The sequence below is a fragment of the Sciurus vulgaris genome (genome assembly GCF_902686455.1).
Source record: "Sciurus vulgaris genome assembly, chromosome: 7".
NCBI lineage: Eukaryota > Metazoa > Chordata > Mammalia > Rodentia > Sciuridae > Sciurus > Sciurus vulgaris.
In genome coordinates, this window is record NC_136467.1 from 90,531,979 (window position 1) to 90,604,067 (window position 72,089).

The window sequence follows — 72,089 nt, forward strand, 5'->3', positions numbered from 1 at the left end:
CCTGGGAGGATTTGCTTACATTCCAGAACAAAGGTATCTCTGTCTCCTTCATCTCTATCTCCAGGCCTGTCTTTCTATCCCCAGAAAAAAAGGATGGGCAGACATGCCAGCTGCCTTATGTAAGTCCTGAGTTTTGCAATGTGGCCTTCCTGTCCATGCTACCTGTACAGGTACACCTGCCTCCCAAAGCGTGACCACACAGGCAATTTTGGCATGGGAAACTGACACAAGATACTGTGTGAAGAAATGGGAGGTCTCATTCCTGATCCAGAGGTCTTAGGTTTCTGTTGATGTGTGTGTTTGTGTATGTGTGTGTGCATAAATATGCATATGTTTATATATAGGCATAGGTATTTTGTGTAGATCAGTTTTTTACCTTTAAAGTAAAATTATATCTCAAACTCTGCCCAGTTTCACACTTAACAGATTGCACAAGATAGTCCTATTTATACCTATTATTCAGAATAATTAGAATACCTCCTTTCACTCTCAAAAGTATCCCCATTTAGAAGGTAAATTATGTGATCACCCAACATGTAACCCACATAATCTCAAGAAATATCTTCAGGAAAATGCAATATTACCTGATTTCTTTGCAGTTTTTTCATATTTGGTGATATTTCTAACTCAGTTTACTCTGGTTATAGTGCTATTGAAGCAGTAAAATTTTTCCTTGATCCTTCTTCCTCTCAATTACTTTAGAATGTGGTAGCAATGTTGAGGCACATATCAGATTTTGTTTAGTTGTGTAGCATATTTATGTACCCCTTTGTCTCTTATATTTGTCCACAATATTTTTCTTCACGTATGTCAATCTTCACTGACATTCCTGGCGAACAGTTAAACACACAAATGAAATATTTCTGGGATGAGAGAAATGATTAACTGCTGAAGGATTCAGATTTTCAAACTCGATAAGGAAGCAGTTTACCTATGCCAAAGTTGTACGGCGACAACTCTCATCTTGCAACTTAAACAGGTTTGACATTGGTTTTCTTCCACATATGGAAGATTGAAATACAACATTAAATAAATCATCCTAGGTTAGTGGCAAAAGGGAAAATAAAACCACAAAATACACTGCAAGAACCCCTGCTTAGCATGCTCTCCTCAACATGATTGCATGTTTCTATTTTATATGTTAACTTTGTGTATTTTTCTCTGTGGCCGTATTTTACTCATTATGAAACATGTCTCTGAAATGTTGTGTTGGCTTCAGTCGATAGCATTACATTAGGGATACTTCATTTGAAGAATCCTGCATTATTTGCAAATGATAGGTAGAAATAAGGCTGAAAGAAGACTAAAAAAAAAAAAAAGGAAGCATGAGAGCTGGAGTATTTTTGTAAAACACGAAACTAAAAAAGAAGCAAGAGTAAAGATACTTTTGTTGATATTGAATACACACACACACACACACACACACACACAGAGCCATCCCCTGATATTAGAATACATCTGGAATGCATTAACTATGTAATATATATTCATCCCCTGACACTTATGGGATATTGGTTCCGGGACCCTGTATGAATGCACATATCCCTTAGATAAAATGGCACAGTATTTACATATGACCATACACTTTAAATTGTCTGTAGATTATTTATAATACAGTGTAAATGCTGTGTAAATAGTTGTCATACAATTTTGTTTGTAAGACAAAAAATCTACATATGTTCAGTACTCACACAATTTTAAAAACTATTTTCCATTTGTGGTTGGTTGAAAAGATACATGCAATACCTAGTGAAATGGAAGGCTGAAAAAATTTTATACATAAAAAGTAAGCTCCAGAATTGTAAGTTCTGTTTAAACCTAGAATAGAAATGCATTTAATCAAATTACAAAACTCTCTTACCACTCTCTTACTCCAGCTTCAAATTAAAAAACTAATGTATATTAAAGTACATTTAATTACTTATATTACAAAATGTTTTGTAACTTAAGGGCCTTTGTCATTCATTCCCAAACACAATATGAGAGAGGATAATGGAGAATACTGGTAATAAATACTTAGACTGTTCAAAGGGTATCTGAAAAGTAGCATAGGTTCAGAAAGAAGAGAGAAAACCATGCTGAAGTTATGTGTTAAGAAGTCTAAAAGAGACCAAGCATTTCATCATCTAGCACTGTCCCTGTTTTACAGAAGCTGGAATCATGCAGCAGGTTGTTATGCAGAGCTAGAATTTGAAACTGAAGAGCTTAATGTTCACTGGAATACTAAGATGCAGGACATAGTGCTTTTATAGTGCTCCTTATAAAGAAAGGGGGAGGGAGATAGGGAGAGGAAGAGAGAGAATCATTTATATTCACAACAATTAATCCAACATCAAGATTGTTTTTCCTGGCACCAAAATATACAGGTAGATCAGTGGTACAGAATAGAGAATACGGACACAAACCCAAATAAATACAATTTTCTAATACTAGACAAAGGTACCAAAAATATGCAATGGAGAAAAGATAGCCTCTTCAACAAATGGTGCTGGGAAAACTGGAAATCCATATGCAACAGGATGAAACTAAACCCCTATATCTCACCCCGCACAAAACTCAACTCACAATGGATCAAGGACCTTGGAATCAGACCAGAGACCCTGCATCTTACTGAAGAAAAAGTAGGTCCAAATCTTCAACATGTCACCTTAGGATCAGACTTCCTTAACGGGACTCCCATAGCAAAAGAAATAAAAGCAAGAGTCAGTAACTGGGATAGATTCAAACTAAAAAGCTTTCTCTCAGCAAAGGAAACTATCAGTAATGAGAAGAGAGAACCTATAGAGTGGGAGAAAATCTTTGCTACTCATGCTTCAGATAGAGCACTGATTTCCAAAATATATAAAGAACTCAAAAACTCTACACCAAGAATACGAATAATCCAATCAATAAATGGGCTAAGAAAATGAACAGACACTTCACAGAAGAAGATCTACAATCAATCAACAGATATATGAAAAAAATGTTCAACATCTTTAGTAATAAGAGAAATGCAAATCAAAACTACCCTAAGATTCCATCTCACCCCAATTAGAATGGCAATTATCAAGAACACTAGCAACAATAGGTGTTGGCAAGGATGTGGGGGAAAAGGTACACTCACACATTGCTGGTGGGGTTGCAAATTAGAGCAGCCACTCTGGAAAGCAGTGTGGAGATTTCCTTAGAAAGCGTGGAATGGAATCACCATTTGACCCAGCTGTCCCACTCCTTGGCCTATACCCAAAGAACTTAAAATCAGCATACTACAAAGATACAGCCACAACAATGTTAATAGCTGCTCAATTCACAATAGCCAGATTGTGGAACCAACCTAGATGTCCTTCAATTGATGAATGGATAACTGTGGTGTATATATATATATATATATATATATATATATATATATAATGGAATATTACTCAGCCATAAAATATAATAAAATTATGGCATTTGCAGGCAAATGGATGAAATTGGAGAATATCATGCTAAGAGAGATAAGCCAATCTCAAAAAACCAAAGGATGAATGATCTCGCTGATAAGCGGATGATGACACATAATGGGGGGTGGGAGGGGGGCAAGAATGGAGGAAGGAGGGACTATATAGAGGGAAAAGAGGGGTGGGAGGGGAGGGGTGGGGGGAAGGAAAAAATTAACAGAATGAATCAAAAATTATTACCCTAGATAAATGTATGATTACAAAAACAGTATGCCTCTACTTCATGTACAGAGAAACAAGATGTATCCCATTTGTTTACAATACAAATAAATTTAAAAATTTTTTTTAAAAAAATAAAAAAGATTCACAACCCACACAGGCAACATAGTAGTATAGACACTTTAAGACCAAGCTGCGTAGGTGCCTGGTATAATAAGCATGCCACATCCCCATGTGTGCTTTTGGCAAAGCTATGCAAGAGAATTAGAAAAGAGCCATGAAACTTATCTGACAGCCCTGTCTAGGGCCATGTCACCACCCCTGAACCCTCTAGAATGTCAGAGGACTAAGAAGAACTATCTTCATAACAGTGCTGCTTCTTGCTGCCTTAAAATATTTTATTTTATTTTATACTTGTTGTTGGGAAGAAATGGATGCATAAAATGAAGAAAATGTGGATTGGTTCAAAAAAGTAAAAAAAATATTGTTTTTCCTGATACCTGAATTAAAACTCAAGGAGTCTGTAAAAAGAACCCAGACTTTTAAAGTTTTATGCAAATACAGTCCCCCAAATTTAATAATATTATTATGTAATCTATATATTGCTTTTCAGTCTGTAAAGTCCATGTAATTATGTAATATTAATTTGATACAATGTACAACCATTGGACTATTGGAGTTGGAAGTAGAGCCTTTTTATAATAGTATGGTAGATCACTGAAAATATTATTGGATGTCATACATTATACGTGTTACTTTTTGAATACTAGATGTTTTTATATTACTATCAATATATTCTTGGGTTTTGTTTTAGGATGCAGCCAAGTTCTTACAGACAGTTTGACTATTTCAGGTGCTTCTTTTGAGATTCGTCAGGATTAAAGCAGGGCTCAACCTAAAACTAATTATTTGTAACAACTGAAAAAAGACCCTGAGTGCTCTACTCAATACCCATTAATTATGAAATTTTCCAGTCTGGTTGGTAGAAACTGGCACTATTCCTGGCCCTATGTAATTTCCAGGCACTGTTACCTCTAATTCGTTTAGGAAGTTCTTTCTGGGACTTGAGTAGTTCGCTCTCTTGAATACACTGATCAGGATGCTCCTGCAAACCCAAGGGGAACTTTCCGTAGGTCTTCAGAGTTCTTTCTTTGTACAGGCTTCTTCTATTCAGTACTCTTCCCAGCAAACTCTGGTAACTTTATTTTCCTGGGCTCTTAGCTCTATGTCCTCAACAGAGAGGGTTCACTGGACTCTGCCTATTTTCCCCTCCCTGCATCACAACATAGAAACCCTCACTGGATCTAGTGCTAGAATAGGGCTCACACTGTTCATTTCCTCTCCCTGAAGGGCAGGCTGTCCTCCTGCATTGTCCCAGGTTCAATGTCATGAAAACCTTTTCTTCATATATTTTGTGTGTTCTTATTTTTTTTTTTCAGTCAACATGTCAATCCAGTTCCGGTTATTCCATCTTGGTCAATCCTTTTTAAAGACTGGAAATATGGGTACATTAGACATAGAGTAATAAGAAGAAAATTGCAAAAGCAAAAGACAAACCTCAATGAGGGGCCACTTTAGAGAATCCAAGGGCAATACAAAGATGCAGGGTGTCGGGATGAACAGGCAACTGCACATTATAAATCTTTCTGAATAAACAAAGCCCCAGCACTTTTCCTCTTTAAACATTCCATTCCATAGCACTGGCAGCCTGGCCTGGTCACAGTGCATGTTATATAAGGCTGACCTGCCTTAAAATGCATAAACCAACCTTTATTTAGAATTAATTTTTGATCCTTTGGCCTTTTATGAATTCCTAGCTTCAAAATGCCAAAAGATTTAAAAAGTTTCATCGAAATGATGTCATTCTTTCTCATCATCAAAGTCTGAACAGTACATTTTGGTAGTGAGTGTGAACATTACACCTGTTTTGATTCTCACTTTTTAAATTTCTTATGAAGTATAAATTGAGATTTATCAGTGATTAAATGTACTATGTCACATCTAAACAAATATTGCCTTGCCACATGAAACCATCAAATGATTTTAAAATTGAGCTCAGAAAAAATAATGTGATCTCCTAAGAAAATCTGTCCAATTATTTTACTCTTTATTTCCTGCCTACACTCTTTGCTTCTACTCAGTTTTGTTCTAAGCTTTGCCCTGTGAAGCTTGGGCAAACAAATGAACTCAGGGGAGGGGCTGCTGCTATTCATGACTAAGGGTTGTGCCAGGCAGGTGTCAGAGGCAATAAAATCTCACTAAACTGGGGCACTGAAGCCCATCAAAAATTAAGATGACTCAAATAATGTGTGCTCTGGATGTCTAATGTACTGACGTCAGTTGATGACATGTGACTAAGTTCCTGAACATCATGAATATGAATCATTGAACTTGAGTGGCAGAAAGTGAAGGGATTACCATCCAAAACAGAGTTTAGAAAACCCAGGGCGCTGAAAAATAAATATCAGAGGTCTTATTTTGACCTTTGTAGCTGAACAGTCACAGTCAAGTTTTAAATAAATTATACCTAAGATAAAAACAGTAGTTATTAAGGGCATTTCAAGAATTTACCTGGCACTAGAGTCACCACTCAACACAAGCAGATCCCTGAACTCTCATAGCAGAGTGGATCACTGTCCACATTTCACAGATGAGGAAACTGAGCTCTAATGATGTGGAAGAAACATTATTTGAATCCAGGCCTAATTCCCAGAGCTTTTTCCTTCTCTTTCTATTTAATCATTTAAAATGCATACTAGTTGCACACAGTATAGAAGTGAAAAGATTAAAAAACGAATATAAAAAAAAACCTAACTCTTATCTCTATCTACAAATGAATAACTTGTCTCCCAAGTGACAACTACTTTGTTACTGTGCGTAATTCTAGAGAAGTTTTACCAAGTAAAAGTAAAACACCACACTTGTCTATTCCTCCTCTCAGTTCTGTTGGGTTTTGCCTCCTGTATTTTGACAGTCTGTTGTTAAGTTTATAAAGATTCAGGACTGCTATATCTCCTTAGAGAATGGACTCCTGTGTCCTTATGTAATGCTCCTCTTAATCTTCATTGTTCTGAAATCTACTTTGTAAGATATTAATGAAGCTCTTCCCACTTTCTTTTGATTTCTGTTAGCATGATATACCTTCCTCCATCCTGTACTTTTAATATTAAAACAGGAATCTTGTGTGCAGAACATACTTGATCTTGTTTCTTTTATTTTTAGTTCATTCTAACAATATTTGTAGTTTAATTGGCATATTCAGAGTAATCACATGTAAAGTGATTAATGATAGGAGTAGTATCTGTTACACTTACCCTGTTTTCCATTTGTTGAATTGGTTCTTTTTTTTTTTTTTTTTTTTTCCTTTATTCCTATGGACTAACCCCCTGTCTGGCCCTCACCATAAAACCAACCATACTGGTAATCTGATCTCAGATTTCCACCCTACAGAACTACTTGAAAATAAATTTCTGTTGTTTAAGTCACCCAGTTTATAGAATATTGTTATGGCAGTCCAAGTCAACTAAGGAACTTTCTATGCCTTTGACATGAAGCAAGTAGCATTTCATAGTGATTAACTTCCTCTTCCTTTTCATGAGTTGAATTTTCCTAGGTTTTCACCTTGAGAATTTGGTATTGTTCCTGAGGTCAAGTGAGCCCATGAAAGTGTGGGGCCCTTCCATGAATATAGTTCTGATTGGCAACTGACATGCACTTCTCCAAACTCAGCCTCTACCAATTCATGAGAATGATGTTTGAAGTGTTCCTACCAGAGGCTTCTGCTTCAGGTAAGCAGATCTTACCTAAAACTCTGGGTGCACCTACGAATCCAAATTCTAGGATGAAGATGGTTGTCCTGTCACCTTAATTCTCTTTGGGTTCAAGAAGTCATTCCTGTACGACTATCTTTTTTGTTTGTTTGTTTGTTTGTAAGAATGGGAGCAATGACTTCTAAACTCTGTACAGAGCTCAAACCAGTTTTTCTCACTCCAAATATTTTTAAAGATGATTTCTCCTCAGAGACAATGAATATGCATTTTAATGAAGAGAGATTCTTATCTCTGTTGACTGGAGCAGTTCTATGTGAATGGAATTTACTTCAGAGTTATACACATTATTTTAAAATGTGATAAAAAGGAGTCTTCATGGGATTAAATTCTATTATTTAAAGGTAGATTTGCATTTGTCAATAGTTTCTTCTTGCCAGGTGTAGGTTTTGATACTATCTCTAAGACAGCATTAAAATCAAGGAAAGCTTTACTATTCAATTTGATCTGTGTTCTTACTTTTTCTTGGAAAAGAGATTGTATCAGGTTAACTTCATAAATGCTGTAGGTAGTCTTATAGTGATCTTGCTGCATCCTTGGTGGAAATTTTCCTTGGGTATGCATCTTACTATTAAATTTTTTATTTGTTTTAATTAGTTATATATGTCAGTAGAATGAATTTATGCATTTTGATAAATCATACATAAATGGAGTATAATTTCTCATTTTTCTGATTATATTGTAGGATCACATCAGTCACATGGTCACATATGTACATGAGGTAATAATGTCTGTTTTACTCTACTATCATTCCAACCCCCATACCCCTTCCCCTAGATTCACTCCCCTCTATCTAATCTAGAGTAACTAGTCTACCCTAGTGCCACCCCTGCACCATTGTGAATTAGCATCCACATATCGAAGAAAACATTCAACCTTTGGTTTTTTTGGGTTTGGCTTATATCTCTTAGCATGATATTCTCCAACTCCATCCATTTATTAGCAAATGCCATAATTTTATTCTTCTTTAAAGCTGAGTAATATTCCATTGTGTATCTGTCTATCTATATATCACATTTTCTTCATTCATTCATCTGTTGAAGGACATTTAGGTTTGTTGCATAGTTTAGTTATTGTGAATTGAGCTTCTATAAACATTGATGTGACTGTGTCACTGTAGTATGCTGATTTTAAGTCCTTTGAGTATAAACTGAGGAGTTGGATAGCTGAGTCAAATGGTGGTTCCATTCCAAGTTTTTTGAGGAATCTTCATACTTCTTTCCATAATGGTTGCAACAATTTTCATTCCCACCAGCAATGTATCAGTACACCTTTTTCCCCACATTCTCGCCCAACATTTACTGTTGCGTCATTCTTGACAATTGCCATTCTGATTGGAGTGAAGTGAACTCTTAGAGTAGTTTTGATTTGCATCTCTCTAATTGCTAATTACTATTAAATCTGTACCAAAATGTTTTTGTTCTTCAAAGAATTCAGTTCTGTAATGTATTAAAAAGAAATTATTTATACATTTACATTTACATTTTACATAAATGTCATGAGTTTGATCAGGCTCAGTTGTTACACTTCAGTCTCATAATGAGGGATCATACTAGTGACTATTGGTAGGGGCAAAAGAAGGATTCATACAATAAAGCTTCTTCTAAAAGTTTCTCCTTTTCTGTTTTTGATGATAACTCCGATTTCTTAGAGTTACTAACTGCCAGAAAGCAAGGGTCCTGAAATCTACAAAACCAATATAGGACATGAGAGTTTTATGCAATTATCAAATCCTATGTGTGAATGTAGTTTTGTGATACCTCTTGCTTAAGACATGGAGGTGAAAGAGAGATGGTTCCTGACAAGTTATAACCATTCTTTCCCTTATGAGCATTTTAAATAAACTTTTCAAGTTGAGTGTAGCATATCATTTCATTTATATATTACTGATTAAATAGCCACGCTAAAATGTAGTCACTTAAACAGAAACAATTAATTATTTCTTAAGATTCTGTGGGTTTACAGATTGATCCTTCTACCAGGATAATCTGAGCTTACATGGATACATTTCTGCTGGTGGGAACCTGAAGGATCAGCTGTAATATCTGGGACTGCATGGCCAAAGTTTCTATGTGATCTTCACCCCTGGTTCCATCATGCCCTGGTGGTCTGAGAAAATATTCCAAGAGTACAAGCATTGATGAATAAGCTCTTATGAGGCATCTGCTTCTCTCATGTTTGCTGATACACTGATCCAATCTCAGAGTCAAATGAAAGAGGAAAATATAATTGTCTGAATAATGGAAAGCTTGACTTGTTTGGACCATTATTATTAAAAAAAAATCTATCCTGGTGCTTCTGTTTGCTCCATAGATTTGCATCTCTCCCACATGCAAAATATACCCTCTCCTTTTAAGAACCTCCAAATCTTGTCCAATTCCTGCATTAAAAACCTCAGGGTCCAGGATCTAGTAATCTGTATGAAGTCCTGATGCAAATGAAATGTTTGAGTAAAATTTTCCAAGTGCAGCTCTTTGTAAACCCCTCTTTTGTGAATTAAATAATTATTTTACCCCACATATCAGCATCGACTGATTAGACAGGGAGCGTGACACATTCCAATGAGAGAGGACAAGAGCTATGCAGCAATCAATGGTCCTTAACAACGTGCAATTCTGACAGGCACATATTTTTAAGGCCCAACTCTGGGGCCAGAGATCATGTTCCTTGATAAAGGCCAGTTCTATATATTACCAGTGATCCCTGAATCCTTAGTTTCCTCAGTGTTGTCTTTACTTTTTAGCCATTTTGATATATGATATGAATTTGCCTGAATTTGCTAGTGTTTCCTGAATCTTCATCTTTGGAGTATTTATTGTGGTTATGTCTCTAGATAACCCTGCTTCAGCCTTGCTCTTCCTTCTTTTTGAAATTTCAATTACATGAATGCTAAATCACCTCCCTGAGTCTTCTACCACTCTTGCATTTTCATTTGCTTTTGGGGCTTTGCAGTTTCCACATGAGCCCTGTTGATGATAACAGAGCTGGAGCAAGCACACTCAGGTGAAAAACCCAGCGTTTTTTCCAGGTGAGCCTGTAGGCTCCTTGGGTCATTTAGTCTGAGGGGTTAGGAAGTGAATTTACTCTTAAAAAGAGCTAATGACGTTCTGTGGCCACAGAGAGAAATTAGATAAATCTCAAAAAAGGAAGACCATTTAAAGGGAAAAAAAAATGGGAGGGAGGGGGAAAAGGGACAAAGTAAAAGTTGGGGTGGTATTTTACAGAACTCAGGTTATGAAAAACATTTACAATTCTCCTATTTCTCAATCCAGCATCCTTAGTGGGGACGAGTCTTTACAGACACTCTAGTCATGATGGGACCTGGTCACGTAGTCTTTATCATCACCCAGTCACAAGCAAAAGGAAGAAAACGCTGATAAAGAAGTAACACATATGTATAACTTACATTCTCTCACCTACTTTACTGATCTTCAATAATTTAGGACAGGAAGACTTTCATGGGATTTCCCTATTCGGATCTACTCTAAAACACATGCCCCAAGAATATGCTACATTTGCTGCACAGTCTTTATATGTAACGCAAATGAAGATTTTAGTAGGTAAAGCAGTGGAGTGCGTGTACTATCAGCTAGTTGCTTTAGTTTCGGACCTTGAATGTTCCCCAAAGGCCTGTGTATTAAAGACTTGGTTGCCAGCCTGTAGTGTTCAGGTGGGAGAACTTTTATGAGGTGGGGCCTGGTGGGAGGAAGTTAGAAAACTGGGGGTGTGACTTTGAAGGGGATTTTGGGTCCTCAGCTCCCTCCTCTCTTCCTTGCTGATGAGGTGAGCAGCTTTGCTTCCGCACTCCTCCCCACGATAGTGCTACTTCACCAGAGGACCACAGGCAACAGGCCAACTGATCACAGACTGAGACCTCTGAAACCATGAGCCAAAATAAACCTTTTCTCCTTAAAGGTGATTTTCTGAACTTTTTTTTCCACAACAATGGAAAGCAGACTAACACGCCAGACATTGATAATTCCCACATAGCTAGCTTCTGCATATTAAAAGAGGATGAGGCAAACTGATGTCTTGCAGGAGCCAGATCTGGTAGGAAAATAAATGACCCTCCTTCCCTCAAATGAAAACACCTGAAAAATAAGACTTTCTTAGCACAAAGATATTAAAATTAAATGCTTTAAAACAAATAAAATAAATGAGCAGCAAACAAGCAATCCCTGAAATATGGTATAGTGAAAAAGACACCATACTTAGGTCTCAAATTCTATCCCAAATATGTCACTTAGTAACTTTGTGACCTTTGGCAAAATATTTAAACACATGAAGGCTTGAGTTTTAGAATTTTAAAATAGGGAGATGCAGGCAACTTCTACCTCTGTTACTACTTCGTCAGGATAAAATAAGACAAAGCATATAAAAGTACTTTGTAAAGCCTTGAGCATGTGAAAACTGAGACATTGTTTTTGTACTGATACCTAATATGAGAAAAAGAAAAGATTAAATCAAGACCATACTGCGTGATTCTGAAAAACTCTGAACTTTAAGATACTTGCTTATTTCTAAACATTCCCATTTCAACAGGCATGAACATTTAATTAGTCACTGGAAAGGGGGGAAAATACACCCAAAGAGTTTAGCCTAAGAAAAGCAGATAAGACTGCATCATTATGCAGTGTTTCCTTCTTCATCTTCCTACATTTCTTAGCTACATACTTCGCATATTTTGAGTCTCAAGCCACTGAAATTACGCTATTTTTTGAATGGAAATGATGTAACAGCAAGAGATCCATTATTGTGGTTGGTAAAAATCTAGCTCCAGGGGCAGTATCTGCAGTCAAATGTACAGCTAACCCAGTAAAGCTTGGTTTGTTCTGTTATAGAATAGACCTGCTGAATCTGCATGTGAGTAACAAACAGTCTTCCCCTTAGGACTTTATTACTTCTACAGACACACCTCACTGGCTTTATCTTTTGGACGGATCTTTAAAATAGAAGAAAAATAGGAAATCATTGGCACAAGGATAGAAAACATGGAGGATGCCATAAAAGAAACTTAATCTTGTTGCTGTTCACATTATTGCAAATGCAGGCATGAAACAGAGACATAAATTATCTTGCTTACTTAGCATGTCCTATTTTCCTGAGCTATTCTTAAAGACTGAGTAAGAACACCTTTTTATGCCATTCTCCTTCCTGATTCTAAAAATAGTGGACAAAAAGTAATGTGAGAGTGGTAATATAAAAATAACTACAGTATTATTGAGCATTACTCCTGAACCAAGCAGTTGATATATTTTGTCTTATTACATTCTTACTCATTGGGAGCATTGTAGGTAGATAATCATAATTCTCATTTATAGGTAATAAAACTAATTCTCAGAAAGGTTAAGCAATTTGATCAAGTAACACCATTAATAAGTGTAAAGTGACAAAACAAGTCACTGCATTTACTAGGAAAATCCATTGAACAAGTATGGAGTACCAGGGTATTTGGAGAATGGGAATACTTCTTTCACTTTCTTGAGTTGACTATTTTAACTTTCTTCTTTAACTGAAGGATAATCATGAAATTTGTCATTATCCCTATTGACACTGAATGTCTGCTTAGGAGGTTCACTTCTTGCCTTTATGTAGTGTGTACAACCAGTCTAAAACCTTTTGGAATAAAGATAGGGTCCAAGAGGGAAGAAGAAAAGAGGGAAGAGGGACATAGGGAAGGAAAAGAAAGAAAGAAAAAAGACACTAAACCATGATTGATTTTCATTATTCCAGAAATCATGTCATTATTTTACACATGATTTCTATTTGTAATTATCTAAGATCCAGGACAATTGAGGCAATTCTATGGTGGAACATCATTTTATTAGTTGGAACTCTTCCAGTTGAAAGAGAAAGAAAACCCAAATCAAATCAATTTTTTTAAAACAGAGGGTGAGGGGGATAATTGATTTCATTTATTTACGTGGAAAATCTAAAGAAAAAAGCCTGATTTTTTGACCATAGCCAGATCTGGAAGTTCAAATATTATTTCCTTTCCCTCTTCTGCCCTCCTGGTCTTATTTACCTCAGTGGTGGCTTACTTCATGTATCAGAGAAGACTGTCACATATACCTACAAACTTATATCCTCCTTATAACTAGGTGGATATAATTTGTATCTTATATCCATATAACTTATATCCTCCTTATAACTTTCCAAAGAAAAGGCCATGACCCTAATCCCACAGTATCCTTAGGGATGAGGGCTTTAATGGACGGCATACTCACAAGTGGACCTATCTCTGCATCCAGGAAGGCAGACTACTCTGATTAGCCATTTCAGATCATCTCTCCCCCATGCAGAAAAAGAACAACACAGTCTACATCCTCATTGCCTTATCCAAAAGAAGAGATGTAGGCAGGAAAAAAAAAAAAAAAGAAACAGAAGATAGTTATTAAAATTGCCCAAGTATTTTCACTATGTCCTAACACCTTCCCTTGACATTCGCCTCTTTTCTTCTCAAAGTAGACCGTAGGAAAAATAAAAACATGATTGAAGAACTTTTGCTGGTTTTGTTGCGATTCTGATAGGATTTGCCCTTGTACCCTCCCAGAGCAAAGATAGTGGAATCTTTAATTACCTGGACATTGGGCAGCCAGCAGCAGGGAGTTGTGGGGGGCAGAGGGAGGAACTTCCTCCAACTTTGTCCCTGCTTCTTAACTTGAATTAAAAACTAGTTGGTTGGAGCAGTCAATTGCTTTCTTGTAGCTTGAAGCCTTTAGGCACTGGTGGTTTTCTTATTTGCACAAAATGTGCACAGAAAAAAATTGACCCTGGAAACAAAGTAGTCAGTGTTATGCATGACAATTGTATTTACCAAGCAAAAACCCAGACAAATGGTGTGACCCAAAAGTAATAATAATAATGCTAAAAAATTAAAAATTAAAAAATGAAGGAAACTTTAAGTACAACATTGAAAATTTGGTACATTTTCAATCTGAAGTTTATAGGGTGCCATGAAATATGCCCTCTTCTCAAAAACTAGAATCTAAGATGACTGTCAACAGAAAACAGGCATATACCAAATTACTTGTAAGGTGCTAACTCCAGGTGTGACTCTCCTCTATATTAATGAATAGTTTGTCAAAAAAGTCTGATAATCTATAGAAGCAAAATTAGCTATGAAAACTTTGCAATTATATATCTAAGAAGTGTCTGAATAAAAGAGGTCCTTGAACAGAGAATTTCCTCTGGCGGATTCTCTATTATTGAGATGATGATCCTACAGTGAAAGGATTGTGTGCTTCAAGTCAGATAGATCTTTCATTCATTGTACAAATATTTACTTAGCATCTACAGTGTATCAAATATTTTTTCTAGACCCTTACAATGTGCCAGTGAACTAAGACTCCTTCTCTATGTGATAGAGAATAAGCGTTAAGCATGATGAGTAAATCATACAGTATGTTAGAGACAGCAAGTATTATGAAGAATGAAAAAATGAAACAAGATATGAAGGACAGGGAGGGATCTAAAAAAGGATAGAATGTGATATTGATTTGAATTAATTTGAGTCAGGAAGTTTTTGTTGAGAAATGACATTTGATAAATTACTGTAAAGGAGTTCACAAGTGACTCTGGAGAAGAGCATTCCATGCAGAGAAACGGCTTGAGCAACTGCCTGATAATAGGAATGTTCCTGGCATGTGTGAGGAATTTCAAGGAGATCAGGATGATAGGAGTTGAGGGAAAACAGAGGAATAGAGAGAGAAGGTCAAAAGAAGAGGTCACTGTAGGCCATTGTAAGGATGAATGCAGCATTTCAAGTTCAAGATGGTGGGGACAGGTCTAAGGTGGTGATGAGAAAAGTGGTAATAAGTCAGGGTTGGGGACGTGACTCAGTGGTGGAGTGCTCACCTAGCATGCACATGGCCCTAGGTTAATCCCTAGTACTGCCAAAAGAAAAAATAACAGAGGTAAGAAGTCATACTCCAGTCATGGGGCCAGGTGGCAAATATGGTGGCACATGCCTGTAATCCTAGTGTTTTGGTAGGCTGAAGCAGGAGTAGCTCAAGTCTGAGACCAGCTTCAACAGCTAGTGAGATGCATCTCAAAATAAAAAGGATTAAGAGCCAGGCACAGAGGCACACGCCTGTAATCCTAGCAAGTTGGGAAACTGAGGCAGGAGAATTGAAATTTCAAAGCCAGCATCAGCAACTTAGCAAAACCCTGTCTCAAAATAAAACATAAAAAAAAAAAAAAAAAAAAAATTGGGGATGTGACTCAGTGGTTAACCCCCTGGGTTAACAAAACAAAACAAAACACTCCATGGATTTTAGCCTGAAAAACTGGCCCCATCCCTTACCAGCCTTGTCATCCTGAGCATTTACCTCTCGGTTTCTTCTTTGGTAAAACTGGGTTCAAACCATACTGATCACACAAAATATTGGTGAGGCTATTAAATGAGATACTGGTTGTAAAGCATCAAGTACACGGTAGACACCCAGGGTTATTATAAGCTATTTCATTTGTCTGACTACCACTGATCAAACCAACTTTGAAGTATGATTTAGCCTCCTATGATGTTTACGTGGAAGGAGGACTGCATCAGCCAGAAAACACAAGCATCTAACAATCTAGTCCACTTGGCAATTATCATTTTCATTGTAAATCTCTTGCTATTCCAGTGCTGAACTGAATTCTTGCTGAACACCCATATTTTCGGTACAACCTTGAAAGAAAATAAATTATTGATGATCTGAAGAGTTGAGCCACTGAGGGCTACATTTGTAGAGTATCCCCCACAGGTTGGCCACTGCAGTCTCTCTTAAACATATACTGGCTTTACCAACTGTTTTTTTTTTTTTTTTTCCTCATAGTTAGGATTAAACCTAGGGCCCAGGGATGCTCTACACTGAGCTGCATCCCCAGTCCTTTTTGTTTTATTTTGAGACAGGGTCTTCTTAAGTTGTTGACGCTGGCCTCAAACTTGTGATCCTCCTGCCTCAGCCTCCAGAGATTCTGGGATTACAGATATGCAGCACCACACCTGTCCCAAGTCTTTTCTTTAATAGAATGATAGGAAACACCAAATATGGGACTAGACATTTTGAGGAGTTTACCAATTGTATGATTTTAATTATAATAAACTAGATTTTAAAATATTCGTTGTGCTCTATAGTGTAAATATCTGAGAAAATTTTATTTTATTCAGGGTACTCATTGTATCAGAAAAGAACATTTTAGATTAGAATGTATTAAAATCTCAAGAACAGCTATCATTTATTGAACACTTACCATGTAACAGGCATGTATTACCCCTTCAGCCCTCAACATAATCCTCCAAGATATCGTTGATTTATTTGAGCAGGTGAGGTCTAGACCACAGGGCTGCACATGGTCCATAAGTGACCAAGACTCTTGAAACTGGGATTTTCTCTTGCTTAGTCCACATTTTTATTGTTTCCATTGTTGACTTGTTTGGTGGAGAAGAAAGGGCTTTATTTGTTTTGTTTTATTTTGCTTTGTTTCGCTTATTATTCACTATTATGCAAATGATGGATTTTATTTATCTTTATCTATTTTTTTAACTTTGTGTTTACTGATTTGTTTTTTTTTTTTTTTTTTTCCCTTAACCAGACTTTAGAGTACTTGGAGTGGGAAGGACACAAGAAGATGTCGCAATTACCAAAAATATATTCTACAGCGCTCTGGATTGATAAGTGACCTTCTCAAAAATGGTTCCTTAGCCAAATAAAGTCTTACAGAAAAGAAAATATTTTAACCTTGTTTAATCTAATAGTTTCTAAAATTGCTTAACTATGTAGCTTTCTTATTAGAGAATAACTGTTAACCCTTTGAGATTTGTTCTGTGGAGCAAGTTGTGGAAAGGATCTTACCAACAAGAAAGTCATTGGCCTGCTTTCTCAGAGAGCTCAGGAAAGAAAGGTTTCCCGTGAAACAAGGTTATTGACCAGAAGTATCCCCTTGTTATTCAATGCTACCTGTGGACAATCTTTGCAATATAAGGCAATAAATAAATAAATAGAGTAATGATACTGTGAGACATGATGGATCAAGATTTAAATTTAGTATCTGAATTGAGAAGCTCCTCATGCAGAATACAGAGCAGTTTCTGGAATGTGCCTGGAATGTGTCTGTCACACTGAGCTGTGCTGTGGGCTAGCATTTGCCTCCTCTCTCACCCCAATCCAACCTACACCTGGCCCCAGTCCTACAAGAACTGAGTTCCACACTCAGATAAATGAGATGCAAGAAATAAACCAACGCCTGAAAAGAGTGGTGAACCTTGCCTCATTTGTTACAGATTTTCAGAGAGAGTCTTAAATGATGTTCATGAAAAGGAAGCACCCCACAAACCACCTCTACCAACAAGCGTGGGAATCACAGCTCTGAGTGCTCTTCTCTGCCTATGAGCCCAGACCCTAATTCCACATGGATCTGAGACCTGGCTGGGAGCGTGGAGCCAGTTCCTGATGACAACATCCCCGTCCCGGACGTTCCCTCTGGCAGTCCTATTTCACTATTAGTTTCATCTTTGAACTAAGTTAGTGGATTAAATCAATGATCTTATTAACTTGGTTTGGTGATTAGGTTAGTTGATGTCTGGAAGGATTTTGCACATTCCAACACTCACCATTGTTTTCATTTTATTTAGTGTTCAATTTTTAATCTCATACCCAATTACCAAAACTATGAAAAGTAAATTTCCTTAAGCAATAAAACATTGATTAAAGTTTTAATTAAAATCTCTTAAATGATTTAAGCAATAATTATAAATCTAGTATGACTAATTTTTTAAATATTCTTAAACTCTAAAAACAACAGGTGAAATGTGTACAGAAACAATGAGATTAAGATTTATTTCTACGCTTATACTCATTGTACAAATTAAGACGTTCTCGGGATACCTTTGTTACTTATTTTTTCTCACTATTTGCACACCTTCTGTTATAACGCTTTTTGAAACCTAACCATCTTTCCCCACCTGAAGCAAATATCTCAGTGTAGTTGAGTCTCCAGGCTTTGAGTAATCAACTGATCCCTTTTGGTCCAGGGCTAGGAACCTGGTTGCTTCTCCCAAAGTTGACCACATGTGAACCACTAGTTATTTGTCTGAGTTGTTTTGCTTTCTTTAGTTAAAGTTCATATTCTAGGTCACTAAGAATTTTAAGCTTTATGCTTTCACCTAGGTTTTTTGTACCCTGGCATGTCAATTCCTTTATGTAATTTTTAAAATTTTGCATGGTCAGTATGTTATACTTCGTCTCATCTTGCTGTAGAGACCTGGTCGTTAGCATTATCAAGAGTTCATAATTGCTTTGTTATGATCATATTATTAGAGGCACCATTGAGGCTTCATTCCTTAGAAGACAAGACAGAATTTACCCAGTTATTCATTCCTATGTTTCTTGTTAGTTCATTCATTACCTTAACATACCCAATGGTGATTCTTTCTACTTGGTAATTGTGGAAATCATTCCTTCCCATATATTGTGGGGCTCCAGTTTACCTGGTTGTTCCATGTATCCACAAGTACCAGAAATTCTTGGTCCATTTCCTACATTTTCCAAGTCTATTTTTGTCTCACTTCCAGCTTACACAGGATAATAGAAGTATATATCTATACTTCATAAATATAAATAATAAAATCATGATATCTATATATAAATGTTTTCTACTAATTAAAAACAACAAAACTCTTACCATAATATTTCCCTTTCTTTTCTATTTGGGTTGTTGTGTCACTTATATTGACTTTTCTTGAATTTTCATGTATTAAAAATACTTTCTTTCATTTTAATCAAATTGTCATAACTTGTTCAAAAGAAGCCTCACTAGGCTGCCCTTTTATCCTATTTTTTTCATTTTGGGGGGTACCAGGGATTGAACTCGGGCACTTGATCAATGAGCCACATCCCAAGCCCTAATTTTTTAATTTCATCTAGAGACAGGGTTTCACTGAGTTGCTTAGCACCTTACTTTTGCTGAGGCTAGCTTTGAGCTCACTATCCTCTTGTCTCAACCTCTTCTGGAGCCACTGGGATTACAGGCGTGTGCCACCACACCCAACTGCCCTTTTATTCTATAGCACTAACCTCAAAGTCCTTGAAAATATTTCTTGTTTTCCAAAACCAGCAAGATGTTCTTTGTTTATTTAGAATTTTCCATCATCTAGAATATGGAATCAGTTTGTTCCCCAGAAATCCTGGAGTTTTTGTGTGAGACATGTGTAACAGACCAAATCTGTGTCCAGGGCTGTGTGGATTCAACCTGTCAGCAGGAGGCAGACATACTGCTGCTCCTCGTGGCCACTTTTCATATTATGCTAGAAAAGACATTTGTTTTGAAGATCATATGTTTACTTTAGTTTCTCCAATATGACAAATAAATTGCTGCACTACATTTCTCTAAGACTAAGACTCCCAGGTAGGGGTCTTCTACCTTGGACAGGCCCGTGTGTCCTCCTGCATGTCTGGATTTGCTAGGGTACGACAGTGCCAGGGTCCCTTCTTGACCCCTTCTTGCCATCTAATTGCTTTCTATCCATAGCACATTATCTGTTCAAAGTCTGAAGTTTCTGATCTTTTTATTATTTCTACCTTCTGAGTAATGAAAAGGTCTTCATGACAAAGAATTTTCATAAATTCTACTTTTTGCAGAATTCTATTTTTGGCAAATAATTATATTTGCATCTCTCTTTGTCCTGTAAGTAAAATTTCCTTATCAATGGAATGCCCTCTTAAGAATTAAACCCTTGTCCCAAGTTACAAGGATTTGGAGAGAGGTTGTAGAAGAACTTTCTCTGCTCCTTCTCACCCTTAAGCATCATTTGGAAGACTCCCTGCCACTAAACAGGAAAGTGGCCTCACAAGCAACCACTCAGTAAATGCCTATCCTGGAAGGAAGCAGCTCTTCTTCATTTAGTATTTCCCTAGGGAACTTAGTATTTTCATGCATAGAATATCTATTCCTTCCATAGTTAAAGGCACTTAGTTCCTTGGCATATTTTAACCATTTGCCACATCCTTGAATAAATAACCAGGATAAACCTGTTTCTTCCTCTGAGGTATCCTTTGTTATTCAATGCTAGCCAAGTGTCTCTTGAAAGAAACAGCCTGGAGATAGTGATACTATTCATTATTATTCTAAGTTATTTAACATGTATCATAAATTAACACTATTGTCACATACCATCCCAATTAAACCTAAGAACTTCTTGCAGTAATATCCTTTTCATTCCATTTTCCAGGTGAGAAAACCATAGACACAGAAAGCTGAGTTAACCCTGGTTAGAAATGGCAGCACGGTTTTAGAACTCAGTTTCACCCAAGTTTATATTCTTAGCTATTAGCTCTACCTCCTTGTTCCTTCTCATCCTTTCTCACACCTTAATTTCACTTTTAGAGAATGAGCCCCTCAGAGTTTATATCCAATTAGCCTAATTATAGCACAATTCTATTTAGATACAGTCCTAGCAACAGCAACCATTCCTTATTTTTATATTGTAATTGACAGTAACCTAGAAACCACATGCTGTTTCCAAACTATGCCCATTAAGCTTATATAACATCAAACACTCAACCTCTCCTATTGTTCACCTACAGCTTCCCTTCTGGCCTCTTATCAGTGAAATCAATTACAACCTCATGTTCTTGCCTTTCAGGTATTGTCAAATCCATTCTCACACTACATGCTTAGCCTAATTGTGTGAATTCCATTCCCCTGAGTTACTTAGTTCTGAAAGGTTGCTGAGTTCTGTCACCACCTGGCCACCAACACACACACACTATTTTCCTGAGAGATACCTTGGCCTCCTTTTGTATTAACTATTTTATGATACTCTGGGGATATTTCTTCTCTGAGCTCCCAGTTGTCCCTTTCACCAGTAATCCCATTTTCAGACTTGCCACCAATAACCATTTAGTCAAAGTATTTGAATATAAAGTTAAATCAAAAAAATTATACAAATCAACTTCTTGGAAGACAAATGTTTATTATGTGCAAAACATAGGAAGAGAAAACAAATTTACAGCCAAAACCAGCATATAATAGAAGATATATTCATACATATATACATATGTTTTCTTCCATACGTTGTAAGTTCTCATGAGCATCAAGTTTTTCGAAGTTCACTTTGATCATAGGATAATTTTTAAACATTTCCAATTTTTACAAATAACTTTAACATTTCAATGAGAGATGAGAACTGACACAGGGTTATTTAGAACTTAAGAAGCCTCCAGCTGAAACTTCCAACACCTAAATTCATATTCTGTAGTACTAGGTTGCTCAACATTTTAAAATTTTCTCTGTACAGATGTTCAATGGGCTTTCACAACAGATACCATTAGGAATTATTTGTGTCTTTCCTCTGTTTCTCTCCTGTTTCCTAATGTGTGCTTTAAATTCTCAGATACAATAACCATATTGACCTCTATAATGACAAATCGAAGAATGCTTTCTAGGTTGAATAATCAAATTTTAATGGTATTCTTAAAACATTCTCAGTGTATATTAAAGAATTCTAAATTGCAAGAGCCTTAAAAAACAAGTTAAACAAATATCTTCATCTTACACATAAGAAATTTATGTGTTTGTTTATAGAATATAAGGGACATAGCTCTTAACAAGGTTATACTCCATTTATAATAGTAATTCTAGAATACCTGATCAAATTCAGATGCAAATTTAAAACTCCTAGATTGGTAGAGGAGAAAATATGAAAATATCAGGATTCATAGCATTTCTGAAATAATACTGGCTCCACCTGGTGGCCACAGTAATAATTCCCAGTCCCACCTATGATGATAAAACCATGATTTCTTTAATTGATCATGTTCAGTTAGGTCCAAATAATGAAGGATTTATAATAGAAATGTAGTATAAAGAATATTATTTTTTCTACATATGATTATCCTCTCCCACAGAGTACACAATTAATAAATTGTTGTTTACATTGAAAATTTAAAAGACAATATTAGAAATTTAATATTAGAAAACCCAATATTAGAAACTTAAGACAACTTCCCATCTTAAGAGAAAAATTTGTGGTCATGTAAAATAATGTATTTATTATGAAAAAACCATCAAAATTTATTACTATTTTCAATTAAGGCAATATAGTATTAATATATTATGAAATATGCATTGCCAATTAAAATGTAAAGAGCAACATAAATTATTTAGTGATTCAAAATATCCATGGCATTGATACTTATTGTTCTTTGAACTAAGACACTAATACTAAATGAATAGATTGTTCTCATAGAGACAGAAAACCTGTCTTGTATTTATTTAGTACAGGAGTTCTAGTTTGGGGTTCTGAGAAAACAGAAACATCAAGCTAAACTTTTAGTGGTTTAGCATTTTCTAGAACAAGAGGTCTCTACTTTCTTTGGATTCTCACAGGAGCTCCTTGCGCCTTAATTGTGTATGAAACTGAACTAATCACACCAGTGTGTTTAGTTTATGAAAATTCATCAAGTTATATGCTTATGTTATGATGAAATGTTATACTTGAAAAACACATATTTATAAATTTGAGAATCAGTTTTCACATTCCCAAACTTAAATATATAACAATTAACCCTACTGTGTGTTGAGATACATGTATATTAAAGTTCATTAATATCTTTCAAAAATCAGTTTCTCTAATGATGAAGTGTGAATAACTTCTCTTGAATTGTTAAGAAAATGACTATGTAATATAAATATTGTCTGAAACTTGATTCTTGCTTCTGAAATCCAGCCATGTGACTTCTCACTAATTCTTCCTCCACAGCTGGTCCAGTGATGTTTAGAATCAGCAATGTACTCACTGCTTGAGGAATAGAATTACATGTTTATTCTCATCATCTCTACCAGAAAAGAAATGGAACTTGGGAAAATAACATGAGGGATATGCACATTTTAGATAATATTGCATCACTAAAGTAAAAATTCTGAGTATCTATTAATTGTCTCTCACTTCCAAATTTCCCTTGTTTTCTTGATCTATGAAAATGCATATGGTCCCTTTAAATATTTTTTTGTTGCCAGCTGACCCTGAAGCTTTGCGAATAAAAGATTCTGGAGGAGACATTGCAGAAGAAAAAGTGTTTTGCTTTTTGGACCCAGGTGCTTCCTCAGCAGGTTCCTACCATGCTCACCAGTACCAGGCTACTAAGGGGCCCCTGGCAGCTCTGATGTCCAATCCCTGCAGCAAACAGTATTCAGCAGCACTCAGCAGACAGTAGCAACCCTCCCCTCCCACTCGAATGCTTACAGCATAGTGCCTCCAACTCCTGCAGCATTTGTAACACCCCCACTGTGCAGCTCCAGCAGTGTATGGTGGTCAGCAGTAGCCAGCAGCCATCTTCTCCCCACACCTAATCCCTGTGTGGTTTTGCTGCTGAGTCCCTCTCATCAGGTTAACTCGCCATGAACAACTCTCCCTGGCTCTCTAGATGGTGGATTGACAGCAACTTCTGTTTGCATAACAGCACAGTGGCTTTTCTGCCATCCAGTGAACCGAGGTAATAAGCCTTCCTAGCAAAGCCTGAATCTTAGCCCAGAGGCTCTTCTTAGGCGCTCTTTCTCAGCCCCAGGGAAGTGACTGCCCCTGTTACTGTGATTTTTGTATTCTTTACAGTTCTTTCCAACTCTTACTATCCAATTCTTATGCTCTAATGCCCTTGTCTAATAAATAATTCCTTGTATTAAAATTTCCCTATTTAAACTTCTTCATGGTTGCTATCCTTCTGAATGGACAAACCTGATATTGCCTACTACTTAAAACTGCTAAAATGTGTAAAGGAATTGATTACGTATGCAAAAAAGAACAATAACCAAACAGCTTCAATTCTGTGGAACAGTTGGTCTGGTTACACACAGATGTCTGGTTTGCTAGTTTTTCTTTATGAGGATTTAATATATAAAAAGAGCAGAGACTGTCCCTTAGTTGATGAAATTTATGCAAACAATACCAGTTTGTATATGTGTAACTTAGAGAAACTTTAAAATCAGATATTCATACCATGAAGTATCACTTAAAAAACTAAAGATCACAGCTATGGATCATTTTGAGAATTCTTACTTACCTAGTCAGATAGAGTCATTTTCCCTTAAGAGTCCAGAGATGGCAATGATGAGTGTGCATGGCAGCAGGAGTGACAAGGTCAGATTATGGTGGTGGTCATTTCTGTCAGCAGGTGAGGCTCACCAACTCAACCTATTGTGCATGTGGTTTTGACATAGTGCCAGGCCTCCAACCTTCTCCTAGCCCCTCAGATGGGAATGAGAAGCTAGCCTAACTAATCAGCTCTTCCATCTTCTGAACATGACAATGGGTTTGAGATGCACAAGTGAAAGAACTGTAGTGAGAAATTTTGCTGGACTCTGGAAAGAGAAGGCCTCTTTTTTGATGTGTTGTGAGTTGCTAGGTTTTAAAGCTATATCTGCAACTCACTATCTTTGCCAGTTAGTGGGAGAAATCTGTCTAATAAAGAGGGAAACACAGGGAAGCAAAAAATTAAAAAATAAAAAAGAGTACTGACAATATCATTTGAAGGCTTACACCTGGCCTTCGACTGAAGGGGTATCTGAAGTGTTCAGAAACATGTAAAAAGAAATGCCTTCCATTTGTTAGATTCTGTCACTTGTGGTCGGTAGAGTCCTGACTTCTACAATTATTGGAAGTCATTTGTCTAAACTCAGGCTCCTAAGTCATAGACCTAAGTAAATCATGGTTTCCAAAGTTCATTCAGTTGTGTATCAAGCACTTGTTAGATGAGCAGCATGCTATGCTAGACAAGGAGCATTAGAATAACAGAATCTAAAAAAGTGTTTCAATGCTGGCAACATCATTACCAGGGTAGACACTTCTCCCCTTTGATGATTAGTAGAAAGCTCCACTGCTGTGTTCAGACTATTTTTCTTAGAATATTTGGAATAAACACTGAGCAAAATGACCAAACACGGTATTTGGTGCTACCCTTTTCCCCCCTGCAATCTCTGACTCTTACTCTTTACCAGAGAATGATTATAGAGATAATGAGATGTCTGCAATAACCTAGCAAGCTAGTAAACTCTAAAAAATCTAGCTTTGAATTCAGACAGATCAAAAATGTAAGTGTGCCTGATTAAAGGGTGAAGTTTTCTGCTCCTCTCTCTGTCTGCAGAACAGCAACATTAGCATGCTACCCACCCTGACACATCTCATGTCACCTAATATGATTGATTAAGGGATACATTTTAAAATTTCATCACTGTCTTTGTTTTTATTTTTTTATTTTCTAGACTGCTTGTCACATGCCCCGGATCCCTGAGAGGTTTGTATAAAATATAAAAAGCATATTTTAAAAGAACTACAATGTGTGACATAAAAACAAAAGCCAGAAAATTGTGTGTTCCGAGGGACATGCCACTCTTACCTCAGCCCCCTGCTTTGTTTTCTTCTGTTGGGAGAGTGACAGACTGAAGCGTCTGGCGTTTGTCAGTTGATGTCACAACTGTAATACTTAAACATAGGCCTCTTTGTAGTTATTTCCTTCTATCCGAAATCTTTTAGGAAAAGTGCCAAATATACATTTACTTAAATAAATAAAAAAGGTCAACTTTTATCCCTTGTTTTCATTTAAAGCAAAATATTGTTTAGTTATAAGCCATTACTGTTAGTTTTATAGTTTAATCTATTTGTAGATGATAAAATTTTACGTTATATGCTTGTTTCTATTTATCAAAGCAACTTTTTTCTTGGTTTTTCTTTTGCACTTAAAATTGTAAAAACAATGCCAGTCTTTAAAAAAAAACTCTATAATTTGTTTTTTGTCCATAAGAATTTCTTTGGAGTGTCTCACTGTGTTGCACAGACTGCTCTCAAACTCCTAGGCTTAAGCAATTCTACTTCAGCCCCTGAATAACTGGGAACAGGTTGTGTGCCACCACACCAGATTCCTTATGACTTTTCTTTGAGGTAAATAGGCTTAGACTAATGATCACATGGCAATCTTGGATTAAATTAATAATATTTGTAAAATAATGTCATCTTATAATTGTATCATTTAAAATCAATCTATAAAAAGATAGATTCCTATGAAATTTTATAGAATATGACTTATCTATATTACAATATACTGTATGTTAGCAGTAAACTGTTAGCTATAAGCAGCACAGTTTTTAAATGATAAAATAATAAGATTTTTTGCTATTGTTTATTGGAACTTTGTCCTGGAAGCTAACACTTTCTCTTGAAATGAACATTAGATGTTATAAAACCAGCACCTGAGGGCTGGGGATATAGCTAAGAGTAGAGCACTGATCTACCATACATGAGGCCCTGGGTTTAATTCCCAGTACTAAAAAAAGAAGTCACAAAACTAGCACCTGTTTTTAAAATATGCTAATGTAAAGTACTTAATATCACTCCTAAGTAAAGAGAATAAATATAACTTGTTTCATTTTGATCTCTCATCAAAAGATCACTTAATTGACTGACCAGGTATAGCCACTTTTGCTAAGGACATTAAGATTTCTGTAATTCCTAAGGACATACCACTGACTCAAAGAATGCCTGTCTCAAAAACTGGAAAAGGAGAATTTAAGCAATATTTTCAATTGCTGAAAGTCTAAAGGTATTGTAGATTTTTAAAATATTAATTTCTTGGCAAATTATGATAGTTCAAAATTTAGTTACACACTATTATTTATATTTTATTAATTTTAATCTAGATGTTTCCTATGCTTAAAGGATATGAAGTATTCCTAGTAAAATATATTTCACTAAAATTATCAGGTTAGAACAACATAAGCCAATTAAAGAGACATTAAAATAACTATATCAGAATAAGAAACTATAGGCTAAGAATAGCTAGAGTAAATTTTACCAGGCAAGGCAAAACATGAAGCATAGGATATTGTATAATCATCATTCAATATAAGAAGTATAGTAATTCAACTTATGGAGCAAACATTTTCTAAGCACTAATCTCTAAAATTTGATCGTTTCAAAGTTTATAGGAGGAAAATTTCTGTAAATTGCTTTAATATGTATAAATGTTTTTCAGAAATACCAAAAATCTATCATATGACCAGCTTTCACTTATTAACAATCAATGAAAACCAGTGAATAATATGTTCAATTTTCCTACTGTAAAAAACGTTTGTGAGACACAAAAGTATATTCTAGGTAAATGACTTCAACTGATATGTAAGTCAAAGAGACAAGAACTGGGATTAAATACCTGGTATTTAAATATCTAGTGGTGTTCTAACTGTTCTGAGCTAAGTTGCACAGTTCTGCTCAGGGGCCTCTAGCTTTACCTGGTCATGTTCCTAGAATTCCCCATTTTCATCACCTTCCCCATGTCAACAAAACAGCCCCACTTGTACACATTTTATCTCTCCACATGAGATTATATTTAAGGCACAGTTTCCAAGTTAAAAAATGGTAAATTTTTCAGATTCAACTTCAGGTAACCTCCATGCAGCATGTTTATCAATGTCACTTAATGATTTTCATGACAATCCTGAAAGGAAGTTATCATTACATCACTTTGCCAACAAGAGGAAGGTAATACTTAAAAGGGTATTTCAAGAGAGAAGAGTCAGGTTTCTGAAAGCCCAGTTGAAGGGACAATGGGGTAATAAGGCTGCAGTCATTTCTCCCCTGCTATTTTGCTGCTGATATTATGATTCTGCGCATCCCTCCCACCATTTTACAACCTAGATTGTTAGCCCACAAACTTCCTTGTCAGTCATTGGTCCAGATTGTTAGTAGCCTGTGAAATTCCACTTCTTAAGAATAGCTCCCCCACCATTCTCTCTCTCTCTCTCTCTCTCTCTCTCTCTCTCTCTCTCTCTCTCTCTCTCTCTCTCCCTCCCTCTCTCTCTCTCTCTCTCCTCTCTTTCTCTCTCTCTCACCCACCCAGTGGGCAGACACTCTGCCTGTCCACTTAATAAAATCTCTTGTGTGAGTTCCCATATTTGGAGTGATTTTTCTGGGTGCTTTCACCAGGGACAGGAGTTTTTGAAATCTTCAAGGACTATGACAGGAGTGTGTTGTTTAGAGAAGCGGCAATCCAGGAGAATTTAAGAAAGGAGAGCCACCCAGATGTTGGCTGATAACTGCAGCAAAGAGTGGATAATGGAATCAGATAGGAGAGTCAGCTTTAGATATTGAGGAAAGAGAAAAAGCAAAGGGTCTGGAAGGAAGGAGAGGATATATATTCCCCTCCCAGATCAGGGGCATGAAGGGTATGAAAGAAATGTGACCTCTAGGGGAAAGCAAATGTCACTGAGGACATTAAGGTCACATTCAGAAAAGAGGTTGGGGTCATGGATTTTTGTTGAAAACTAACCAAGAGTTTTAGAGGGCATTGGTGGAAGGGTTTCAGATAGTGAGAAGAGGTAGAAAATGGAGTCAGAAAAAAAGGAAGATGCAGAGCTTTGGGAGTTTCCAGTGGTAATTGACACAAACAGAAATGTGGGGCATAGTAAGACTTTCCTGATTGTCCCTGTGAGTATTGGGAAGGGAAGAAGAAGATCTTGGATTTCCACTTGACTCCTAGTGACAGAGTAATAGGGTCTGTAGAGTGATAGACTTGCACTGAGTACCTGGGTTCACCACTAAATCCTGCAGATGAAGCACAAAGCCCACAGAGAGAAAGTCTCATCCCATTTGTGTGGGAGGCGATTCCATTTAACCTTTCAAATAGAGGAATAGAGGCCAGTAATGAGCTGGTCCTACCCTGAGTATCAGGAGTGTTTTCTTTGGACACATCAGTGCAAACTGCACTTGAGCTTAAAAGTTATATACACAGCTGGCAAAGAACTATCTCTCAGTTCTATTTTGGAAATTCCCTGAAAGGAGATTCTGATTAGTCCAGCTTAAGACTGGGTCTAATTATCTGTGACCAGAGCCTCTGCGATTATGTTATATAAAATGACACCAAAGGCCATCAGAGTGATGGAGAGATGCAGATAAGGAAGTCTTTGTGCATTAGGCAGAAACTCCGATAGTTGCCCACTTGGGTTTTGACCAAATATGGAGTTTTAAAAAGCCTTTCAGATAACAAGACTGGCATCTGTCAGCAAATGGTGATAGAAATAGGTAATATTAATAGAAAAAGTTGTGTACACATGTGCCTAAATTTTTGCCAGCCCCTTTGCTGGAAAGAGTTCTGGGTCTGTATGCTCTGGTTCTTTCCCTTCTACAATCTCCAGAAAGGAATATTTTATTGCTAAAGAGGAATTTAGACTTTTGTGATGCAGAATAAAGAGAGAGGAAGGATGTGAGTGACTGATGAAGGAGTTTGGGGAGAAAAGTGTGCTATATATTACTTTATGATGTTTAATGACCACAATAAAATGATTTCAATAATTTTGAAAGTATTTTTGGCCACTGGAGAGTGCTTCTGTGCTAAGACACCAAGCACATTGCTTGTGGCTTTAGTGGGTTTCAGTAATTTGGAAGGAAAACCTGGGCTTCTTTAAACAGGGAGATGGTGCAACATTAACTGACATCTAAGTAAAGACATTTATATAGTTGCACATATGCACTTGAATCTCAAATGGAATGTCAGGGTCAATTTTGGAGCTTATATAGAGAGGGCTAAAAGTGAATCTTTGAATTAGATTATGCACACACACAGTGAAAAAACAGACAGGATCTGAACCTCATAATACTCAAATTGAGAAGCACAGGAAAAAAGAGAAGACATCAAGAACTATGTGGTTTAAAGAAGTCAGAGGAAAATATTCTAGGAAGAAGGAAGAAGTAAAATATTCTAGAGTGCAAAGAACTCAAGTTATGCCTTCACTGAAGAGCATACATTTAAATACCTTTGTTAAGTGTTCTTGGTCTCTTGGTGACCATTTTCTGTCCTGAAAAGCTCATCTTAAAGATAGTCCTCTCTATTGATGAACAAGTTTAGCTGTTATAGGTTATCTTACATTCTCAATGATATCACCCTTGTAGGGGGAAAATTTGCATTTCAGAGAAAGCAAGAAAAATGTTCTCTCTTTGTATAAATGTATGTACAAAAACATTCATAGGCACTTCACTGTGAGCTGTGGGGGAAAGTGATCAGGAAAAATATATCTTAAAAGTCTCCACAATGAAAAACAGTTGAGAAACGCCAGCTCATGTTCATCTGCAGCTAACAACTCTCTGCCACCTAAAAGAACAACCTTTAGGTTGTTTCAAGTGTTCCCTGGGGAGCAAAGCACACAATGGTCGTGGTTCTGGAGGTGTCTGCTCACCCAGTTACTCTTGGACTCAGGCTGACAAGGCTACACCATCTGATGGCTGGTGCCATTACTTACTTGTGGGGGAGAAAAGGCCCTGGAGAGTCACTCATGGGCATTCACTGTCTCAGTCTGGAAGTCACACCCAAGTCTTCTGCTCATTTTCATTCTTCAGAACAAGAAGCATGCCCTGTAAATTTAAAAGGTTTCAGAAGTCTAAGGGAGCACTTGAATAGTTTGGTGAGTAAAACTGTTTCTGCCATGGAACTGTCACATTGAGTTGAAAGCTGTCTCTGTGTGACAATGGCAGAGCGTTTCTTGTTTTGTACCTCTGAGCAACACGTTGCCACCTTATTCCTTTCACAAAAGAGAAAATTAATTCTCTCTAAATTCCTTTCACCATTTCTGAGAGAAAATTACCAACATATTTCTCAAACTATTTCTCCTCCTCAAAACTCTGCGGTCTGTCAATGACCATTTTAAAGCATCCAATGGAAACCTACATCTCAATGGGGACATGTGAGGTAGTTAGCCACAGCTCTAGAATGAGGATGCCAGCAGAGGCCCAGTTCCACCAATAACACCAGGACCTTGGAGCAAGTGCCCCCACCTCCCGGGTTCATATATTTCAAAGATACTGATTCCACTAAAGGCTTATGTTTCTGTGTAATGTTAAAGTTTGTATGACTCTAAAAATTTCTTTGTGTAGTATAGAGTATGTTAGGTTTATTTTTCCCCAGGATCTGAGTATGGATCCTTCAATGAGATCTAATTTTTTCCACACTATCCTATGTTCTGACACTAAGGTGTGTTCAGTTGATACCTTGACCTATTTTTGACACATTCTGTAGCAAAGCAAAAAGTTTTTCTGTTTTGTCAAGGATTCAAAATTGACGGGTGTCAGTGTGGTATCTATATAATGCACTTCCAGTAAAAGGTTTTCTTATTTATTGCTTTTGCTTTTGGTTAAGAGAAGTTGAGGATAACAAAAGCTATGGTTATTTAAAACAAGTTTGTAATTTATGTTTTTTAAGAATATTAGTTATATCAGAATTGAGCTGTGTGTGTGGTGTCTGCCTTGTTATGTTTTGTTTTAAGAGACTATTTCTTCATGGAGCTACTGAGGCTTGCCCCAAACACAATGGCTAATCAAGTAGGTAAAATCAAGGAGCTAGGATTTCAGTAGTTTTTATTCTCAAGACAGTGTCTCATGTTTCCTCTTGATTTCATTGACAGTTATAATTGTACTCCTGTCCCTTTGTATACTCTTTCTTATCTCCTTAATCAAGAAAAATAATCATTTGTGCAAGGCATTTTGTAACTATGAAAAATAAAGCTTACAAATAAGATTTTCCTCATACAACAAGTTTCTTACCTCCTTCAGGAAAGAAGAGATAGGGAAAGAGGAGAGAGAAGTGGAGAGAGCCAAGACAAGCATCAAAGGACCTTCAGAGGCCACTGATAGAATTTACATGGATCCATGGGGAAATCTTAGATAAGAATTTACGGAGTTGAGAGCCTTCAACTTTGTCTAAGAGAAATCATATGATTTGGAAACACATGCTGGTTGGGGAAAGACATTCCACATTTTTCCATATTTGGGGAGTACCACGAACATGAGTAGAGAGAGAGTTGCATGTCTAAAGGGCCAGTGAGCACTGAAACTTCACTTGAAACCTGGAATTTGTGCTAAGAGTAATAACAGAATCATGTTATGCTGGAAACAATTTATTCTTGGCATTTCTGAAGAACCACCAAGGACCTCTGTGGAGAGAAGTAACATGATCAGTGTTGGACAGCAACACCTAGAATGGGTTGGGTAGAGACACAGTGGCATCAAAGAAAGGAATTAAAAACAAATGCACAAATGGGTTATGACATCATGGGAGTCTGGACTTGGGGCTAGAGAATAGGAGCTGAAATAAAAAGAAATATAAGACATAAGAAAGGTTACAGAGAGAGAAAGAAAGGTCAGACTTCATTAATTGACTATAGGAGAAGATAGAAAAGAAATTTCTATTCAGTATGGCAGAGTAAGATGTGAAACAAAACACTCTTTTCCCATCTTAACCACTGAGAAATACACTACAAAGAGCAAATTAACCATACCTAAAAGGCAGAGTGGTAATATGAAGTGAATGTGAAATCTTCAAAAAAGACTCAGACTGGATGTTAATACTTGCCCTAGGAAGCTCACTGTGAGCTGGAACTGAACTCTTGATATACAGCATTAAAACAGGAAGGGCTGCTGGAGGTAAAGCAGGTAAGAGGAAATCTGAACCCATCAGACCCTAGAAAGCTTGCCAACATTCCAGAGCCCTGACAGAAAATACTTATCTGTGAAAAATAAGAAAATGAATCCTGTTACACATGTGTAGTTGGAATTAAAGCAACCCAAATGGCACAGGAACCCCTTTCTGAGAAATTGGCTTAACATATGTCTGGGACCAGTGAAAATCCGTAAGTCCCTTGTAGTCGCAAATACAAATCACTGTCTAAGGTTTCCCATGCAACCTGTGGTAGAAATTGCAATTCACACAGGAAATGAACAACTGTGAGAGGGTTGGGGGAAACAATGATATATCGTACTTGTGAAATACATGATCATAGACTTAAAAAAAAAAAAAAAACAGTAATGATTACACAAACTTGAATGACTAGAAGAGTGGTTTATGCCCCTACAGAAACTTTCTTCATCTTTCTTACTCACACCAGGGGATGAGGTCTGAGAGCAACAAGGCTGCTGGGAAGTGACAAGGAAACCTGAGAAGGAACAGAGCCAGAAATGCAAAACCCAATCTGCTGTCCTTAAATTAAGCTCAAGTCTCTGGCTGATTATTGAACGACACAAACAGAATCTAACTTGCAATGAAGAGTGAACTGATGTCTGAGCTGTCAATCACTGGAAATAAGAATGTGTGTGATGGAAGTCTACTGAAGTCAATTGCCTATTAAAAGAAAACTTCAATACTCTTTGGAGCATTAGACAGAATCTAGAGACTACATAATATCATAGTGTCCATGATACAATTAAAAATTGCTCAAATAAGAGTCAAGAAGTACGACATGTTGCCAAGGAAAAGACAATCAAGAAACGTCAACTCTGAGATGACCAGGATGTTGGAATTATCAGGTAAGGGCTGGAAAACAGTTCTTATAATTCTGTTCTGTGAGGTAGAGGAAAACATGCTCAAAAGTAAAAAGAATATACTTGAAAGTCTTAATAGCAGAATTAAAGTGAAAGAGGAAAGACTCAGTGAACTTCAAGATAGATCGATAAAAATCATTCAATTAGAGAAAGAAGGAGGAGAGAGAAGGAGGAGTAGAAACAGGAGGAGGAAGGGAGAAAGAGAAATAGATTATACTAAGGAAGAACAAAGCTTCAGGAATCTGGGACAATTTCAAAGATTGTATAAGGGAAACTGGAGTTTCAGAGAGGAGATAGAGAATGAGGCTGGACATTCTCAAATGTAAAAAATAAAAAGCAATAACAAAATATTTGTACTTATAATGCCTGAAAGCATTTTAAAATTTGTTGAAAACCATAAATTTACATATTCAAAAACTCAGTAACTAAGTCCAAACAGGATTAATTTAGAAAACTGTGCCTAAGAACATCATTGTCAAACTGTTGAAAACCAAAAATAGCAAGAATATCTTGAAAATGAACAGAGAAAAATAATGCGTTACATACAGGAAAGTGATTATGTAGCCACCTACTTCTCATCAGAAGTCCTGGAGACCACAAAACAATAAAACAGTGCCTTTAATGTACTGAGAGAAAATATATTGTTTATCTAGAATTCTAAATCCAGCAAGAATTAAGATGAAATAATTATATTTTCAGATTTTAAAATAAAATTTAAGGGAACTTACTGTCTCTGAATCTGTACAAAAAGAATGACCACAGGAAATCCATCAGATTGAAAAGAAATGAGACCAGAGAGAAATAAAAAAATAGACTTCAGGGTAAAACATGTTGCTAAATATAAATAGGAACATTTTTATAAAAATGTTCACTTTATCAGTAAGATATAACAATCTCTGGGTGTGATGGTGCATGCCTGTAATCCAGCAGCTGGGAGGCTGAGGCAGGAGAATTGAGAGTTCAAAACCAGCCTCAGAAAGTTAGCGAGGCCCTAAGCAACTCAGTGAGATTTCATTTCTAAATAAAATATTTAAAAAGAGCTGTGGATGTGGCTCAGTGGTTAAGTACCCCTGGGTTCAATCCCTTAGACCAAAAATAGTAAATAAATAAATAAATAAATAAATAAATAAATAAATAAATAAAGATATAACAATCATAAATGTGTATGTGCCTAATAATAATAGAGCCTCAAAATACATTTAAAAAAGGTAATACAATTAGAGGAATAAATAGTTCCATAATTATAAAAAGAGAATTCCATGCCTTTGTCACAACAATTGATACAACATGCAGACTAAAAGAAACTATTAAAATCATTGAAGATCTTTAAAAAAATGAATCTAATTGATATTGATACAATATGAAGTGGAAAAAAATCTTTCCTTAGAGACATATAACATTATACACCATATGATTCCATTTATATAAAATATAAAAAAATCAAAATAAACAAACAAAAAAATCTGGCCAGTAACCTCCTGAGTCTGGAGGCAAGGGAAATAAGGGAATGCAAAAGTACATGAAGCATTTTTTGGGAGTGATGCAATTTTGCTCTATCTTTATTGTGGTTACAGTTTCATGAGTGTATACAGTTGTCAAAATTCAAAGAGCTATGCTCCTCAATGAACATAGTCCATGAAACATTGCTCTTATTGAGTCAATAAGAAAAATAAATAACTGAATACCTTGAACCTGAAGAGTGTGAACAGTATGAACCTATTTTTCTAACAGTTAAAATTTTTATCTTTCCGTTGTTGCATGCATGAAGAGATTTTTCTGAGTAATATTCCTCAAATATTAATATTCATAGTGTTGAGGGGTGGAAGGTTGGTTGATGGTGTTCTGTTTTACTTTTCTGTATTGCTTATGTTTCTTTTTATAATAACCATCCATCTTTTTTATAAAATCAACAAATTATATTTAAAGTAAATTGTTAATCAAGAAATGAAAACAACATGATAGAGCATTTTTACAAGGTTGACAGCAAATAGAAGCAAAAGAAAATTATTGTGAGGCATATTACAATAAAGGAAGAATTTTCACAAAAGAAAAATATCTGCAAATATGTAAAACCGGGATGCAGAGGAAACTTGAACTTTTTCCTCACAGATTCTGGAATTCTGTCTTCCTGGTAGCAGCTAATCAATCTGTGAGACAAATTTGTGCCAACATGCAAATAAGTTAAAAGTTTTAACATTGACCTTGTCAAATTTCTTCTTCATTGAAGTCAAGGAGATTTGATGCTTTCTTCCTAAGAAAGGACAACAATATTGTAAAATAGATAATTTGAGGATTTGAAATATGGTATTAAATAGGTGTTCAATAGATACAACTTTAGTAAACTAAACGAATTACTAGGTCAAAGAAGAAAGAATACTTTCCACCATTGCTCCAATTTATGCATTAACACTTGCACATTTCATCATGTCATCTCTGGCCCACATTTTAAGACTTTTAATTAATGGTTATTCAGTTCCAGGGTCAATTTCTTGAATGGTAGAAAGGTCATACATAAGCATGTCATCATACCACCGAGGAAATGTCATACTTCAGTGCAAATCAACCCTGTGTGTGTCTAAGATGCACACAACTCTACTACTACCACGTTAGAAACCCTGAATAGAATTCTGTCTCTAAGCAGTTCCTGGAACTAACCTATGTGGCCAACAGTGGGAACCAGGCTTCCACAAAATACACTATGAACCAGGAAAGCTTTGCCTTTCAACTCCATGTCTGGTTTTATTGTTTTATGAGTGAAACAAAAAAATATAAATAGGTGGTAAGAAATGTAAAGCCTGACATTCAAGAAATGCTGTAAACGTCAATGAAAATTTTGAACTTGTTTATAAGTAATGTCACAAATATCACCCTGATATTTAAATAAATGAGTGTATTTCACTTGATTTTTTCAGTTTTTTTGTTCGTTTGTTATTGTGCCGGAGATTGAACCCAAACGCATTTAACCACTTAGCCACATCCCCAGCCCTTTTCATTTATTCCTTTTGTTATTTAGAGACAGGGTCTCCCTAGTTGTTTAGGGCCTAACTAAGTTGCTGAGAATGGTTCCGAACCTATGATCTTCCTGCCTCCACCGTGGGAGTTGCTGGGATTACAGGTATGTGCCATTGCGCCTTTTCCCCCCACCCAGTTTTAATTAGGAAATGATCATTCTTTTTGTTTTTTTAACAAATGTACACATAAGTTGTACTTTGTAAAAATTCCAAAAAGCAAACAAATTAAATGTCTGACAACAAGTGAATAGATGAATAAACTGTGGTATATCCATTCATTGGCTTATTAGTTAGTAATGAAAAATAAAGAATCGATATAGCAATTAAATGGAGCTTATTTAATTTTTTTTATTTTATTTTTTCTTTTTAGATATACATGACAATAAAATGTATTTTGGGATATTATATGGACACGGAGTATAACTTATTCTAATTAGGATTCTATTCTTGTGGTTGTACATGATGTAGAGTAACCCTGGTCATGTATTCAAATACAAGGATAGGAAAGATATGTCCAATTAATTCTACTGTCCCTTCTATTCCTCTCCCCACTTTCCCTTTGTCGAATCCAATGGACTTCTAGTTGTCCCCTTCCCACTCTCCCTTGTGAGTCAGTATCCACTTAACAGAGAGAACATTGACCTTTGGTTTGTTGAAAATGGCTTATTTCACTTAGCATGATATTCTCCAGGAACTGATTATTCTTAAAAATCCTATAGTTAAGTATCTGTAAGTTTATCCACAATAAACTGACTTTTTGTGTGTGTGATATTACTTTTGACTCAAACTTGAAATAGTTGATGTTCTTGCCATTAGCAACAAAAAAACATACATGACTAAAGCACTGTCCACCAGAAAAATCTATCCAAATTATGGGTCATACCTGTGACCCAGGAATTCTCATTTCAGGGTCAAAACTGTGAAGACCATACCCATTTTAATCCATATCATGATGGCTATAGAGATCTAATTTAAAAAGTCTTATAGGATGTATGTCTTCAAGAAAGAAGTAAAATGAATGGATCTGAATTGTCATATTATTAGCTATGGCTGTGCCTAACAAGGCCTTGTGATTTTTAAACACTCTCCTGAGTCTAATACAGTGCCAAATGGAACTGTTGAGAGACTATCCTGAAATCTTATTGTGCAACAACTGAGTAAATTTTCTGACATAAATAATAAGGACATCTGCTTATTTAATAATTTTACCTTTATCTTGAGATAGTTGGCAAAAAGAGTGATTCAAGTTTGGATGATCTTGAACACAAAATACATGTTTGTGTATATGTGTGTATGAAATGATAAATGTATATATACAACATCTAAGATGTCCTACCCACAAGAAAAAAATAAAAATAGTATCCTTTAAAAAATAATAAAATTTCATCTCACCCCAATTACAATGTCTATTATCAAGAATACAAGCAACAATAGGTGTTGGGGGCTGTGCCATGTTGACCGCGCCAGAATGGCGCCTGATCACATCAGCAGTGAGGAGGTTAATTGACATAAGCACACTCAGGTGTTTTATCGCCCATGCACACAGTGTATGCACATGTGTTCTCAAGCACTCCTAATTGTGCCTGCTCAGACATCTAGCGTCTGGCCTAATCTTTGCGTAACAGGCATGGCCCTGCTCTCCGCCTCCTGGAGGTGATATAAGCGTAGGTGGAGTGAGACAGTGCAACACACAGCGACAACAGCTAGTAGAAAGAGACGCAGCAGCTAGAAGGAGTGCAGCAGCTAGTAGAAAGAAGCACAGCAGCAGCTAGCAGAAGACACAGCAGCTAGTAGAAAGAAAAGACAGCAGAACGGCAGCTAGGAAGAAGAAGCGGCTAGCCGATAGAAGCAGCGAGTAGGGGCAGCGGTGGAAGGCAGATCACAGAACGGAGAACTGAGATGCATCACTAAAGCACCTTAGGTAGATGTACCCTTAGTTCACAGGATGCAGGACTCACCAGTAAGAAGCAGCAGACCTTAAGTGAAGTGTAGCAAGTCTCTCTTCCTCTAAGCTCAAAGTAAAGCCTGTCCTTCTCTCAAGGTCCCTTTCTCTCTTAAGCAAAGTCTCTCTTTCTTTCTGATAAGCAAAGTCTCTCTCTCTCTCTCTCTCTCTCTCTCCTCTCAAAGCAAGTAAACCTCATTTCCTCTATCCTCTATAAACAAGCAAGCAAGAAAGCAGTGCACCAAAGAGAAAGATAGTAGTAGCTCAGTTTCCAGTCCACCACCCATAAGACCCGTGCAAATTGTTGCTGCAAGCGGTGACAAATAACCAAGGATTTTGTACCACAAAGAGCCAACGACAATAGGTGTTAGTGAGGACGTAGGGAAAAAGGTGCACTCATACATTACTGGTGGAGTTGAAAAATGGTGCAGTCACTCTGGAAAGCAGTGTGGAAATTCCTTAGAAAACTTGGAATGGAATCATCATTTGACCCAGCTATCCTACTCCTTGGCCTATACCCAAAGGACCTAAAATCAGCATACTACAGTGATGTACTACATCAATGGTTACAACAGCTCAATTCACAATAGGTAGATTGTAGAAGCAACACACCCTTTTTTTTGCCCATGCTTGCACACCCAGAAGCACCAACCGTCTATGTGACTCACGACCTTTGTAGAAATAAACATTGGAAGATTGATGGGCGTCATTTCACTCCATGTTTTTAAAAGCTAATCATCTTGCACTTGCATATATAGTATGGGATAGTATTATCATTTCTTAAAATTTTGAATTGAATGTCTCAATTACATGTGATAAACTACATGTGTTAAAAGTATGGTTTAAAAGAAACCATATTAGAACTGGGAGCGCTGTAAAGGAGGCCGCTCGGCACAGCGCTGGGACTCGGAGCAACCACTGGGGCTCCAGAGGCTGCCCAGGTGAGGAGTGGCGAAGAGAGCTGTGTGGACTCAGAACACCGGGGCCTGCTCTGAGGAGGAGGAGGAGGAACATGGCCGCTTGGATTCGGAGTGACTGCACCAGAGCTACAGGCGGTTGCCAGAGGAGAGGCTCCACGGCGAGCTGTTTGGACTCAGAACCACTGCTTCTGAACACCGGGGCCTGCCCTGAGGACGAGGAGGAGGAAGAGGAGCGCGGCCACTTGGATTCAGAGTGACTGCACCAGAGCTACAGGCGGTTGCCAGAGGAGGGGCTGCGTGGCGAGCTGTTTGGACTCAGACCACTTCTGAACACCGGGGCCTGCCCAGAGGAGTAGTAGGAGGAGGAGGAGGAGCGCGGCAGGTTGTTTGGACTCGCAGTGACTGTATTAGTGCTCCAGGTGGCTGCTCAGAGGAGAAGGCGAGTGGTGAGTTGTTTGGACTTAAAGTGACAGCTCCTGAACACAGAGGGGCTGCCTGGAGGAGAAGCGTGGTGGGTAGCTTGGTCTTGAGTGGCCGCACCAGAGCTCCGGGTGGTTGCCCAGAGGACCCGTGCAGCGGGTCACGTGGATTCAGAGCCACTCAGAGCGACCGCTCCTGAACACCCGGGGGGTTATCTGGAGAAGGAGGAGGAACGGGGAGGGTCACTTCGACTCGGAGTGATTGATTGCCCAGGGCTACGGGTGGTTGGTGGGAGGTGGAGGCACACAGTGAGTTTCTTGGACTCCTAGTGACCGCACCAGAATACTGGGCGGCTGTCTGGAGGAAGAGGCATGTGGCGGGTCTCTGGGAATCAGAGCGATTGTACGGGGCCCCAGGTGGCTGCTCAGAGGAGGGGCCGCATAGCTAGGCGATTAGGTGCAGAGCAGGGTCCCAGGATCTAGGAGGCTTCTTGGTGGAAGAGCCGCACAGAGACAGGCTTAGGGCGGAGCGAAGGTTCCAGGCCTACGGGCAGATTCTCTGAGGAGGGGCAGCCTAAGGAGATTCATCTGCGAAGGGTGAGGCTCCCAGGCCCAGGAGGTAGGGCTGGGCCCCTGGGAACTTTGCAGAGGAAGGCAGCCCATCCCAGGTGGTAGCTGTAAATTGAGGGGAACCTCTAGGAGGGAACTGACCAGCGAGACCTCCCCACCGGGTGAGTCTTCCCTGCCACGTGAGGTTTCCCCACAAGGACGGTAAAACCAGAGACTCAGGCCCAAACAGGCCTTGCCTCAGCCTGCAGCCTAGGTCCCCTTTGGATGACCATTGGTCAACAAGTGGAGGCACCTCTGCCCACTAGCAGGGATTATACCCCACCTGAAGGACACCACTCCTAGAGAGGCAGCTTCCTTGTGGAGCACCGTATTATCAACTTCCTCCAAGACTTCAGCCTACTGAAGGCTAAGGGGGGATATATATAGAAATCTTCAGGGACATTGTAAGTCAATAGAGGAAATCTGCAATATCTCAGCGGTCCACTGATACCTGAACAATATGAGAAAACAAGGAAAGAAAATGCTGCAAACAAATCTAGATGTTACATCAATAAAACCCAATGACAGCGTGGCAGAAGAAATGACAGAAAAGGAGTTCAGAATGTACATAATTAAAATGATCAGAGAAGCAAACAATGAGATGAAAGAGCAAATGCATGCACTGAATGATGAGAGGAAAGAGCAAATGCAAGCATTGAATGATCACACCAATCGACAGTTAAAAGAGCAAATACAGGAAGCAAAAGATCATTTCAATAAAGAGTTAGAGATATTGAAAAAAAACCAAACAGAAATCCTTGACATGAAGGAAACAATAAACCAAATTAAGAACTCCATAGAAAGCATATCCAATAGGATAGAACACCTGGAAGACAGAACCTCAGACATTGAAGACAAAATATTTAACCTTGAAAACAAAGTTGAACAAACAGAGAAGATGGTAAGAAATCATGAACAGAATCTACAAGAACTATGGGATATCATGAAAAGGCCAAATTTAAGAATTATTGGGATTGAGGAAGGCCTAGAGAAACAAGCCAAAGGAATGAACAATTTATTCAATGAAATAATATCAGAAAATTTCCCAAATCTGAAGAAGGAAATGGAAAATCAAGTTCAAGAGGCTTATAGGACTCCAAATACACAAAATTACAACAGACCCACACCAAGGCACATTATAATGAAAATACCTAACATACAAAATAAAGACAGAATTTTAAAGGCTGTGAGAGAAAAGAACCAAATTACATTCAGGGGGAAACCAATACGGATATCAGCAGATTTTTCAATCCAGACCCTAAAAGCTAGAAGGGCCTGGAACAACATTTTTCAAGCCCTGAAAGAAAATGGATGCCAACCAAGAATCTTATACCCAGCAAAACTTACCTTCAAATTTGACGATGAAATAAAATCCTTCCATGATAAACAAAAGCTAAAAGAATTTACAAAAAGAAAGCCAGCATTACAGAACATTCTCAACAAAATATTCCATGAGGAAGAGATGAAAAACAAAGAAGCAAATCAGCAAAGAGAGGAATTATCCTAAAGGAATTGTCAAATAAAGGAGGAAACAAGTTGTGTCAAACAAATAAATGAATAAAATTTAAAAAATGAACCAAATGACCGGGAAACCAAATCATATCTCTATAATAACCCTGAATGTTAATGGCCTGAATTCATCAATCAAAAGACATAGACTGGCAGACTGGATTAAAAAGAAAGATCCAACAATATGTTGCCTGCAAGAGACTCACCTCATAGAAAAAAATACCCATAGACTAAAGGTGAAAGGATGGGGAAAAACATACCATGCACATGAACTCAGCAAAAAAGCTGGAGTATCCATCCTCATTTCAGATAATGTGGACTTCAAGCCAAAGTTAGTCAGAAGGGATAAAGAAGGTCATTTCATACTGCTTAAGGGAAGCATAAATCAGCAAGATATAACAATCATAAACATCTATGCCCCAAACAGTGGCTCATCCATGTATGTCAAACAAATCCTTCTCAATTTCAGAAACCAAATAGACTATAACACAATAATACTAGGTGATTTTAACACGCCTCTCTCACCACTGGACAGATCTTCCAGACAAAAATTGAACAAAGAAACCATAGATCTCAATAACACAATCAATAATTTAGACTTAATGGACATTTATAGAATATACCATCCAACCATGAGCGAATACACTTTCTTCTCAGCAGCACATGGACCCTTCTCTAAAATAGACCATATATTATGCCACAAAGCTAATGTTAGCAAATACAAGAAGATAGAGACACTAGCATGTATTCTATCAGATCATAATGGATTGAAGTTAGAAATAAATGAAAGAGTAAAACACAGAAACTATTCCAACATCTGGAGATTAAACAATATGCTATTATATGATGAATGGATAACAGAAGATATTAGGAAGGAAATTAAAAAATTCTTAGAGGTAAATGAGAAACAAAGAAACATCATATCAAAATCTCTGGGACACTATGAAAGCAGAACTTAGAGGGAAATTTATTTCATGGAGCGCATTTAATAAAAGAAGTAACACTCAACAAATAAACGACCTAACACTACAGCTCAAAGCCCTAGAAAAAGAAGAACAGAACAGCACCAAAAGTAGTAGAAGACAGGAAATAGTTAAACTCAGAGCTGAAATCAATGAAATTGAAACAAAAGAAACAATACAAAAAATTGACAAAATAAATAGTTGGTTCTTCGAAAAAATAAACAAAATTGATAAACCTTTAGCCACACTAACAAAGAGAAGACGAGAGAAAACCCAAATCACTAAAATTCGGAATGAACATGGAAATATCACAACAGAGAGGATTGAAATACAAAACATAATTAGAAGCTATTTTGAAAATCTATACTCCAACAAAATAGAAAATTTCGAAGACATCAACAGGTTTCTAGAGACATATGAATTGCCTAAACTGAACGAGGAGGACATACACAATTTAAATAGACCAATTTCAAGTACTGAAATAGAAGAAGTCATCAAAACAAAGAAAAGTCCGGGACCAGATGGGTTCTCAGCCGAGTTCTACAAAACCTTTAAAGAAGAGCTCATTCCAATACTTCTCAAAGTATTCCATAAAATAGAAGAGGAGGGAACCCTCCCAAACTCATTCTATGAAGCCAATATCACACTGATACCTAAACCAGACAGAGACTCATCAAGGAAAGAAAATTTCAGACCAATATCCTTAATGAACATCGACGCAAAAATTCTCAACAAAATTTTAGCAAATCGCATACAAAAACTTATTAAAAAGATAGTGCACCATGATCAAGTGGGTTTCATCCCAGGGATGCAAGGTTGGTTCAACATCAGGAAATCAATAAACGTAATTCACCATATTAATAGACTTAAAGTCAAGAATCACATGATTATTTCAATAGATGCAGAAAAAGCATTTGATAAAATACAGCACCCCTTCATGCTCAAAACACTAGAAAAAAATAGGGATAGTGGGAACATTCCTTAACATTGTAAAGGCCATTTATGCTAAGCCCATGGCTAATATCATTCTAAATGGTGAAAAACTGAAAGCATTCCCCCTAAAACCTGGAACAAGGCAGGGATGCCCTCTTTCACCACTTCTGTTCAACATCGTTCTTGAGACTCTGGCCAGAGCAATTAGACAAACCAAAGAAATTAAAGGGATGCGAATTGGAAAAGAAGAACTCAAACTATCCCTGTTCCCTGATGACATGATTATATATTTAGAGGAACCTGGAAATTCCACCAGAAAACTCTTAGAACTCATAAGTGAATTCAGTAAAGTAGCAGGTTACAAGATCAATGCCCATAAATCCAACGCATTTTTATACATAAGTAATGAATCTTCAGAAAGAGAAATTAGGAAAACTACCCCATTCACAATAGCCTCGAAAAAAATAAAATACTTGGGAATCAATCTCACAAAAGAGGTGAAAGACCTCTACAATGAGAACTATACAACACTAAAGAAAGAAATTAAAGAACACCTTAGAAGATGGAAAGATCTTCCATGTTCTTGGATAGGAAGAATTAATATTGTCAAAATGGCCATACTACCTAAAGTGCTATACAAATTCAATGCAATTCGAAGTAAAATCCCAATGACGTACCTTACAGAAATAGAGCAAGCAATTATGAAATTCCTCTGGAAGAATAAGAAACCCAGAATAGCTAAAGCAATCCTTAGCAGGAAGAGTGAAACAGGGGGTATTGCAATACCAGATCTTCAACTCTACTACAAAGCAATCGTAACAAAAACGGCATGGTATTGGTACCAAAATAGAAAGGTAGATCAATGGTACAGAATACAGGACATGGACACAAACCCAAATAAATACAATTTTCTCATACTAGACATAGGGGCCAAAAATATGCAATGGAGAAAAGATAGCCTCTTCAACAAATGGTGCTGGGAGAATTGGAAATCCATATGCAACAGAATGAAACTAAACCCATATCTCTCACCATGCACGAAACTAAACTCAAAATGGATTAAGGACCTCGGAATCAGACCAGAGACCCTGCAGATTATAGAAGAAAAAGTAGGTCCAAATCTTCACCTTGTTGGTCTAGGATCAGACTTCCTTAACAGGACTCCCATAGCACAAGAAATAAAAGCTAGAATCAACCACTGGGATAGATTCAAACTAAAAAGCTTTCTCTCAGCAAAGGAAACTATCAGCAATGCAAAGAAAGAGCCTACAGAGTGGGAGAATATCTTTGCCAATCATACTTCAGATAGAGCACTAATCTCCAGAATCTATAAAGAACTCAAAAAACTCTACTCCAAGAATTCAAATAATCCAGTCGACAAATGGTCTAAGGAAATGAATAGACACTTCACAGAAGAAGATGTACAAGCAATCAACAAACATATGGAAAAATGTTCAACATCTCTAGTAATAAGAGAAATGCAAATCAAAACCACCCTAAGATTCCATCTCACCCCAATTAGAATGGCGATTATCAAGAATACTAGCAACAACAGGTGTTGGCGAGGATGTGGGGAGAAAGGTACACTCATACATTGCTGGTGGGGCTGCAAATTAGTGCAGCCACTCTGGAAAGCAGTGTGGAGATTCCTTAGAAAACTTGGAATGGACCCTCCATTTGACCCAGCTACCCACTCCTTGGCCTATACCCAAAGGACTTAAAATCAGCATACTACAGAGATACAGCCACATCAATGTTCATAGCTGCTCAATTCATAATAGCCAGACTGTGGAACCAACCTAGATGCCCTTCAATTGATGAGTGGATAAAGAAACTGTGGTATATATATACAATGGAATATTACTCAGCCATAAAGAATGATAAAATTATGGCATTTGCAGGCAAATGGATGAAATTGGAGAATATCATGCTAAGTGAGATAAGCCAATCTCAAAAAGCCAAAGGATGAATGATATCGCTAATAAGTGGAGGATGACACATAATGGGGGGGAGAGAAGGGTTAGTGTTAGGGTTAGAGTTAGGGTTAGGGAGGGGGGCAAGTATGGAGGAAGGAAGTACTGTATAGAGGGTAAAGAGGGGTGGGAGGGGTGGGGGGAAGGGAAAAAATAACAGAATGAATCAAACAACATTACTCTATGTAAATTTAAGATTACACAAATGGTATGCCTTTATGCCATGTACAAACAGAGAAACAACATGTATCCCATTTGTTTACAATTAAAAAAAAAACTGGAAAAAAAAAAAGAAACCATATTAAAAGTATGGTTTAAAAGAAACCATACTTTTAATTTTTCAAACTGACATAGTTTCATGATAAATCTATGCTGGTAAGTGTAAATCTGGCTATTTAATTAACCTATTGATAAACCAATGTTCTCTTTGTAGACTATACCAAGATTCATTTTTTCTCTCCATGATGTTTGTGTTATTTGCTCCTTCTTCACTTATAAACCGTACTTCAAACAATGCACATCCCTTGTGTATATAGAGGCTTGTGTGCCAGAACTTCACTAGATCCTATAAACCTAGGAGTAGAATTTAGGCTTTAGGTTATATGCATCTTCAGTTTTTCTAGGTGTTGGTAAACTGTTCTCCAATGTAGTTATACCAATTTATACTCTTACCAATAATTGGCATTGTTAAACTTTCATTTTTGGTTTTTCTGATAGTTTAAAAAATGATGCTTGTTTTAATTTGCATTTCTCTGATTGCAAGTTTGACTGAACATCTTTCCAACTGATTGTTAGCCATTCAGATGTCTTTTTCTAAGAACTGCCCAGTTTAGCTTTGCTCATTTTCCGTTGGGTTTTAAATCTTTTTCTTAGTGCTGGGGATCAAACCCAGGGCCTTGTTCATGCAAGGCAAGCACTCTACCAACTGAGCTATCTCCCCAGCCTGGTTACTAATATTTTATCTGCTTACATGTGCTCCAAATATCTTTCCTAGTTAATGGTTTATGTTTAATTGTTAAATATATCCAATGTCATAAAAAATTAATTTTAAAAACACCACATTTGTCAATCTTTTCCTTTAAGGTTTGTGCTCTGTCACTGCATTTAGGTTTAGACTAGAAACGGAAGTATTTGGTGAAAAAAAAAAATGACTGTAAACATTTTGAACCCCCGATACAATGTTCAAATTGTTTTCCAGAATTGTTGAAGAGTTAATACACCCACCATCAATGCAAGGAGAATAACTACTATACGGTGTCCTTGTGAAGGTAAATTTAGGCCACGGTGCTGAGGTATTTGTTCTACCCCATCTGCATATGTTGATAGGCATTTTTTTCCATTTGAGATTACCTTGAAATCAGTAGATTTTAAGTAAGGCAGACTATCCTCCATAATGGAAGTGAGTCTCACTCAATCGGTGAAAGGTCTTAAGGAAAAGGCTGACCTCTGTCAAGGAAGAAGAAGTTCTACCAGCAGTTGACCCTCACACTTGTGCTGCAACATCAGCTCTTCTCTGAATCCCTGAACTGCTGATCTGGAACTTGCCAGGGTTCACAATCACTTAATCATTTAGTCATTCCTTAAAATCAATCAATCTATATATACAGAGAGAGAGGTACATACTATTGACTCTGTTTTTCTGCGGAATCCTTGCTAATTCAGTTCTAATGCACAACCTTAGGGTGAGGTGTCTGACTTTCAAAGATTTCAATTTTCCTATTTAGGATCATGTTTAGTTTTGAGTGTGATATTCACTTCTTTCTGTTCTTTTGATCATCATATTAGTCTTTACCATGAGATAGTTGACACCTCAATTACATGGTCTTCTTATAAAATTATTTTCCTATTCTTAGATTGTATATGCAGAAAGTTCATTTCTATACATCAAACTTCTTCATCTTACTCTGAATCATCAAATCATTGGTATATGTAATCAATTTTCTGGGTTATAGTTATGTTTTCTAATTTTCCAGTAAGCTAGTGGAGTTATTTCAATTAAACAATACTTTATAAGAGAAAACAACTTGTAATTATTTAAATTGTCAGTTTGAATATGGCTTAAGGGAAATTTTTACATCAATAAAGATAGCAATATGGTTATTTTCAGACCTAGAAAAATTTTAAAAGCATTTTAAAAAGCAGCTTGCATAACATTTTGTATATGACCTTATCTATGGGAGTATATAGAACAAAATCATTTCCTGATCTGTATAACTATTTTTTCATTTTAATTTGATCCTTTCTTTAAAATGTAGTTTGGAAAGCATAATGAAATTTCAATAAACAATCTCATGGACTGAAAATGGGAAACTGGCTATTGTTCCAACTTCCACAGTAACCAAATCAGATTTATTCACATTCTACACCAATAGCCAATGCCATTCATGGGACAAAATAATCGCTGATAGCAACAGAAATATTTTTAAACTACCCTCTTCTTTTTATTCACATCTGTTCAGTGTTTGAATGAATTTTTCATTTTGCTTTAGAAAATGTGCTTAGCTGTATGTTAAGTGGTGAGGGCTGTGGGTGTGGATGGTGAGAACAGCTGATAGAGGGTGTATCACCAGAATGAAAAACACACACCATGACCTATGCTGGCCTTTCCCTGTGAGATAAAGAGTAAGAGAACTCTTCATTAAATAGTTTCCCAAACCTAAAGAGTACACATATCTATATGCCTTATCATTTTCAAATCAGGATGTATTATTCTTAGAACTCCTTACTGGCCTTAAAAATTGGTACTCGAATCCTACGGCTCTGTACAGAACTTTATTGTATTACAATGTAAACTGACCTTTGATTATAATATTATCAGAACCATATTTTCTATGTGAAAAGAATGTAGCAATTAAGAAATAAACTGGTTTGTATTGTTATCTTCATGAAGTGGCTACTATAACTGATGCCCAGGAAAATCTTATATAAAAGTCTCCATAAGATGCAGATATTTTAAAAAGCCCCTCTATGATTATACTCCTGTACATATTTCTTCCTCTGAAGGAAAGGAATCTCTAAAAACTATTTTCTCCTTTAAGGAATATGTCTTAATGCTCAATTGGTACTCTACTAGTCTGTTACCCCTGGGGACAAAGTATTTTGCATATACCTATTAATATGGCCTTCTTCCTGGAAGGGACTCCTTTTAAACCAAGAATTCATCCCACCAGCCAGGTTTGTGCTGGTATATGCTGCTTTCCCAAGCAGAACAGCTCTTATGAACTTGAGGGATGTCGTTGGTAGTAAGAATTTCTTGAAGATAGGGAATTTTGAATGCTTCTTAAAGAAATTTCCTGGAGAGTACATCATATCACAAGGATAGATCCACATGAAAATCCTGAGACCAAGAATGATTTTTGGATCACATGTCTCACAGCTGAGTTGTCCTCCATCACTACAATTTTGCTTTCACCTCATTCCCTTCCCATCAGTAAGTCTTGGCAGCCTTACATAGCCCATCTCCAACTGGTTCTCAGCACTTCCACCCCAATTCCATCAGGAAAGTTTTCTCTTCAGAACAACTGCAACAGCCTTTAATTGGCCTTCCTGTGTGCATTCCTACCTGCCAACTATCCAGTGCCTACACATCCAGTGGAGAGATCTTTCTAGAGCGTAAATCAGATCATGCCTCCTCTGCCCACAAATTCTCCAAAGGTTTTCCATGCCTGACCTTCAAGGGTTTCTGTGGCATGACCCTGCCTTTATCTCTTACTTCACCTTTCTCAAGGTTCTAATTCACCAAATTGGCTTCCCTTCTGAATTCAGGCATGCCAGTCTTCTTCCTGATTCGAAGCCTCTGTACCTGTTTTTGCTTTTCCTCAAGATCTCTCCATGGCTGCCTCTTTATGAGTAATTAAATCTCAACTTAAATATTGCTTCTCAGAGAGGACTATCTTTCCCAACTTTAGTGAAGCAGCTCCTCCCCACCCCTCCATCATATTTGTTCTATTCTATCTTCCTCATGACACTTATTAAGACTTGAAATTATTTTATTGATTTGTTTACCACTTCCTCTATATTAGTTATCAATCACTGTATGATAAATTGTCCACTCTTAGCAGCTTGAAGAGCAAGCATTTACTCTCTCATACAGTTTTTGTGAGTTAGGAATTTGAAATGGCTTAGCTTGGATGTTTTGGCTCAGGGTCTCATGTGAGGTTGTCGTTAGAAGTCAGCCAGGGCTGCAGTCCTTTGAAGTCTTGATTTCAAGATGGCTGACACACAGTGTTGGCAGATTTGTGCTAGCCAAAGGCCAGCCGCCAGTGGTCTCAACTTTCTCACCAGGTGGATTTCTCCTCAGGTTGCTAGGTTTTCCTTACAATATGTCAGCTATATGCCCAAGACCAGTATTCCAAGAGAAAGCAAGACAGAAACTATATGTTTTATGATCTAAAGTATTCCACTGAAGAGGGAAGAACCTGCTCACTGGAATACTTAATTGATAGTTGGCTAACTGGTTAGTGACAAATATGTGTCTCTGTTTCCGAGTTTGTTTTCATACATATCTGTGTGTAAAAAAAATACTAACTGGTAGTCAAAGGAACTGAGTTTCTTCCTAGTTTTGTCCCAACCAAGTTACATGTACCCTTCTACGAAAGTCACTTTATCTTCATGATCTTTAGTAGTTTCATCTATGAAATGGTATTAATATTTATCCTGACTCATTCACATATTGTTGTAAACATTGTGTAATTGCAACTTAATTTAAATTCTGTGAAATTAATTTGAAACTTCTATTCCTCTTTGACAGAGAAAATAGGTTAAATTAGGTAATCTATACTATTCTTCCAGTCCTCAGATTCTACAAGTCTCTATGGCTAAGACAACAAATAGTATGATATAATTTGAAGGCACTTTTAACAAATAATATTGTATGATTTAGCTAAGGAAAATATTATTATTGACAAAAGATTCAAAATATAAGTTGATCTGTCAGTAAAGCAACTGTAAAGTGTTCTGACTGAGGAGAGGGGTAGAGTAATGATTCACATTGTTAGAAAGGACTCAGAGGACAGTTGGAGGTGGGACTGTAATTACTAGCAAACCTGACTTCTTGTCAATCATGCGTTTGCTACCACTTCAGCTGGCTAAAACCTTGCCAATGGCTTTTTGAGGTTTCTGACTCCAGGGCCTAGAGAATTCAAGAAAGTGTGAGGAAAACATTTTTTTACCAGGGCCCAAGAGGGCACCCTTGCACCTTTCTAGAAATGAAGGAAAAACAGCACCAACTACAGGTCAGCCCTGGACTACACATAGTATAAATACACACTTGTTTTGGAATTCCAGTCAGCCTCCAGCAGGCCCTACATGTACCCACAGACCTAGCCAAGAACAATCCCCTCCCCCAATTGTAAGACTCTTCAAAGGCCACTGAACCACTAACTGCAAAAGACTCTTGCTAAGACTGCTAGCTCATAAGCTTTCATTAAAAATCCTCGTCGCTTTCCTTTCAAAACTTGGTTATTAGAAGTCAGTAGAAACTGAGGTGATAACACCTATCACATTTGTACTTCAGTCATGCCTGCTTTTTCAAGATCATTTTGAAAACTGCGATTTGTAGGTTTTGTAAAAACAGTTTCCTTATTTCACATAGAGATGATTTCACTTGAGATCTCCCTGTGGTTTTCTTACGCAAAACAACTTCAACTTTGGTAGTCATAACCCTGCTATCCTCACAGTCTGTAATGCAATTAGCAGTCTCTATCTCTGTCTATATGTATATCTGTAGCTCTCTATCTCTAGAGATTTATATAGATCTGTAGAGACAGCACAGAGACAGAAAAGTAAATACTAAAGAAATTGTAATAGTTGTAGCCTATAAAAATACCACAATTCCCATGCTTTTAACTCAGAAACATCTTTCATTTGAGTTTAGAATAAAATCTGGGATGTAAAATTCTGGACAATGACGTAACTGATATATTTGAACAAACATCCGTAGGGCAAGACAAAGTGTCATTGATTTGTTTATGGAATTAAACCATTTGAAGTAAAGTATGGGGGTCTGAGTGACTTATTTGTCAGTGTTCTTATTAGTTGTGGCTGGTTATAATAAGCTCAAAACATTCAAGCATATTAACATAGCTTTAGGCATAGGACCCAAAGGAAAACACTAGCATTCAAAGCAATACAAAACAGTGCTACCAATTGCACAACATTAGACATCTTAAATTTTTGATCCTTAATCCCTCAAAGCCACCTTGAACCATGTGCTGAAGTTACTAAGAGTGTTGAATGAGAAATCCAAATGGATTAAGGAGTCATTTCCGCTAGAGAGAAACACATTTTCTCAGCTGTTCTGGTTTCTATGACGAGGGATTTTCCCTAAACACTCCTGCCTTTTCTCTGTCCCCTCACTCCCTTTCCCCTGGGGAATAGAAGGATTTATCGTACCAGGAATTTAAGAGTAAATTAAACATGTTCAGTTCACTTTTCCCTTCCTCCATCATCTCTGGGGAGAGAGGCCCTCTGCTCCTTCATCTTTAAGAACCTGACAATCCCCAGCACCCAAGTTTAGGAGACCTGCCTGCTCCAGCAATATGAATAGAATGGGCAAGTTTCTCTGAGGGTCAATTAGCAGGGCTATTTATTCTCTAATTAAGTACAAGTTTTAACTTTGCCAGTATTTGAAGTTTCCATCTATCAATTTTTCTTTTGTTTTTCAAAACCCCAACAGTGTCTAACAAACCAATTAACAGAATGTCTTGGGAAATTTCCATATGCCTTCATATCCCCCAAATTAAGCCCAACTCTGAAGAAACATACATGCTAACATGGTAGTTAAGGTTGAAACTTAAGAAAAACTCTTGATACCATGTCAAGGGAAAGAATAATGTAAAAATATCTGCATTTTAAACATTGCATTAAGCATCCCTATAGATCAAGGCTTTTTTCAAATTCATAAACATTTTATAAATTTTAAAAGAATTTTTCATATTTTATTTAGTTCTCTCCCTGCCAAAATGTCTTATATTTTCAAACAAATAGCAGAGATCTCTTGCATAGCCTACAACCATAGCATTTTATAAAATATGTACTTCTTCCCCATAATTTCTTCAATTTAAATTACTAAATGGAAACTTAGATGTGATAAAAAATTATTTGGTCCAAGAGTCCATTCAAGGATGAAAAATAGTATGTTTAGACAGCATAGCATGTTTAATAATCAGCAAATGAAACATCTTCAATGATGCAGTTTTATATTTTATCTAATCACCTACTAGTCTTTCTTCCTTGTCTGTGTTCTTTCACTTCTCCACTCCACACTTTGTTCCAAGCTTTGAAATCATAGTCAAAAGTTGTACTTCCCTAGTGACAGCCACTGTCAGGGATTCCAAACTGAGTCAGACAGAAGTTGGCCTAAGAAAGGTCAGGCTTTGAGGACTTCCTCCATTCAAGCACACAAGTATATGAGAACACTACTGTTAACTGTGAATGTGTTTCTGCAACTAAATCAATATCTATATTGTGATGCTAGGAGACCTACACATACTTCATGAAGGTACAGTGCTGATTGTCATTACATTGAAATGAACAGAAAATGCTCATTTTCTGAAGGAAAGTTTTTCATCACTAACTGTATTTTGGTTAATATCAAGGCAAAATATTTTTATATTATTCCACATCTTCAGTCCACAGGCTATTTAGAAATGCTCAGTCTCTTTTAGTGTCTACATTCCTATGCATAATGTGTCGAATTCCTATGCATAATGTGTGTGTGTGTGTGTGTGTGTGTGTGTGTGTGTGTGCATGTATAAGGAATTGGTGTGAATGGGGTTGCTTTAATCCACCCTCAGAGATCTCTTAGCTTCTTCCACGGGCATCTGAATCTAGTTTCTCAGACTGTGCTTGCGGATAATGAGAAACTTGTCCTTTGCTTTCAAAGCACCCTGCCTTTGGAGTTCCACAGAGAGCAATGTGATTCTCTCCTTAAAAGCCACAGAGGCTATCTTCTTTTTTTTTACAATATAACAAGGAAAGGGCAGCAGATCCACAACTTTGTTAATACTCTTCCTCTGAAATTACTTAATTATTTTGAAATTACAACATAAACCAAGAAGAAAACTTTAAAGTGATTTATTTTGAGGGAAAATGAGCAAGATGTAGCAGGACCCAGCATGAAACAGAATGAAGGAAAGGGGAAATGAACAAATAGAAGCTGCTCTCTGGATTAAGCAGTGAAAGTAGAAATGAGGTGATGAAGACCTTTCATCAGACAGTTAAATGATTTTTAATTTACTTGAACTTTAAGGAAAAACATGAGACTCTTTAAAAGCAGTTATGCGTTTGGTTCCCTGTGCCAACTTTTAATTTTTTTTCCATTTATGACTATAATTTACTACAAAAGAAGTATTAAAATATAAATGGAATTTATAAACACGAAAAACATTGTTTACTGTTGCCCTAACACACTGAAATTATGTGTCACTTCCACCAGTGAAAGGGAACCATCTACTTCCACCCTCAGAACAGATCAGGTGCCCTGTTGAAAGTTCCCTGCATTGTTTTTACAAATTCAGTCCAATAAACCATGGATATTTTACTCTATCTTGTCTGCCCAGCATCTAGCAAAGTGCATAACACAAAGTAGGTATTGAATATACTTTCAAATAAAAATGAAGGAATGAGTATTTCACTTAGTCATCCTTGAAACCTACATGTCTCAGTTCTCACTAGTTTGTTGACGTAAATGACAACGCTTAAAACATTAAAGTGGATTTTATTAGCTTTAAGCCCTCACCTGCTTTTGTAGGAGTTTCTGGTCCCTCAAATGTCTTTCCTAAATATGTAAGTTCCCAAGACTCTCCCTGCTGTATCTCTCTGTCAATCATAGTGTCAACAAGTCTCTCAATACTGTGTAGAAGTAAAACAGCTCTTTGCTCCTCCCTTCCTCCCTCCCCATTTTGACATACTCAGTTATGAGTGGCCCACAGCAGCACCACACTTGTGTTCTGAAACATTATAAAGCCTAACAGGCACACAGTGCACTTCCTTCTCATTGCAAATATGTGAGGGCAGATAGGAGTCAATGGATCAGACTCACGTGGGTCAATGAATTCAGATACTAGAGAGAAAGAGCACCAGTTCTGGCTTTTACCTATGTGTTTAGAAGACTAGTTTGCCCAGAAATCTGGTCTAGATGGGGAAATACATTATATATTGAAGTTTTTATATTTTGGTTTTTCCTATCACTATATTAAATCACAATCTGCAGAATTTCCATTTTCAATTCCATAAATGTCATGTTTGGAATATCCTATAGCATTCTGGTCCTTTTCAGATATTAACACAGTCTCATTTGATTCTTCTCATTTTAAATTCTGTACTCATATTTCTTCTTCCCACAGCTCAGACTTACTCTTTGGCTTGTGAGATCCGTAGTTCTTAAGAGACATGGTTCTCTCTTAAACTCCTCCCATCCCTTTTTTGATAAGCTGTTACACAAGAAGAAGAGATAGGAAAAGTGACAAGGGTCTGACACAGTTGGCTCTCTGTGGGTGGAGGAAGGTAACCCCATAATTTACTCCTGAAGGTTTCCACCAACGTGAGGGTCTCTGCATAGATATCCTGCGTGATTTCTTAGGTACATTCTTCAGCCGTACCTGACCTCTTTCATACAAGAAATCCTTCAGAGAGTTTCAACATGTCTCGCTTTTTGCTCCTCAGGGTGCTATGTCTCCAAACCCCTCCCTGAGTAGTGTGCCCTCTTTCCTGACCAGCAGCTGCCTAAAAAGCTTCTTTTCTACCTCTTCCTCTAACTTTTGTGCATTTTCTTGTATAGTCATTATGCAGACATCCAATAAATTGAAAACTTGTCACTACTTTCTCCCCATGTATCCTACACCAGGGTGCTATCCACTCCACTAATGCAGTTCCCTGGTGAGATTTCTGCCTTGTGAAATAACAGGTGAGAAATAAACACCAGCGTTCATGTTCACATTTGACCCCCTAACTCCAGGATACACACATCAGGATCTCTCAAGATCTCCCTCATCTTCTGTCTTTGGGGACATGACAAGATGTCTCTTCCAGTTCCATAGCTCAATAAACATTTAGTCAGGAATGAGATACCTGCTGCCTGCTGCCTGTTTCTTGCAACTCAGTTTCTTCTTCTCATCTCTCTTCCTCTTCCTTTCTGGAATGGAAATCTGTCAATGAAAATGCAGGCTTCCCTTTCATAATCCTCATGCAAAGACTGCATTTCTAGCCCCACTGGCACATGGGCTGGTGCACACAACTTGGTTTTACCAATGGACTTCATATGAATGTGATTGATTTATTGTCTCCAGGTTCAGGGTTCTAAGAAGCTGGTTACTTCCCTCCATTCTCTCTTCTTCCATCTGGCATTTAGATACAGAATACTTTGATGCCCTGGGGAATGGTCAAGTTACAGCATGCAAGGAGGTCTGGATCATAAATGATTCTGTAGACTCTGACCAACAATATTTATGTGAACTTTATGTGAATAAGAAATAAACCACTGTTGTATTTCACTATTCTGCATTCTGTTATAGAATCTGGAAGTACCCTCACTAGTATGGCGAATATTTTTGTGAGAGAATGGAAAAAGTGGTGGTCAATGGATTTAACAAGGCCAGTTCTGTAGCTTATAAATCCAGACCTCCAAGTGAGCTTCAGAGATGTCTACAACCAAGTGTTAAATGTATTTTTTAAATATTGCTCATGAAGTGACCTTTATTTCCTCAGCTTTGAGGCCTAATCATTGTCAACACCACAAACATCACTACCTTACGCTAACCCTGCCAGAAATTGTTCTGATCTTATGTATTAGCTCTTTTAATCCTCACAACAACCACATTTTACAGATGAAGAGACTTAAGCATAGAGACATTTATGGAATCTGCTGAACGTTATATATCAGAAAGTGTTGCAACCAGGACTTAAAACCAGGCAATCCTGTTCTAAAGTCCAAGTTTTTAACAACTAAACTACATAGTCTCCAACTTCAAAGTTCTTTCACAGGTCCCAGGACTTTGAAAACAGTCCTGTTCAAATCTTCTTCTAAACACATCTGTGTGAGGCTCTAGGATTCTTTTTCTCTAGACCACATGTAGTGAATGCATGCTGAAAGTGCTGGGGGAGACAAGCTTCCTCTCATTCAATTCGGAAACCGTGTGTTTCCAAATGGCCTTTATGATCCTTTCTGCCGTCCAATTGCATATGTTCTGACCACAGCTTGAGTGTCTGCCATATATGATTCTGGCATCACTTCTGTGCTTCTGCTCCAAATTAGGAAAATGGTCCTTCTCTAATGGTTACTAAAATTCATTTTCAAAACACAAAACTGGGCGTTTTTACATTCTTGGTAACACATGCATGTACACACACCACACACGCACACACACACACACACACACACACACACACACACACACAAACTATGTTCAGCCCATTTATTGACTTCTGTTTCCAACTTCACTCCAAACTCGGCACAACTGCTTGAAAATGCTACAAAAGTCTATGAAAGAAGTTGGGTTTGAAGAAAAGCCAAGCAGTACTTACTTGCTAAATTTTATGCTCATACGCACTGCCCCTACCCATCTGTGTCTCTGCACCAAGCTCATGTATCATGGTGCTCTTTCCTATCTTTGGTGAAATTCCCAGGGCAACACACAATTCCCTGTCCACCCTCCCCTTCCTGGTCCCATGTTTACCGTGAGTCTTAGCGATTGGGACCAGCCTCTAACTCCAACATGTTCAATTACTGCCTCTCTGGGAAAGCTATTAAAGTTCTCATGGAAATAGATTCCCATCAGCATCTCCTCTCTAATCAGTCCATCTAAAATTGAAAAAATATTTTGATAAATACAAAGTCAAGGCAGTTACATAGTTAAAGTTCTTACTCTGCAAGGATGGATGTAATTTTAATTTTAAATTTAAAGTCTAGAAAACTGTGCTCTGTTCTCTCTTTTACCATTGTTTCATACTAATCTTTCATGTATCAAATTTGTCTTTATAGTTTTTATTTTAATCATTTCATAAGATTACATTGCACAATTTAAAAAATAATGTACTTAACGCTTCTTTTATTGATGAACGTTTAGGACTGTTTTTGGGGTTCAACTTCTGTTTATTGTCACGAAGGGAAAAATTACTACTGTGTATCTACAAAATGACAAGTTATGGAAATGTAATTAAACCTGATTCTCTAGGGTGAAAATGCCTTCATGAAGTAATAATTTTCTACAGGATCTCAGAGTTTCAGTAGTTTCTAAGCACTCCAATCAAATCTATAAAACTATGTGTGGTAAGTTAAATGTTACCAATTTGTTAATAATAAACTTATGAGCAAAATTTTTAAAATTCCTTTCACATGGGAATTCTGGGCCCTCCGAAAACGCCAATAATTGTGGAAATTGCTTGATTATCTAAGTATCCCTAGAATTTTCAGTGTATTACACTGTTTGATTATTAATCTTAATTTTGGCAAAGAAGGTAGTGAGGGTTTTTGTTCTCTCTTGTTATTACCACCTTCTCTCCCACCCTGCCCAGGTTTTCATATTGAAATTTGATGGGACCTACATAAACACAACAGGAGACTCAGCAATGAGAAGCTTCCTTGAGAGCCAAGGGGACTGGCCCCTGGGTCAGGCAGGCAATCTGGAGACTTGGTGACTGAGGAGGGATAGGAATCTGAGTCTTCCATGGACCAAGTTTTGGGGACAATATTCCAGGAATTCCAAAGTTGTACCTGGAAAAGCAGTGCTGAGAACACAGTCAGGTGAAAGTCAAAGATGAAAAAGGAAGAACATATAACTCCAGAGAATGGGGAGTTAGGCCAAAGCTTCAGAAAAGCTGTAAAACAGTTCTCAGATGGGAGCTGCAACTGAAAAGGACCACACTGTGGCACCCTATTAACAAGCATATTACACAGCAATGAAAATCTAGCTATTAATAACCTGAAGGTGATTCAAAAACCTGCAATGCTTCCAGTTGATCAAAATTAAATATTTTATCACATCTAAGCTACTATCTTAGGTAGATATATCTGAATATTAGAAAGTCAAAATATGGAACTAAGTGCAATTTAGAATGTAAGAAATATGGTAGGGTGAACTAACTGTTTTATATAATTCCTAATTCTAGATATTTTATTTTATCATGATTCCTTGAAAATGTGGAACTATGTAGTACATTCGGCAGCTATATACTCATTCCACAGATTATTCAGTAAATCCCACATTACAATTTCTAAAGAAGGGGAATTGAAGAGCCACAAATGCCTTGTTTTTCCAGGATGAAATTGTCCTATGTTCCCTAAAAATATTATATTTATTGTTATCTTAGGGTGGGCTAGACTAGGGGTACCACAAATCAACTCTCAAATCGCTGTACTGCAACCCAACAACAGTTTCCTTTTAGTCTACATCCATCTGATGCCTACTCTGACAGCCTGCCCATTCGGAAAATATACCACCTGGAGTCTCCCAGGCTATCACAGCAAATAAGAGAGATGAAGCAGGTAGACATGGAAGTGAGCTGTCTCTGCTGAAGCTCTCCCTGGGCCTTCTGCTCGCTGTCATTGAAGTGTTCATCTAGGTCTGCAAAGGAAGCTGGGTACTGTCAGTCAGAACGAGTACTTCTGAACACTGTGGGATAGGAGTAGTTCATTGAAAGGCTTTATTCAGAAATCCTTCTAGTTAACCACTTAGGTTTTCATTAGAGGTAAACAGTCTACAAAATCAACTGACTCTGTGATTGGCATCTGTTTCTCGACACTTGCCCTGCTTGTTATAGCTTTTAGAAACTAAGTAGCATCTTCTTCTAGCTTAAAATTTTATAAATGTCTTACTCTTCTGTAAAATATGAAATGCAATTTATCTAAAATAATTGGCATAAAAATTACTTTTAGAGTACTGTGGACAAAGTATTTAGAACTTTATAGTAACAGCTGTACACAAGCTCTCCTTTAGATCCCAAGCTCTAAAAATTTAGACACAAAGTACACCAAACATCAACAAGATGTGACACAAGCCCACAAGCCACATGCCATTTGTTTCCTGGGAGAGAGTGGTATGGCATGGCACAGCATCCTTTGAAAGGAGCAAAGCAAAGGTGCTTCTGGCATTGTGGGACACAGCATCCCTGAGTGATAATCTGGAAAAATATTCATTTAAATTATCATCGAAAAACATTTTCTGCCTTAAATCTGTCTTTAAGGACTCTCAAGAATGGAGTAAATGTGAAATGAAATTAGGATTTTTATTTAACACATTCTGTTTGAAATGAGGTGAAAATGAACAAATGAAAGAATTTAGTTGCTGACCTGAAAATGTGAGGAAGCACAGAAATCAATGAAGAAAGAAACACAGGCCCCAGTATTTTGGAAGGAGGCCAGGAAAATGGGGATTTGAACAACAGAGAACCATTAGGACTTCTGAGGACTCACCACAAGAGGAGCAAGAGGGCGGAAGCATCCGGACGCTGAAACTGCTTCGACTACTTTTCATTTCTCCCCTCTCCACTCTGGTTATAAGGTAATGTTACTAAATTTAATTAATGTGGCAGAATTTCTTCATCCAAATGAATGTTGTTTCAGTTGGAGTAGTCACCATTAGAAGCTGGGTTAATTTGATATTAATTTGGTTACTCCAAATCCGAAGTTTTGGGAACTCTTCTTTGAAATTATCTTTAACATCAACATCCTATTCTATGGAATGTTGAAAAAAATCGATGCCCTAAAAGGAAGAATCTAATTTGAAGCCACAAAATGTCACTTGATGGTACGTGATACTTTGCTAAAATGTTTTGAGCAAAGAGAGTTGGCATTAATGCTATTTGGTAGTTATGTTAATGGAAATCTCTATTATATTTACTTAAAATTTTTTTCCTTTTTAAAATTGCACTTTATATTTTAGGTACAAATCTCCTAAGTATTCTGATCAAATAATACCAGATGATATCATTTTTAAAAATCATGTTATTTTGTACTTCTGAAATTCATTATGTAACCAAAATAAATATCAACATAATATTCTATCCAATTCACATTAAAGGTTCTTTGGAAAAAATACAATAATTTTTATGTAATACTGTTCAAAGACATGAGACAAGAGGGAAAAACAACAGATTTGGGGTTCCTGCCAGACACTCAGCCTGACTGAAACCAGGAGATAATGGGGTGGGAGGAACCAGGCCATGTGTACCTAGTAGGCCCTCTTCAATCAGATAAGGAGATTGTCCCTCAAACCACATATTGAAAGCAGCCTCTTATGTGGAAAATTCTCTAAGACCTACTTTCCCTCTGCTGATGCTGCTGAAATAGGCTTTTTGTCCTAATCACAGCCACGGAATACTAGGTCAAAGTCTCTATGTAGAGTGGGGAGGGCAAAGCTAGGGGTCATAGCTACTGAAGCACCAAGGGAAAGTCCCAACCCTCTCTTTCCCAGAGTGTGATTTGAGGAAAGTCAAGAGAGTCTCAGAGTCCTGACATCTGGATGATGGAAATAAATCTCATTAATTTTAATAGATACATAATATTTCCTATTGTGATCACACTATAATTTATTCAACCATTACCTTTTTTTATTAGTGCATTCTTGCCATACATAACATTGGGATTCATTTTGACATAATTATACAAGCATGAAATATAATTTGCTTTTACTCAGTCTCCAGTACTTCCCATTTCTCTCCTCTCCTCCCTCCTCCCTCCTCCTGTTCTCTTTCCTCATCTTCCTTCCATTTATTTATAGTTTTTTTTCCCCCATCGGTGCTTTATAGATATACATAAAAGTGCAATTCACTGTGGTATATTCATATATGTATGTAGGATAGCTTTGTTAAATTCATTCCTCTGTTCCTCCCAATTCCTACCCCTTGTCCCTTCCCCTCAAACCCTTTCTGTGCTCCACAGATCTCTCTTCTATATCCATGGGATTCTCCATTCCTTCTCCATCTCCCCACCCAACCATTTTGTTCTAGCTGCTACATATCAGAGAAAACATTTGATACTTGACTTTCTGAGTCTGCTTTATTTCACTTAGCATGCTTTGGCTATTGTGATTGCGCTGCTATGAACATTGAAGTGGCTACAGTATGCTGATTTTAGATCTTTTGGATACATACCAAGTAGTGGGATAGCTGGATGATATGATGGTTCCATTGCTAACCTTTTGAGTAATCTCCACACTTCTTTCCAGAGTGGTTGTACTAACTTGGCATGCCCAAAAATATATGAATGCCTTTTGCCCCACATCCTCGCCAACATTTATTGTTATTTGTAATCTTGGTGATTGCCATTCTGACTGGAGTGAGATGAAATCTTAGTGTAGTTTTGATTTGCATTTCACTGATTGCCAGAAATGTTGAACATTTTTTAATATATTTGTTGACCATTTGTGTTTCTTCTTTGGATAAGTACCTCGTTAGTTCTTTTGCCCATTTATTTACTGGGTGGTTTTTGTTTTTGTTTTTGTTTTTTGGTGTTAACCTTTAGAGTTTTTGTACTCTGTATATCAATCTCCTGTGTGAGACATAAGTGACAAAGATCCTCTCCTACTCTATAGGCTCTCTCTGCAAGCTCTTGTTTCCTTTGCTGTGCAGAGGCTTTTTAACTTGATGCCATCCCACTTTAAAAAATTTTTTTTTTTTTTTACTTGTAGATGGAAACAACACCTTTATTTATTTGTTTGTGGTGCTGAGGATCAAACCCAGTGACTCACACATGTTAAGGCAAGTGCTCTACCACTGAGTTACAAGTCCAGCCCCCCAGCACAGTTATTGATTCTTGATTTTATTTCTTGCCATGCCATTTTTAATGGACATTCAACATGTTTTCAGGTTTTGGCCAAGTTTAAAATGTCTGTAATGAACCTTGTAATACACACATGTTTATATACTGGTGGTTCCATTTCTGTTGGAAAGATTTGGATTGTGTTACTTTTTTTTCTTTAAGTTGCTGCCTATGTGATGATAAAAAATTCCATCTAATTTTTGTACACTTTTTGCATTGCCCCAATTACTCGTGAAAAAGGAAGTATTTGTTGTCTATTTTCTTTTCTGTTCTTTATTTACAACTTCCTTTATTTTGGAAGCCATTTATATATTTGTGTTATAATTTATTATCAGCCTCCCTTTTTCTTTTACTTTTTTTGATGGTGTTGGAGATCAACCCAAGGCCTCATGCATTTTAGGCAAGTGCTCTACCACTGAACTACACCCCAGCCCCCTTTGTCATTTTTTTGAATGGCATTCTGATTGTATTTTTTCCTAATCCACATTTTTGTATAGGGTATGTATTTAAACACACACACACACACACACACACACACACACACACAAACTCATTCATTCATTTTAATGCAGTTAAACATAACCATGTTTTCTTTCTGAGTTTCCTACCTGCTTTAATGTCTTTCCTCTGACCAAAATAGTACAAATATTCTTGTATATATTCTTCTTTTTATATTTAATGTTTACTTTTTGTTCTTATTATAACTTTATTTTTATAGAAAGTTTCAAAAAGAAAGCCCTAGAAGCAATCAGACTTCTAAATTCCAGTAGTTTCTGCTACATGTTTATGTTGTTCCTTCCTCATTGATACATTTCTCCTTAATGTTTCCATTAAGATGTTTGGAAATAATGAACCATTTTTTTTTATTTGTGAATACAAAATTTGTCTTAAATTTACTCCAATTAATTAAAATAGATTTATTTCAACAGGCACTTACTGTCTACTGTGTCTATTGGGTGTCAGGCGTTGGAGAAATATTTGCCGAGGTACAGGTAACATGAAATTTCCCACAGGGCACCTCCAACCTGGTAGAATGTAATTTCTTGGACCAAAGTTCTACAGAGTATACAGAAGTGAACTTTATGTTAAGGGAGCAATTTTTCATATACTAATCATTATTTAAAATTTGACAGTAAGAAAGGAAATGACAAAAGAATGTTGTATGGGGAGCTTTTTTTTTTTTTTTTTTTTTTTTTTTTTTTGTCTTCTTGTGGGAAAAATCAAAAATAAAAATCTTATTTTTGCTTCCTCCACCCCACCCCCTCCACCCCACCCCGGGGTTTGTGTGTGATTTAGAGGAAGGAAGTGTTCAGAGAGAAATCAGTTTCTTAAAGTTTTTATGACCAAATGACTTAGAGGACTGGATTTTTCTTTGGCTAGAATAACAACTGCGAACGGATATTTATATAAAGGGTTAGGTCAAACCTAAGAACTTAGGACTGTATTTTTAGATTTCTGCTTGACCAAGGGGGAAATATGGTAAATGAACCTTATGTTCTTAAATGGGCATGCAGTTGAACTCAAAATATTTCAGAAATCTGGCAGAGGGCATTTAAGAACATGAGCTTCAGCGGTCATTGTTAGAAAGCCTCAGACAATGACGATATTAGTACTAGTTTTTTCCTTCCTTTTATTTAAAACTAACTTTCAGTTTTAATACTCATGATTGCTACAATTTTTAAGATACTAAAACAAAATGAATAAAGGTATTTATTGAAAATAGAAAATCTAGTGACTCCAGCTGAGCAGCCATAGCATTGTGTTCTCTGGTGTGAAAGTCACCAGCCACATAAGGTTATTTGGCATTCGTAAGATAACTAGTCCAAACTGAGATGTGCAGAAATGTTAAATACACACTGAATTTCAAAATTAAATATAAAAGTATATAAAGGAATGTAAAACAATATTGGCATATTCTATAGATTACATATGAAGTGATAACAACAATGTAGACATAATTGGTTAAAAAACACATTATTAAAGTTAATTGCATTTGTTTCTTTTTCATTTTTAAAAGGTGACACAAGAAAATTTAAAAGTGCATATGGGTCTCACAAAATCTTTCCATTGTTCAGCACTGTAGTTGAGCACTGGAATTATGAGCCAGGTTCTAAAATAAGTAGACCCAAGTTCAAAGCTGGGCTATCAGTGCACTAGCACAGTGACCTTGGGCAAGTTACATGGACAACCTGTGCTTCAAGTTTCTTATATATAAGTTGTGAAGGATAAAATCTTCCCTCTTTCATGGATATGAACAGAACCTGAAAGAAGCAAAACTTCACAAGACTTGATTCTGTTATTTGTATTTTGGAATCCAGAAGAATGGAAGTAGTTTTTTTTTTTGTTTGTTTGTTTGTTTGTTTGTTTGTTTGTTTGTTTTTGGTTTTTTTTTTTTTTTTCATGAGCTCTCTAAAAGGACAGAAAAAAAAAAAAAATAGAAAGTTAAAACCATGAATTTGCTGACGGGATACCCCCCACCCCATCCCATCCTATTGAGCTCATTCTTTTGGCTTTGAGAAGAATCAAATCATTCTTCTAAAATATAATATTTTCAAGATTTATATATTCTGTATTAGATATTTTTTAATTCCATAGCTGAGCCCAGTTCTCTGAGAAGACCAATACAATTAAACAAAATTACAGATGTTTCCTTTATCTTCCTTTCTATCTTTCAGAGGTTCAATGAGTGTGGTGTTGGATGTAAATAATGAAATAATAAGATCATACCCCTGAAATTATGGGAGCTAGCTTGAAACTAAAAACAGTTTCTTCTTCTGAGCTTCGGCTACTTATTAAACATTAGTCCTGAGTGCTTTACATGTTTCATCTCATTTCAATACACATAACAATTTACTGAAACAGGTATTATTATTGTTTTCTCTCATTTTATGGTAAAATAACAGAGCAGGGATTAGAAGAAATTTAACTATTCTTTTAAAATGAAATATTTTCAAGACTTATAGATTCCTTATCAATTATTTTTTACCTCCATAGCTGAGCCTAGTCTATTGTGGACATATGGAGTTTTATTATTTCTCAGACAACTATTAATAGGTGTTCATGGCACAGATCACAACCCTGTGGAGAAAGGAAAAGCTTTCATTCCATAGCAAAGATTTTACATAGATGAAAAAGAAATACCTACTAGGATCATCACATCATTTTTGCTAAAGCATGACTTTAGAAATTAAGTTATTTTCACAATTTCTTGTAGTTCACACAGTGTGCTGTTTTTAAGGTGAATGAAAGTCCACATTTCATTTATCACTCACTTCACAGCACCGAATACATCATTGAACACACAGTTGCTTAATGATTGTTGAATGAATAAGTATAATGAGTGTGTCTACCACTAGCCTTTCCCAACCTGGTCTCATCAGAACCACAGAAAGTAAAAACAACTTGGTAATTATTTGCTCAATTTTTCCAAGTATGTGTATAGCAAATACCACGCTGAATCCAACAGGATATAAACTGATTCATTACATACAGTGGATGCCAAAGGGCAATACAGCATAATTCCCTCTTGGAATTCCAGGAAGAAATTACTTGGGTTAATCCACAGTCTTGAGTGCTACTTTGACTTTATTCAGGAATGACAAATGACAACCAAATATGGCCCAAATCCTGTTTTTATAAAACTACTAAGCTTAGAAAGCTTTTACATTTTTAACATTGACTTTTTAAAAGTACAAAGAGACCACATGTGACCTGTAATGCCTAAAATATTTACTCTCAGACTATATGCAGAAAAACTTTGACCTCTGCTTCAGGTTATAGTAGCTATATATCCAAGTGGGGCAAGGGTCAATTTACCTAATAATATCTGAGGAACCCTCTAAGACCCATGGGCCCTAAAGTCTTTCCTGCCAATCTATCTTCAGATAGAATGTCTTAGCTGTTTTTATCTGTACATTCTCCTCTCCAGCAACGTACATAGGGAGAGATAGCTTGGACTTAGAGTCACAAACTTCTGATCTCAGCCCTTATTAGGTGTTGTTTATCAGGTGGGAAAGTTAATTTCAACTTTTATTAAGTGTTACTAGGTGGGAAAGTTGAGCGTGGCAGAGTTAATTCCCTCATTCATCATTCATTTTGTACCCTAAATGCCTACCAATAATGCTTCTCATACACAGACTTTCTACTGGTTATCTACTGCTATGTAACAAATGACCCAGAAATGCAGTGGTTTAAAGCAACAGGTATATCAGTAAGGAATATACTTATTGATATTATGGTTCAGCATATCAGGTGAGCTTACTTGGGTCTTCCAGCACATGGTGTCTTACAAATACAATGAAGGTGTCAACTGGGTCTGCAGTTATCTCAAGGTTCAACTGGCATAAAATCCTATTCCATACTCACTTGCCAGTTTTGGGCAGGATTCAGATCCTTGGCAGCTATTGATCTGTGGCTGCCATCATGTCCCTGCCACTTGGGTTTTTATGTAGGGTAACTCTTAATATGGCAACTGGTTTCAGCAGGAAAGAGAGAACAAGGGAATTCCAAGACAGAAGTCACAGATTTTCATAAACTAATTCCATAAGTGATAGTCCATCACTTTTTTTGTATTGTTTGCTATTCACAAATGTTAAAGACTAGTCCACACTCAAGAAAAGGAGACTACACACAAGCATGAATACCAGAAGGTGAGGATCATGGGAGCCATCATAGAAGGCTGCCTACTACACCTTGATTATCATTGGGTATAGAGAATATAAGGTAGAAACTGGTTGGCATGTTAGACCACAGTGAAATGCAAAGCCCATGTGGAGCATATCAGCATCTCAAGGAGGGCATGTGTTGAACATAATGGCCCTTGCTCTGTGACATAAGAACTTTTATCTCCTTGGATAAGTTACCTGGTATATTTCTATTTGTTCAACTATAAAATTACAGTAAAATTGTAATAAATAAATAAAACTTGGCAGAAGAGATGTAAAGATTAAATTAGATAATATGTAGCATATATTTGGCACATGTTATATGGTCAATATGGTCATCATTATTTACCTTTTTAATGATATACCACTCTATCAAACTAGTGGATGATGCTTTTAAAACCACATAGCTCTGTATAGACAGTTGCATCCAGGAATGATGTTTCAGTGAAAACATCATAACAATTAAATAATCACTTACATTAGTTTTGCACTTTGCGCTTAATGAAATGTTTTCACAAGTTTGGTCTTACTTGATCTTCATAAACCATAAGACAGCAGTTTGAGACTTATCTAGAGTCATATTTGTAAAATGGAAAAATTAAGAGACAGAAAGATTAAATGTATTGCCCAGTGTTGAATGAATTACACAATAAATCAGTTTATCAGGACAATGATCTCTGAAAACATGTGGAAGAGATTAAGGGTGTCTGGTGGTGCTAGGATCAAAACATGCTGAAACTAGAAGTCCTAGAGAGGCAGGGGTCACATGGTTAGGAATCTGGGGGGCTCAGAACCCAAAGAATGAAGCAAACCATGAGTCAGCAGCCAGGAAACAAGAGGCAGTCTGAGCTTGCCCAGACCAGAGCCCAGAGCAAATATATAACAGAAAGAAATGCACTCACAGCCAGTTCAAAGCCAGCCTCAGCAACAGAGAGGTGCTAAGCAACTCAGTGAGACCCAGTCTCTAAATAAAATACAAAAAAGGACTGGGGATGCAACTCAGTGGTTGAGTGCCCCTGAGTTCAATCAATCCCTGGTTCCAAAAAATAAAAAATTGCACTTACAAAATAATCATGTTGTAAATGCAGAAGAACAAGGTAAGGGAGGGCCAGACAAGGCTGATTTTCAATTTTTTTTTTTTTTTTTTTTTTTTTTTTTTTTGCAGTTTTGGGGATTGAACCCAGGGCCTTGTGCTTGCAAGGCAAGCACTCTACCAACTGCCCAGCCCTCAATTGTTTTCGTAAGCTAAATTTTTTTGTTAAATTTATTGAGAACTATAAAAAAATCAGACAAGTGATCAGTAACTTATAAACCATGGAAGAATACAGAAAGTGGAGGTAAGCAGGGAAGGGATTCAGAGGGGCACTGGCAATAAAATCCACTAAGAACTCCAAAGTAACTTAAATAAGTGACAATATCCTTATATTATTGGTATAGTTCAATGGTGCACCTCCCATCTGTGTCTTCTCCCCATTGTGCATAAGAGAATGAATCATTTATTAACTCCGACCCAGGGACTGCATGGGCATTCTATTTAATCCTCAAGAAGCATTTTGTCAAGAAAGATAGCTCTATAAGTTGTGCAGTTTAGAGTGATTTAATAAAATAATTATCCACCAATATTCATTTGGAAGATAAGTACTGCCAACTTTTATGCTGAAACACAAACTTATTTGTTTCCTAGAGACTTGACCTCAACAATATGCCTCCTTGGCAAAATACCTTGGCAATCCTTTATAAAATATTTTAAAATTACAACATAACAAATTTATTCTCTGTTGAGATATTATTCTACAGTCTGATTTGCCATAGCCTAAATTAGATGAAGAAAAAAATATGTATTTTCTTTGGATTATAAAAATAATAAGAGAAATGGGTAAGACTGTTCTTCAAGTCTTTGTGAAAATAAACATACACACACTTCTTTTATGAGACACAAGTGATGCCCCATTTTGCCCCAAATCTGGGAAAGTACTGAAACTTGTAAATTATACCTCTTATAATAGAGTAAATACAGTGGGAGAGGGTCTAGAAGAATTAAAAAAAAAAAAAAAAAAAAAAAGGAGACCTCTGAGACGAGGAAACTTTCAAGTGCAAATTTGAAAGATCTGGCAAAGGTTAAGGAGGCAGCTGGAACATAGCCATTAGCTCAATGGCAGGGTACTAGTGTATGCAAAGGGACACTGTCTTAACCTGTTAGGGCGACTATAACACAATAGCATGAACTAGGCAGGTTATAAATAGTAGATAAATTGTTTTTCATAAATCTGGAGACTGGAAAGTCCAAGAGGAAGACCCTGGCATATTCGGTGTGTGGTTAGGGCCTGCTTTGGTTCATGGATGGCACCTTCCCTGTGTGTTCTCACTTGGGAGGGCAAACAAGCTTCCAGGACTCCTCTGAAGGAGGATTCCTCACAGTCCTGAGGTTCCTCATTCACAACCTAATCATTACCCTAGGACCTCCCCTTTAATGCTATCACCTGGGGGTTGAAATTTCAACACGTAATTGTGAAGAGGGATACAAAAATTCAGACTAGAACTGTCTTTAATAACTTGGACTAGGGAGGTTAAGACATTCAGCCTTGAGGAGTCAAGAGTCTGGACCCTTTCCTGATGGCAACCTAGTTCCACACAGACTAATTTTAAGTAGCAAAATGACAAAATTAGAATTGTGTTTTAGAAAAACTGCTTCGAATCATAGACAGAATGGAATAATAGGGGAAAGATTTTAAGCAAAATAATTTATTCCTAAAGAACGTTTTCAGAAAAGGCTGTACCTAATCAAAACAATCTAATTTTATGCACATTTTCCACTGTGTGCTTTATACCAGATTCCATTTTTAACCCATTATTAGTGCTTCTTGTTTCAGAGACATCTATTTTAGACTGGAGACTACTTTAATTGGTACCCTGAATTATGAGTCTTTTCAGAAGGTGAGGTATTGTGATTAACTTCACTTATTCCCCAAATTCCTAAAGACAGACTGCACTGGGGTTTGATGGTTACTGTATTGTTTTGTCATTTATATTCATATATACATATATATTCTGTTTCAGAAATAACTGAAAAATAGTTTGTTTTTATGGAAATAATGAGCCATAGAAGAATTTTTTACCATTTGCTAGTGACATCTGCCAGTCTGCTTGGCAGTGCATAACAATAAATATCTTTCTTGCTTTAGGGAAACAGAAAATTTAAATGTGACTTCACTTTAAAATGCATTTGAAAGTGAATAAGATAAATACCATACATATCACAAGTACAATAAAGCATAAGAGAGTTTCACCTGACTCTTTTTATACAGCATTTTGGACTTCTTTGGTAGTAAGAGAGAAAAGTTATGGAAATTACCCAATGACACACAACAGGCAGCTGACACTTGGCTGAATATGTAATTCTACAGCATTAGGGCATGGAATGACTGTATTTGTGTGTGGAAGGAAAAATATTGGCACAGTGTCCAGAAAACAAAAATGTTGTATGGGCCCCTGATTTGTATCACAGATGATTCTGAATTATTCCTTTTCCTTAAGTTTTTCTTAATTTCCAGAACTTAATACCCATTATTGAGAGCTGATACTATGGTAAATCATTAGTGTTATTCACCAAAAATTACAAATTCTCTTCTCAAGCATATGAGAAGTTTCCAGTCCCCTTTAAATGCCATGTGCCTGACAACTTGGAAACAACCACGTGACTCGCTTTAGTTAATAAACTAAAAAATAAAAATAAAATAAAAAATAAACAAACAGAAAACCAGAGAGAGGTGTCATGTCTAAGGAGAGGTTTTCTTTCTTTCTTTTTGGTACCAGGGATTGAACCCAGGGGCTCTTAACCACTGAGCCACACCACCAGTCTTTTTATTTTTTTAATTTTGAGACAGGTCTCATAAGTTGCTTAGAGCCTCACTCGCTGAGTTGCTGAGGCTGGCTTCGAACTTGAGATCCACCTGCCTCAGCTTCTCAAGCTGCTGGGATCACAGGCATGCACCATCATGACCGGCTAAAGAGAAGTTTTAAAGGCAATGGCCTTCTCATCCTCTGATATGGAATGTTCAAACTGATAGCTCTACTTTATTCTGAGTGATTACAGAGACTCATAGATGGTGAACTTGCAGCATAAGCAAAAAATGAATATACACTTTTATTGCAATAAAACTAGCCCTATCTTGACTAATGCATAAACAGGTACCTTGACATGAGAGCTACCATAGCAAATAAACCTGAAATATAAGGCAGTGGCCAAGGGATGGGCAGCAGATGCTGAGCAAATGTCTCTGACTAGAGATTAGAGTGATGGTAATACAAATAATGCAGTTGCAAAACATTTTAACATTTGGTAAAACTGTTGCTTATGATAACATGGAAGGCATAAAATGCAACTCTAGAGAAAAAAAATTGGGAGGGAGTGTTAATGGTATGTATTGCTTACAGCTGGCTGTATTTGACAGGGCAACACAGAAAGAGATGGCCTCTGAAACAGTTCAGATAGATTACAAACACAGGAAATAGGTAGTATCCAGAAATGTGGGGTCCTTCAGGGTTGGAGAAGGCAACTTCATTTCTTTATTAACTAAAGGATAAAACTAAA